Here is a 51232-nt window from a genome sequence, read left to right as displayed (position 1 = left end):
TGCGCATCCCCGTCCGTGCCGCGGTCCCTTTGTGGCCCCTTGTCCCTCGTCCACCCCATTGCCACCCCCGCCCTGCACCCCACACCCGCTCCGAGCCAGCCCCGCACCCCTCACAGCCACCCCTCAATCCCCACGGTTCCTACACCGCCCCCATGGCACCCGATATTCACCGCAAACCCTCCTGAGCCCCTCACACCCCTGAGACCCCTGCATCCATCACATCCCCTGAACCATCCCTGTATCCATCACACCCCCTGAGCCACCCCTATACCATCACCCCTAAACCACCCCGCACCCCTCAGAGCCACCCCTCAATCCCCATCCTGCACCCCACGGTTCCTACACCGCCCCCATCGCACCCCATATTCACCCCAAACCCCTCCTGAGCCCCTCACACCCCCTGAGACCCCCTGCACTCATCACATCCCCTAAACCATCCCTGTATCCATCACAGCCCTAAACCTCCCTGCATCCATCACCCCTGAACCATCCCTGTGCCCCTCACACCCCCTGAGCCCCCCTGCACTCATCACACCCCCTGAACCCCCCTGCACCCATCACCCTACACCACCTCCTGCACCCATCAACCCCTCTGAACCCCACATACCCATCCCTGCACCCCCAGCCCCCCAAACCCATCCCTGCCCTCCCTCACCCCTGCACTGCTCCATTCCTGGATCCTTCCATGTCCCTCGAGCCCCCCAGATCCCTGGATCCATCCCAACCCTTGTCTCACCAACAGCCCCCACCCCTCTGGCACACCCAAACCCTTCCCTGTCCCTCAAACCCATCCCAGCTCCAAAATTCCCATTCAGGGCACAGCTCAGGGGATCCCTCAATATTTTATATTTCATTTTCAGTCGATATGAGCCCACAAACCCAGTTTGGGGGATTTCGAGTGGAAGATTTTGGAGGCATGAGGGAGCTGATGGGGTTTTTATAGGATTTTTTTTTTTTTTCCTTTCCTCCACCTGCCCCATCCCAGCTGTGTCCCCATGGAAATCCTTCTCTGTGAGGGTGCTCAGAGAAGCTGTGACCGCCCCAAATCCCTGGGATTGTCCCAGACCAGGGCTTGGACCAACCTGGGGCAGTGGGAGATGTTCCTGCCCATGGTAAGGGGTGGGATTTAACCAACCCAAACCATTCTGGAATTCCACGATTTTATAAAAGGGGATTCCTGTGCCCCCCAGACAGGGCTGGGACAGGGGGCACAGCAGAGGTGGGGAGGGGGACAACCCCCAAAACACCCAAAAAACCCCCAGAACACACCAAACCACACCAAACCAACCGTGCCAGCAGCAGCTCCCTTTGGGAACATCCCAAAAGGGTGACAGCAGGAGCCCTCCGGGGCCACAGCAGGGGACACGGGCTCTGTGCCACCCCTCCCCGGGCCAGGCTCCGCTGGCAGAGCCGCTCTGGCTGCCACAGCCCCGGGTTTCCCCTCCGGTTTCCACAGCAACCCCCGATGACTGATTTCCTTCCATGACTGATTTCCTCTGCCCTGCACAAGGGGCAGCCCCGGCACATCCCAAAAACGCCACCTGGAACCACCCGGGATGGAGCTGGCAGGGTCCCCCCCACCTCTACATTAATTAAAAGTGTTGCCTCCAATGGTAATTCCAGAAATTCCCCAAAAAGCCACGAGCACACGGGGAATGGGGGGGGATTTTTGGAATGATCACCAGTTAGTCACTGGTGCCTCGCTGGTGCTGAGGGGCACATCCAGCCCTGCTTGTTTTGGGAATTTTGATAAAACCAGGATGCAACTCCAGCACAGCCATCCCTGCTCAGCAGTAGGAGAAAGCAGGGAGAGGGAAATTAATTAGTAAATTAAGGATACCACTGCAATATGCCCCCTTTTTTATCGTGCATTTTGCGGTTGGCTCCATAAATCCGGAATTTACCTACAAATCCCAAATCTCTGTCTGCTCCAGAATTGTGATGGGAGCTGCAAAATTTGGGAGTGGAGAAGAGATGGCCCCAGGGCAGTTTTTTGTTGTTTTTTGTCAGTGTTTAAATCCATGGAATGGCGAGGCAGAGCTGCAGGAGGGCTGCCAGCAGCAGGGAGCATCCCAGGGAAAAGGATGGGAACTCGAGGACCTTTCCCTCCCCTGGAGACCTCCCCCGTGCTGAGATGAAGCTCAAGCCATCAAAGGGAGGGGGATTCATTAAATCCATTCCCATTTAGCCTCCTCTAAGCACAGCACACAGGGAGGGCAGAGCTCCCTCCCCTCCTCACCCCCCGCCAGACCGGTGCCACAAACCCTCCCCATCTGGTTTTAGGAAAATTCCGGGGTTTTAAAGGGCAGGGATGAAATCTGCAGGCTATACTTAGCAGCAGACAATGCAGGCCCCCTCCCAGAAGTGGCTCATTCCCCTGGTGCTCCTCCCTCCTGCCCCGAAAATGTCGGATTTAAGCAGAAATCAACAATTACGGCCCCGGACCCGCGGACGGTCAGCGCCCGCCTCGCCACGGCCCAGGGATATTTTTAGAGGACAAAGGGAATTTGCTGGGAACATGCAATTATTTCTGGAGCCTGTGGAAAAGGCGCTGGATGCTCCTGGCAGCGTGGATGCTGAAGGGGAGGGGGCAGTGGGGACACAGCCCCATCTCCATCCCTGTCCTTGTCCCAGGGTTTGGAGGAGGATGGATGGCAAAGGCAGGATCCAGGGGTCAGCCTTAGAACGGGACATGGCTGCATCCAGAGCCACAGGACAGTGCTGTGAGCTGGGAAAAACCACTCTGGAAACTTCACTGATGCTGCTTTATCATCATCATCATCTTCATGGAACCCCAGAATGGTTTGGGTTGGAAGGGACCTTAAATCCCATCCCATTCCAACCCTACCTTCCACTATCCCAGGGTGCTCCAACCTGGCTTTGAACACTTCCAGGGATCCAGGAGCAGCCACAGCTTCTCTGGGAATTCCATCCCAGCCCCTCCCCACCCTCCCATCAGGAATTCCCAGTTCCCAATCTCCCACCCATCCCTGCCCTCTGGCAGTGAAGCCATTCCCTGTGTCCTGGCACTCCCTGTCAGAGGATAAATCCACTTTTTATGAGGATCAAGGGATGCTCCAGGAACTGGAAATGGGGACAGGGGAAGGCTGTGGGTGTTGGTACCTTCCACACTTTTCCTGGAGGTGCCAGGATCAGCAAACCTGGCAAAAGCACATGGAAAAGAACTGGCCAATAATGTTCTGAGTTTAATTAGTGGGAGATGGGAGGGGGGTGCTGGGTGCTGTGGAGGAGAAAAGCAGCACAAATTTTCCATCAGACACTGGAGAATCCACGTGTACCACCCAAAAAACATCAACTCAGGATCCTGCTCGGAATCACATCTTGAACCAGCACTGTGGAGCTCCCTCCCTTGGGGAAAACTCACCTGGGTGAGTTCTCCAAACCCCATCCCACTGTCCCACTATTGGGGTCCCAAATCCCATCCCACTGTCCCACTATTGGGGTCCCAAATCCCATCCCACTGTCCCACTATTGGGGTCCCAAATCCCATCCCACTGTCCCACTGTTTGAGTCCCAAATCCCATCCCACTGTCCCATTATTTGTGTCCCAAATCCCATCCCACTGTCCCACTATTGGGGTCCCAAATCCCATCCCACTGTCCCACTATTTGGGGTCCCAAATCCCATCCCACTGTCCCACTATTGGGGTCCCAAATCCCATCCCACTGTCCCACTATTGGGGTCCCAAATCCCATCCCACTGTCCCACTATTTGTGTCTCAAATCCCATCCCACTGTCCCATTATTGGGGTCCCAAATCCCATCCCACTGTCCCAATATTGGGTCCCAAATCCCATCCCACTGTCCCACTATTGGGGTCCCAAATCCCATCCCACTGTCCCATTATTGGGGTCCCAAATCCCATCCCACTGTCCCTAAGCAGAGCCTGCTCTGAGCAGAGGGATGGAAGAGAAGCAGGATTGGGGTTCTGGGGGGTTGGGACAGGCTCTGCCCCCCCAAATCCACACTGAGGGGTTCACCCCTTCATCCCCACAGCTCCTGAAGGTTGAGGATCCCACCAGGATCCCGATTATGGACACTCTCTACTCCCATTATTTCAGGAGTTCCCCCTGTGCCTCTTCCCAACTCTGGAATGTTGGGACTGGCTTTTTTTCCACAAAAATCACCAAAAATCAGGATTGAAAGGCTCAGCCCATCCACTGCCCTGCCTGAGGCAGGATTTCCCTTAACCTGCTCTCCAGAGCCGGGATCACCAGAGCACAGAACACAATAAAAGCAACATTCTCCTTAAATTCAGCAATGTTCCACCTCTCCCTTAAACCTGGGAGCATTTCAGACCTCCAAGAATCAAAGTGATGCAAACAACTGTCACTTTATTGTCACCTCCAGTCGTACTGCAAAAGGCACACAAACAAACTTCATTTTGGTACAAAAGAATTTCGCTCCGGGGATTTTCGCGTCATTTGATTTTCCTTGAGTTTTCTTTTTTTTTTCTTTTTTTTTTTTTTTTCTCCTTTTGCAACACAGTCACTGGGCTCTCCCTGATGGGAAGATCCTTTCACAGAAAGGATTATTTTTGTGCAGACAGACAGCTCCTTATTGCAGGGGGAACAGCCCCAAGGGCAGGCGGGTCCCTGCTGGAACCGCCCCGGCCACCTGCAGAAAAACTGGGAATAAATGGCACCTCTGTGTCCCCCTGCTGCAATGGCACCTCTGTGTCCCCCTGCTGCAATGGCACCTCTGTGTCCCCCACTGCTGCTGTTTTTTCACAGCCCTCAGCATCAATTCCAATCCCATGGGCTGCCCCCTCCCCATTTCTGAGCATTTCTTTACATGATTTATCCCTTTTTGCCCCTCCAGCTCTGTGTTTCTGCAGGGTGAAGTCCCATGGAGAGCACTCAGAGGCTGGCACAGGGGGATAAAAGAGGTTGGGGATGAATTTGGGGGATTTTCCTGCCTGTGCCAGCATGGACACTCACTGCTGGTGCACACACTGCAAACCCAGCCCTGCATGGGGGGCTGCAGTCACAAACGTTATCCCAGCACCCAAAAAGAGGATTTTGGGGTTTTGGTGGGGTCTCCCCCAAACCCAAATGGGGCACACAGCCCTGAGCCCCAGCAGCATCCCTGTGTGGATTTAGGGGGATGAGGATGCTTTAGGCACCACCATCCTGCCCTGCCAGCACTGGATATCCACATTATTTTCCATAAAACCCCTCAGATCAAGCTCTGGGGTGGGGACACAGTGCCCACATTCCCATATCCCAACATCCCAAGAGATTTTTTTTTTTTTTTTTTGCACTGTGCCTATAGCTATGTTCCATTTCTTTTGGTACCAGCTCCCCTTTCTCGTCTCCCTCCCCCAACATTTCTTATAAAAATAAGATTGTGCTTATTTATAAAAGAATTATAATTTTTTTTTGGTTTGTTTTTCTAAGAAAAGCTTCCAGTTAAAAAAAAAAAACAACAAAAAACCCAACAAACAGTGGTGTATCAAAATATGGCAAAACTTTGGCTGTAAATGGCTAAACTCTAATTAAAAATATCCACTACAAAGGCATTGTGCTGTGATAATTAACTCCACAACGCTTCCCCCTCCAGGTAACCACAGCAAATATTCCACCTGGGCTGTCTGGCTTCCCTGGGACACTCAGAAACCACCCTGGATTCTCCCAGCACTTCACCATCATCCTGTGGCAGGATTATTCCAGCTGTAGGACCCCTAAAGATGCGTGAAAAGCCTTGGGAAAAGAGAGAAAAGAGAGTGGAGACACGGACAGGGTTGGATGCACATTCTCCTCGAGAGGAAAGTCTGTTTGCTCACCTTAGTGCTTCAGAAAAAAACCAGGATTGTTGCTAGAGTTCGTGAAAGAAAGGCAGATCCTCTGTGTAAAAGGTTTTTCAGAGCAGGAGTAAAATGCAAATGGGTCTATAAGATCCAGACATATATAAACATACATACCTCGATATATTTATATATGTATTCTCTAGATATTCAATGTTTGGGATGCATTATTGCATTATCCTTTTTTTCCATCCTCCTTTGCTGCTTTTTTTTTTTTTTTTTTTTTTTTTGTGGAGGGGTGGGTTCTTTTTTTTGGTTTTGGGGTTTTGCCCTCAAAAAAAAAAAAAAAAAAGAAAAAGATAAAAACAAGTTGCAAATGGCTCTGAGAGCTTCCAGTCATCATCCACCTGGCTGGGACTGCTGTGGTCTGACCTCCAGCATTTGTTTTTTGGAAAAAGTGGGATCATGCTCTGCCCCAGGAGCTGCTGGCCACGCCTTCCTCCATGGAACATCACGGTGCCTGGAGATCCCTGGCTGGTTATTGCTTAATTCTCCCTTCCCATACTGGCCTTTAGGGTTATTTACATTTCTTTGGCTTGGCTTGAACAGACAGTCTGGCACTTTCCAGCCACCCCAGAGTCACCGTGGGGGCAAGAGGGGGAGAGGCCACCTCGCCACGAGGGAACGCGGGTGGGCTCCTGCCGGCTCCAGCCGAGCTGTGCTCCTCCCAGTGGCAATAAGACAACTTGTGTTTGGTACAAACTCCTCTGGAATGCACTCCATGCCCGGGGATCCCCATTTCCCCCCTCTTTATCTGGACAATCCTCCAGCACCACGGTCCCCACGGTTGGCAGGGCTGGGGGAAGGCGGCGCCCGAGCCTCCCCACGCTCACACCACGAACTCGGGGACTTCGTCGTGGGTCAGATCCAAGGAGAAATATTTGCTGGTTCTTTTCACAGGGAAGGTGTCCTGGATGTTGATGCACTGCTGGGCCAGGCAGCCGTTGCAGTAGAGCCCGTCCTCGTCCAGGCCGTGGGCGCAGCCGAAGGTGAAGCTCTGCGCCGTGTCCTGGCACAGGTTGGCCAACTGCAAAAAGTCCTTCTGGTAGAGCCTGATGTCATCCAGGCTCAGGCTGTGCCGGTCTGTGGACGTCTTGGGTTTCCTGCAGGACGTCTGGGGAGAGCCAAGAGGAAATTCAGGGTGTGCCAGGGAGCCCCAGGGGTGGGGGGAGCCCAAACCCCAGTCCCGCGTACCTGGGGTAAGGAGTCGGTGCTCTGCCCACGCAGCTTCACCACCGTCTCTGAGGAGCTGGAGGTGGAGGAGCTGATCTCCTTCACGATGAGTCCTGCACAAGGGAGGGTGCAAAGGTTATTCTGGGGTGGCTCAGCTCTCTTGGGATCCATCCCTGCTTTGTCCATGGGGATAAAAGCTCAGTGCAATGCAGCCTTCAGCCCAACAGATGCAAATTTGCCCCAAAATGGCACCCAAAGCTCTCCCATGGAGCCTGGCATCCCCAGAGATCCCCCAGTAGCTCCCAGCTCAGAGCTGGAAATGCAGGTGACTTGCTGGGTGCAGGCACAGCTCCAGAGAAGATCATGGAGTCCAACTGAGCCATGTCCCCAAGTGCCACATCCTCACAGCTTTTAAATCCCTCCAGGAATGGGGACTCCACCACTGCCCTGGGCAGCTGCACCAGGGCAAACCTCTCCATGAAGAAATTTTCCCTAGTGGCCAAACCAAACTTCCCCTGGCACAACTTGAGAGAGGTTCCTCTTTTCTTTACCCCATCTCTCCTTTAACCCATCGGGGTTTTTCCCAGTATCCCAAATGGGCTAACTCTGCTCTGCCAAACACCAAAGAACCACAGAATGACCAGGCCTGGAAAGGACCTTAAAGACCATCCCATCCCATCTCCCAAAGCCATGACTTGCACTGGGGGATGGGGAAGAGAAGCATTCTCCACCTTACCCGAGTGCCCGTTGAACTTGCGGGACAGCAGCATGTCCTCGGTGATGTAGACGCACATGTCGGGGCTCACCTCCATCTCCCCCGCCTGCTCCAGCTCCCGGGGGTCATCCACCAGCATCTCGATTTCTGCCAGGCAGGACAAGTCAGCTGTGCCCCTTCAGAGCACCCTCCAAGCCCAGGGAACGGAAAACCCAACGCACCATCATCCTGGGAATCCTCCTCCAGCCGCTCCTTGCCGCCGCTCTCCACGCCGGACGTGTGCGAGCTGCCGTGGCTGGTCATGGAGCTGCAGGTCTTCAGCTTGCGGTGGGCACCGGCGCCAGAGAACCCATCCTCGGGCCCCATCTCCCGGGGTTTGGGGTCAGCCTCGATGCCAGAGGTGTGGGAGCTGCTGTGGGAGGCCGTGGAGTGCCGGGAGAGGCGCTTGTGCCGGATGCTGCCGGCGCTGCTGCCGCTGGCGCGCGAGCGTTTCTCCAGCTGCTCCATGTCCAGGTCCAGCGTGTCGCTGATGTAGGACTCCCGGTACTGCTTCTTCTCTGCAGGGGGAGAGGAACCAGTGGGATTGCCATGACCCTCCTGGGGTAAACTGGATGTTCTGGAATTGTCACCTGAGCCCAGCGTGGTGGCACGGCTGGGGGTGGCATTAAGGGAGCTCCTGTGCTGGGCTGTTCCTCCAGCAGAGGAGGAGGAGGGAGAGGAGGATGTCAAGGAAGGAGAGAAAGAAGAAGACAGAAAATAAGGAAAAGAAAGATGATGAGGATGAGGAGGAAGATGAAACAAGGAGGAGGAAGAAGAGGAGGAGAAGAAGGAAGATGAGGATGAGAAAGAAGATGAAACAAGGAGGAAGAAGACAAGGAGGAGAAGAAGAGGAGAGGAAAGAGGAGAAGAAAGAAAAAGCAAGAGGAGGAGGAAGGAGATGAGGAGGACATGGAAGTCAAAAATGAGGATGGTGAGGAAGAAGAAAATGAGGATGAGAAGGAACAAGATGAGGATGAGAGGGAAGATGAAACAAGGAGGAAAAAGATGAGGAGGAGGAAGAAGGAGAGGAAAAAGCGGAGAATAAGGAAGGGAAAGGAAGATGAGAAGGGGAAAGATGAGAAAGAGGAACAAGGAGAGGAGGAGGGAGAGGAAGAGGAGGAGGGAGAGAAGAAGAGAAGGAAGAGGAGGAAGAAAACAAGAGAAGAGGAGGATGAAGATGAGAAGGAGGAAGAAGATGAAACAAGGAGGAAGAGGATGAGGAGGAGGAAGAGGAGAGGAAAGTGGAGAGTAAGGAAGAGAAAAGAACAAGAGAAGGGGAAAGAAAAGAAAGAGGAGCAGGAGAAGGAGGAGGGAGAAGAGGAGGAAGAGATGTTGAGGAAGAAGAGAAAAAAGAAGACAGAAAATAAGGAGGAGCAGGAAAAGAGGAAACAAATGAGGAGGAGAAGATGAGGATGAGGAGGAAGATGAAACAAGGAGGAAGAAGAGGAGGAAGAAAAAGATGAAACAAGTAGGAAGAAGACGAGGAGGAGGAAGAAGAGGAGAGGAAAGAAGAGAATAAGAAAGTGAAAGGAAGATGAGGAGGACATGGAAGAAAAAAATGAGGAGAATGGTGAGGAGGAAGAAGATGAGCATGAGAAGGCTGATGAAGCAAGAAGGAAGAAGATGAGGAGAAGGAAGAAGATGAAACAAATAGGAATAAGATGAGGAGGAAGATGATGAGAGGAAAGCAGAGAATAAGGGAGGGAAAGGAAGATAAGGGGAAAGATGAGAAAGAGGAGCAAGAGGGAGCAGAAGAGAAACAGAAGAGAAGGAAGAGGAAGAGGAGGATGAAGATGAGAAGGAGGAAGACGAAACATGTAGGAAGAAGATGAGGCAGAGGAGGAAGAGGAGGAGAGGAGCAACAGGAGGAGGGAGAGGAAGAGGAAGAGAAACATGAAGAGAAGGAAGAGGAGGAAGAAAACAAGAGAAGAGTAGGATGAAGATGAGAAGGAGAAAGAAGATGAGCAGGGCATGGAAGAGAAAGATAGAAAGGATGAGAAAGAGGAAGAAGAGGAGGAGGGCATGGAAGAGAAAGGATGAGGATGAGGCAGATGAGGAGGATGAAGAAGAGCAGGACAAGAAAAACAAATAAGAAAAGGAGGAAGAGGAGAAAGAGGAAGATGAGGAAGAGACGATGAGGAGAGGAAAGAAGAGGAAGAAGACCTGATGCTTTCACAAGGACGAGGAACGCTGGAAAAGCTGAGTACACCAGGGATGACAGCAGGGCCAGCACGAGAACCAGGAGCTCCTGGAGGTGCAAACAGCAGGAGCAGCCTGTGCTGGCAGGAGGAATGGAGCACCTACCCTCGTTCTCCTCCAGCCTGCGCACCTGGCGCAGCACGGGCTGCAGGTTCATGTAGAGCCGGTGGCTGCTGCTCAGCAGCTGCAGGAGGTGGCGCGAGCGCAGCGGGCAGCCCGTGTAGTAGATGAGCTTCCGCGCCGAGGGCAGCCCGTCCGGCAGGATCTCGAACTTCTTACCCTGGGGGGACAAGGGAGGCGTCAGCCCCACGTGGGGAGAATGTTCCAGTTCTCAGCCAGCCCTGCTGCAGGGCTCTGGGAATCCCATGGGGTGTGATCACCTGCAAAATGTCTCACATCCGAGCCTGAGATGGCCTGAGTGGGGATTGGGGAATCACAGAGTGGGTGGGGTGGAAGGGACCTTAAAGACCACCCAGTCCAACCCCCTTCCACCTTTCACTATCCAAACCCCAGCCAGCCTGGCCTGGGACACTTCCAGGGATGGAGCAGCCACAGCTTCTCTGGACACCCTGTGCCAGGGTCTCACCACTCTCATATCAGGAATTCCTTCCCAATATCTCATCTAACCCTGTCCTCTCCCAACTTAAAGTGTCCTGTCCTTTGTGCCCAGTCCCTCTCCAGCTCTCCTGCAGCCCCTTCAGGCTCTGCAAGGGGCTCTGAGCTCTCCCTGGAGCCTTCTCCTCTCCCAGCCTGGTTCCATAGGAAATGGTGCTCCAGCCCATGGAGCATCTCCATGACATTCTGTGGATCTGTTCCAACAGCTCCACGTCCTTCCCGTGCTCCCCAGAGCTGGAAGCAGTGCCCCAGGTGGAGGTGGTGGCACTCACCACAAAAACCAGTTTCCCCACGTTTGTCCAGGGGAAGTCGTAGAGCAGCTGCTTTTCCTCATCCAGGTTCTGCAAAACAGGAGAGGGAGCCATGGCTGAGGATTGTGGTAGGGGCATGGAGCTGAGCTGAGCTGAGCTGAGCCAACACCTTCCCTCAGTCACCTACCTGGAAAATCTGGATGCCTCGTGTTGTCAGCCCCAGAGTCAGGGAGGCTTCCACTTCCCTTTTGTCCTAAGGGGGAAAAATGGTTTTAAATACACAATTTGCAGCATAAAATGGATAAATTGGCCCCACAATCACCAGTCACCATTCTATGATTAATTAAAAATGGAAATTAAAAATGGAAATTAAAAATGGAAAGTGGCTTTGGACACAGGCAGAGAGTGACAGGATAAAGGGAATGCTTTTAAACTAAAAGAGAAGAGATTTAGATAAGATGTGGGGAAGAAATTATCCCTGTGAAGGTGAGGCCCTGGCACAGGGTGCCCAGAGAAGCTGTGGCTGCCCCTGGATCCCTGTGGCTGCCCCTGGATCCCTGGATGTGTCCAAGGTCAGGCTGGATGGGACTTGGAGCAGGGTGGGATAATGGGAGATGTCCCTGCCATTCCAGGGGGTGGAATGAGATGATTTTTAAAGTCCCTTCCAACCCAAACCATTCTGAGATTCAATTAAAACACCTCATGCTCTCCCAGCAACCAAACTGCTTTTTTCCCTGGAAAAAAACCCAGCATGTATTTCTCAGGGAGGGCATTCCCAAAATTAAGACCCCAACCAGCCCAGGGCCAGGGCTCACCTTGTACAACCTGTAGTAGTGCACAGCCACATCATCCAGCCTGACAGCCTCCTTGATGTACTTGAGATGGGCTTCTGAGGCTGTCAGGGCAAACTGGTCCTTGTGCATGTTGGGCACGTGCTTCAGGATGTAATCCCTGCCCCTCTTGGCCACCACCTGTTTGGAGGAGGAGAGAAGCTGGTCCAGGTGCCCTGTGCTCGTTCAGGGGTGGGTGCCAGGAGTGGTGGTTTCAAATTGGAGCTTGGTTCTAGAGAGCTCCAGGCAAAAATGAAATAATTACAGCAGCCAGTGAGCTCTTGGCAGCAGGATTTCCTGCTGGGAAGTGTGCTCCATGTGACAATGCCATGGTGACACCTGTGCTGGGGCAGGGAGGGTCACACAGGGACACGGGCCCAGGGCCACCCCCACCTCAGTGACTTGTGTGAAAAAAGGAGAAGCAGCATTTTGGGACAAAACCCAGAAAGAGCTTGGGAAGGAGAAGAAAAGGCACCAGGGAGAGCTTTGAGCACCTTGAAGGGGCTCCAGGAGAGCTGGAGAGGGACTGGGGACAAGGGATGGAGGGACAGGACACAGGGAATGGCTTTAGGCTGGAAAAGGGGGGATTTGGGTGGGATATTGGGAAAGAATTCCTGGCTGGGAGGGTGGTGAGATCCTGGAATAGAATTCCCAGAATCCCCAGATCCCTGCAAGTGTCCAAGGCCAGGTTGGACAGAACTTGGAGCAACCTGGGACAATGGAAGGTGTCCCTGTCCATGGAAGGGTGATCCTTCCAACCCAATCCATTCTGGGATTCTGTGCCACCAGCTCCCAAAGGGCTGCACCTGATGGAGGTGGGGCAAAACCTGCAGAGAATCCCCCAGGAGCATCCCTGCAGCTCCCAGGGAATTCCCACCAGCCCCACACCAACCCCAACCTGCAGCTATTCCCATCCCCACAGCAATCCCGTGGTTTTTACAACCAGGATGCTCCAGAATGCTCTGAGCATCCCAGCACCATCTCAGAGCAGGGACAACACCAGGATATCTTACCCAGGCAGGGAAATAAGCCTCAGGCTCAAAGTATTTCCCATAGTGCTTGTTCCTCTTGAAGTCCCCCAGGTCGGCTTGGAGGGCGAAGGCAGTGAGCAGGAAATAAGCTTCTTCCCTCAGCACACACTGGGAGTGCAGCACCTGCTTCCTCAGGTGCCAGTAGTAGTAGTACCGAGCTGTCCTGTCACTGTGGGGACACAGGGGGCAGTGAGCAGCCAGGGGACACCGCTGGGAAGGCCTCAGGGGAGGGGGCACCAAAGGGGTTTTGCTCCCTCTTCCCTATTTGTTAAAATTCCCGCTCAGTAAACACGCAGCAAATTCAGCAGCAGGTGGAACAAACTCCTCAAAATGTCTATGCAGGTGTCACTGTGTCCCCAAAGCCCTGGAAAATCATTTCATCCCCAAAGCAGGAGCTGCAGCTCCCACCTTAGGTAAATTCAAATTGGGCTGTGCTAAATCCCTAACACATTGTCCCAACTCCCCAAAAGGCTTTGGCATCGCTGGCTGGGGGCTCTGTCCTGTGGGAAACCACTGAGCACCCCCCATGAACAGCCCCAGCTTTTGGGATGTGCCCAGCATACCTCAGGGGTGTCCCTGGAGGGGGGTATATCCAGCACAGGGGTGTCCCTGGAGGTTGGCACACCCACCCAGCCCTGGAGGGGGGCACACCCAGCTCAGGGGTGTCCCTGGAGGATGTCACACCCAGCACAGGGATGTCCCTGGAGGATGTCACACCCAGCTCAAGGCTGTCCCTGGAGGGTGGCACACGCAGCACAGGGGTGTCCCTGGAGGGTGGCACACCCAGCCCAGATGTGTCCCTGGAGGGTGGCACACCCAGTCCAGATGTGTCCCTGGAGGGTGGCACACCCAGTCCAGATGTGTCCCTGGAGGGTGGCACACCCAGTCCAGATGTGTCCCTGGAGGATGTCACACCCAGTTCAGGGGTGTCCCTGGAGGATGTCACACCCAGCCCAGCCCTGGAGAGTGGCACACCCAGCCCAGGGGATGCCCTGGAGGGTGGCACACCCAGCCCAGCCCTGGAGAGTGGCACACCCAGCCCAGGAGGTGTCCCTAGAGGGTGGCACACCCAGCCCAGGGGTGTCCCTGGAGGATGTCACACCCAGCCCAGCCCTGGAGGGTGGCACACCCAGCCCAGCCCTGGAAGGTGGCACACCCAGCCCAGGGGTGTCCCTGGAGGGTGACACACCCAGCCCTGGAGGTGACCATGGAGGGTGGCACACCCAGCTCAGGGGTGTCCCTGGAAGGTGGCACACCCAGCCCAGCCCTGGAGGGTGGCACACCCAGCCCAGGGGGGTCCCTGGAGGATGTCACACCCAGCCCAGGGGGGTCCCTGGAGGATGTCACACCCAGCCCAGATGTGTCCCTGAAGGATGTCACACCCAGCCCAGGGGTGTCCCTGGAGGATGTCACACCCAGCCCAGCCCGGGAGGGTGGCACACCCAGCCCAGGGGTGTCCCTGTAGGGTGTCACACCCAGCCCAGGGGTGTCCCTGGAGGATGTCACACCCAGCCCAGGGCTGTCCCTGGAGGATGTCACACCCAGCCCAGGGGTGTCCCTGCAGAGTGGCACACCCAGCCCAGCCCTGGAGAGGGGCACGCCCAGCCCAGCCCTGGAGGTTGGCACACCCAGCCCAGGGGTGTCCCTGGAGGATGTCACACCCAGCCCAGCCCTGGAGGGTGGCACACCCAGCCCAGGGGTGTCCCTGGAGGATGTCACACCCAGCCCAGCCCTGGAGGATGTCACACCCAGCCCAGGGCTGTCCCTGCAGGGGGACACTCTGTACCTGATGAGCCGCCCGTTCTCCACGTAGTACTGCACTCGGAAGTGGATGATCATTGGGGGCCCAAACTGGTCGATGCCCTGGAATGGAGGAGGTTTTCAGGAATCCCACGGGGATCCCAGCATCACACCCCAGCCCCTCACCTCAGCTCTCCGGGGTCATGCCTGGCACAACCACCCCTCACCCACCATGGCGTTTTTGTTCCTCAGTTTAGGGTTCAGCACCCGTTTTTCCACACCAAATGCTGGAAATGAAGGGGGTTTGGATTTTCAAAAGCAGGTGGTTGAGTGTGACAGCCCCAGGAGTTCTGCAACACCTCACTGCTGCTCTCCCAGATCATCATCCACCAGCTCAGTGCCAGCACTTGAGCCTGGACACCACCCCCTCAGCACTGAAAGAATGAAAAGGTGCTTTGGGGAGAAAAAGCCCAAATTGATTTTAGAATATGGAACAAGGGGACCTCAAAAATTCTGCTGAAGGATAAGGGAAGAGAAGAAAAAACAGAGGGAAAAAAACCCCAGAGCTCCAGGCATGGAGTGTGGAGGATGCACCCCCAGCTGGGGCACACGGTGGCACTGGGAGTGACAACCCCAGGGATGTGATTTTGCACATCCACCCCCCCAGCCCCACTCTGACTAAATACCCCCCTCCCCTTGGCAGCATTCCAGGGTCCTGGAAGTGACCTGTGATGGGGACAGAGGTGGCCTTACTGCCGTCAGCTCTCCATGCAAGACCTCACCGCTGACCTTGCTGGCCTCCTTCTTCCACTCCTTGGGGCAGTACTTGTAGAGTTTCTGGGCCAGGTCCATGTACACATGCTCATTGTCTGTGAGGGACAGAGGTGGCATCAGCATCCCCAAGCCTCCCACCAGCACTGGGGGGGAGCTGTGACCTCCTGGTCACCAGGATTTGTGTTAATTTTCACACTTCAGCCCCTGACTTACTCTGGATGACGCTGAGCCCGAAGAGGTGACAATCCTTCAGCCTCAGGAGGTCACACACCTGCACCAGTAACTCTTGGCACAAAATCTTCACCTGTAAAAAAAACCAAACAACAATCTGAAATGAGCTGAAATGAGCTGAAATTCATCTGTGCTCACCTGAGCTGGGCAGGGAGCACCAAACTCTCAGCAGGACCCTGAGCATTGAGGGTGACAGGATGGGCTCAGCTGTCCATGGGAAGTCCCCAAAATCCTGGGGTGCAGGAACAGAGCTCTGCCAGGGGTGGGATGCTCAGAGGACCACGGGGCAGCTCGAGAGCAGGGGGTGGTGGAGGAACCCAGCACTGGGGAGATGTTTTGGGGGCAGAAATCAGAACATTCCCAGTCTCATTCCACCCTCTGGACAAGTTCTACAATCCCAGGTTGCTCCAACCTGGCTTTGGACACTTCCAGGGATGGGGCAGCCACAGCTTCCCTGTACCAGGGCCTCCCCATCATCACAGGCAAGGATTTATTCCTATTATCTAATTTAAATCTTTCCTCTAAGTTTAAAACTATTCCCCTTATCCTATCATTATCAGCCTCTTTCCAAAACACCTTTTTTATAAGCTCCCTTTAAGTTCTGAAAGGAATTTCAACATTTTCCTAACTCAAAAGCGACGTTGGTTGGGGGTGGATTAAAAAAAAAAAGCAACAAAAAATGGGGGAATTTCACATTCAGTGCCCCATCCCAATCAGAGCCAAAATAAACAAATCCTGTTTATTCCCTGGGCTGGAGGAGGCTGAAATGCCAACAAGAAGGGAATAACATGGGAATAACTCCTGTGCATTTCCCTGCCAGGGCAAGGCCAGGCAGGCTCCAAATGAAACCCAGGAGCAAACCCAAGGTGTGGAGCCACAATCCTGGGGGGGTGATGGGAATATCATGGCTCAGGGTGGGTTCCTTACGTTGATGATGATGTTGAGGGAGTCGTCGTTGGGGAGGAAGATGCACACGCTGCGCCGGTCCTGCATGACTCTGTTGTTGTGGAAGGGCAGCTTGTTCATCGTGCTCTGGGCAGGGGGCTCAGGGTGGGAGGTGGGGGGCACCTCACCAGCGGGCCAGGGCGGCCTCAGGCTCCATGGGTGCCATCCCTGCAGGAAAAAAGGGGGATGAGCCCTGGGCATGGCACCCTCAGCATCCCCATCCTTCCCACACACCAGCATGGCCCCACGTGGTCCCAAAAACCCCTGAGCACACCCCACCACAGCCACCCCCACAAATCTGAGCCAGCAGTTTGATGCTCTCAGCTTGGGTTCAGAAAAATCTCAGGAAAGGATTTTCTGACATAATGACAATAATTAGAAGTTTATCCTCTGGTTGGGACAGCAAAGAGTGGTGGTGGAAGAGGGAGGTTTCCCTGCCAGCCATGGAAAGGCAAGGAAATGCTGTGGGGTCCCATAAAAGGATCCCTTCCCCCCAGTTCTGACCCTTTACTGGGGTGAAATAAAAAACAATCCAAGCACTAACAGGGATATGCAGACGGGAATTGCCATTCAGAGCCAACAAATTCATCCCAGCACTGACCCCAGGAAATTCTCATTTCCGAGGGTGAATATTCCCAAAGCACTCTTTACCCACCATCCACAAAGACACAAATTCCCTCGTGACACCACGAGGATGGACTTTAAACCCTGACCCAGTTCAGCCTTCTCCTACCCCAGATTTACCCAGACAGCAGAGTGTCTCCCTCATCACCAAATATTTGCTTTGGTCTAAGTGGAAGCGCTTTGGCTTCCGAAAGGCTGGAATTTGCAGCAGCCCAGGGAAAAGTGCCCCGAGGTGACTTCTGGGGTGGTTCCTGGGGTTTGCAGGAGTTGGGAAATCCAGAGGCGATGCTTTCCCATGGCCAGGGCACTCTGGGACTGCAGCACAGAGCTTGAGTCGGTGCATGGTATCCGTGCATTTCAAATATGCATCGCATCCATGCCTTGCATTCACACCTTGGGATGCTGCATTGTGCGTTGCATCTATGCACTGCACCCATGCATGGTGGTGGTACATCAGGGATTCTCTGTGCTGCATCTGTGTGCATCACAGCCCTCTGCTGCACCCATGCAGGGTGGCATCTGTGCACTGAGCTGGAATATCGTGGCACCCATGCATTGCATGTGTGCAGCACAGACGTGCAACCCATGCATTGTGGCATCCATGCACCGAGCTGCATCCATGCAGTGCATCTGTGCATTGCAGCAGTGCCTCATGGCACCTGTGCATTGCAGCACTGCATTCTGGCACCCATGCATTGAGCTGGACCATCATGGCACCCATGCATTGCATGCATGCAGCACAGACATGCAATCAGCAACCCAATCGTGAGTTGCACCTGCACACTGTGCCCATGCATTGTGACATGCATGCATTGTGACATCCATGCATTGACTTGGAACTTCATGGAACCCATGCATTGCATTTGTGCATTCCAGCAGTGCATCATGGCACCTGTGCACTGCATGCATGCAGCACAGATGTGCAACCCAGCCATGCATTGAGCTGGAACATCATGGCACCTGTGCATTGCAGCACTGCATTGTGGTATCCATAAATTGTGCCGGAACCTCACAGCATCCATGCACTGCATCTGTGCAGTGCAGCAGTGCATTATGGCACCTGTGCATTGAACCACTGCATTGTGGCATTGATAAATTCTGTTGGGACCTCATGGCGTGCCTGCATTGCATACACGCAGCACAGACATGCAACCTGACCATGAATTGCACTTGCACATTGCACCCATGCATTGTGGCATCAATGCATTGAGTTGGAAGCTCATGGCACCCAGGAATGCATGTGTGCATTCCAGCAGTGCATCATGGACCTGTGCATTGCAGCACTGCATTGTGGCATCAATAAATTGTGCTGGAACCTCATGGCGCCCACGCACTGCATGCATGCAGCACAGATGTGCAACCTGGCCATGCATTGCACCTACATTGTGCATTGTGGCATCCCTGCATTGAGCTGGAACCTCATGGCGCCCATGCCATGTGTCTGTGCATTGCAGCAGTGCATCATGGCACCTGTGCATTGCACCCATGCATTGTGGCACCCATGTATCAAGTTAGAACTTCATGGCAACCAAGCACTGCAGCTGTGCATTCTAGCAGTGCACACGGACCTGTGCATTGCAGCATCAATAAATTGTGCTGGCACTTCATGGCACCCATGCATTGAGTGGGAGCCTCATGGCACCCATGCAGCGCACCCCTGCACCCCAGCCCTGCACCGTGGCCGTGCCTGGCACCTCTCCATGGTACCCACGCTCCCGGCCGTGCCTGGATGTGGCCGATCCCCACGGAGCAGGGCTGGTTTGAAGCTCAATAAAGATCCCAGCACGGAGAACGGGGCTGAAGGAATTTGGCACGTCCTGGCCCGGCAGCTCCCGGCACCGGCGTGATGTGACTTGTGCGGGCTGGGCCGGGGAGGGGCCGCGTTCCCAGCCGTGTCCTGGGGCTCCTCCAGCACCCTCCGTGTCCTGCTCCCACCCCGAGGGCTCCTCAAGCCCCAGTGCTGCACGAGAGCTTCTTCAGCAGGCTCAAAATTCCAGCCACTGCTGAGCTACTGGAGAATCCAAACCCACCACCAGGATTCTCTGCCCAACATGAGCAGGACACTTTTCACTACCCCAGGATGCTCCAAACCCCGTCCAACATGGGAAACTTCCAAGGATGGGGCAGCCACAGCTTCTCTGGGCAGTTGTGCCAGGGTCTTTCCTCCCTCACAGCCACGAATTCCGTGCCAATATCCCACCTAATCTTGGTTTAAAACCATTCCCTCTTGTCCTGTCACTCTCTGGCATTCTGGGGCCGTTCATCCCCACACCACTCACTGCATTTCCTCCTCCTCCTGCAGCCTGGATTGGTCCCAGAGCACCAGGGATTAAACCACACGAGCTGGCGTCAGCAGAGCACAGACATCGGAGGGAAAAAAAAAAAACCCCAACCCCAACCCTTACACTTTGGTATTTGTACAGAAAACATCCCAGTTCCTGCTGCTGAATGGGAGCATTCCACCAACCCACCACACAGGGACAGACCCTATGGAGATCCCCTCAGCTCCAGGTGCTTCCCAGGGGCTCTGCAGGGACTCAGGGGACACACAAAGCCCTTTCCAGGGTGCTGTGCCTGCAGCAGCCCCGGCCAGACGCCGGCAAATTCTTTCCAAGCATCTGCTGCTCGTTCCGACAATGTGAGCTTTGATTCCTGGGGACCCCGCGCTGCTGCCCTCGCCAAGTCACTGCTGCTCTGGAGGAAGTGTTGATAGGAGGCACAAACATGGAAGCAGGGAATGGTTTAGGTTGGAAAGGACCTTTAAAGATCAAGCCCAACCTTCCTGGCTCCAAGCTGGAAAGATCCTGGACTGGAGGGAGAGCCCCCCTGGATTGCCCCGCAGCAGAGGGGTGACACAGATCACTCCACACTCCAAGCAGGAACCTCCACCCAAAGGCTTTTCCACCCACAGTCAGCTGGAAAAAACACTGGGAATGAGGACTTGGGCATGGATCAGCAGAGTGAGGAAATCCAGGTCTTCCAGCCCAGTTTTCCCTGCTCTGGGGTAAAAAACATTAAAACTCCATAGGAAGGCAAACTGCTCGTGACTCCAGAGCCGTGCCCAGAAAATTCCTCGATCCTCTGTGTTTTCCAGGCCCAGGCTGCTGGAATATTGCCTCTCTCTCTGCTGCTGATGCCATGGGATAAATCCTGTCGCAAAAGCTCCGCTGCAAAGAAAACATCCCGCAAAAAACCCGGGCAAAGCAGCCGGGGCTGGCGCTGCTGACTCGGCGAGGGATTTGCTCATCCCGGGGTCCTGCAAACACATCCGAGGGCAGGCAGGGCTGGGATTGGTTCACATGGAGGTGCTGGAGCAGGCTCTCGTCAGAAATAGAAATTTGGATGTAAATCCAGGGTGGGGATTGAACACTGCTTGAACTTGCTGGCTGAGGTGGGGTTTTCCTCCAGATTCCGTGCGTGCGGAGCGAGGCTGGGTGGATGTGCAGCGTTTGTGCCTCTCCGTGGATTTAAATGGATTTAAAGGAGGTGGATGAGTCTCCATGCTCGTGGGTTTGAGTCAGGTTTGTCCCTCTGTGGTTCCCACCAGACATCCCAGTGCTCCCCATTCAACCCAGCCTCCAGGCAGATCCTGTCCACTTTTCCATCAAACAAATCCATCCCTCCTCACCAAAATATCCACTTTCCAATAAAACCCAGCCCTATCAGAAATCTCCATCCCTGGAGGAATTTAACAGCTGTGTGGCTGTGGCACTCAGGGACATGGCTTAGTGGTGGCCTTGGCAGTGCTGAGGGAACGGTTGATTACAATCCTAGAGGTTTTCTCCAACCTAAATGATGATTCCCTGATTCCAACCCACCACCAGGCTTTTGTTTCAGCCCTCCTGGAGCAGCCCAGGGGCGAGGGAAGGGATCCAGCCCAGGACCCACACGTAGGCAGGGGCCAGAGGCTGCCCAGAGCGCGGGGCGAGATGGGAAGATGAATTCACAGGGCAGGAATTTCTTGTTTTGAAGAGTCTGGAGTGGGTCTCACCCCACATCACAGGCACAGGTATGCACAGAGCTGTTATTACAAGTTTTAGGGCCGTCCCTTAATGCAGCTTCTCCGAACCCAAAAGCCAGATTAATTCCTGCTTGCGGTTGCCCCGTAATTAAAATCGTCTCCAATTCTTCATGAACTCAACAGTTTCCTCCTAATGAAGAGAGGCAGATGAAAGAGACCTTCACTGGGAAAAAGGACTCGGTTATAAATATTCCATTACTTCATCCGCCACAAAAGCTATTTGGATGCTGGAAACTCAGCCTGGGCAGCCGGGGGCCAGCCCCCACCAGCCCCAGCAGATGCCCCCGAGTGCTGGGGGGATCCAAAAAGCTTCTCAAGGAAAGTTCATTCAGGAGCTCCCCAGTCTCCACCTCTTCAACATTCCTCCTCTTCCTCATCCTCCTCCCCCTTAGCTACTGCAGGAATGGCTGGGCCACGTGGATCATCCTGAAAATGGGGTGATGTCCCCTCCTGCTAGGGATGAGCCCATGGGACATCACATTCCATGGGGAAGCACAGGCTGAGGCTCAGGAAACTGCTCCCTGCCTGTCCTGTCATGCATGGAGCAGAATCCAGCCTGGGAGTGTTGATTTTCCATCCAATCCACAGCAGAGCCACCCCAGGCCTCTTCATTCCCTGACTTTGGAGCACTAAAATGTAAATAAAGCGTCCCAGAATCCGCCAGGGATGGACACGGAGATGGATTTCTCCTGGCAAGGGCTCCAGGGAGGGGAGGGACAATGCCTGCTCTTCCTCTTCCCTCCTGTGCTCCAGAACCAGCCCCTTCCATCAGATTTTCCCTCTGGGAAACTTTGCCTGAGCCTTTGGGATTGGAACAAGATCAAGACTGGGCTGGAGAGGGTTGTGCTCAGGGTAGCTCCAGAGCGCGTGCCACCACATTCCCAGGAATTTTAGGAACCATCCCCAGCACCAAGCAGCCCAAAGCTCCCACTCCCAGGATGACAGGCATCCCTCCCAAGGCTGCACGTGGATGTGGAGCGTTGCCTTTGCTCCCCTCTCCGTGGGCAGGCTCAGCCCACACCAGCAGCAGCTGCCATAAATCCCTTGGGATTTGGCTGCAGGATCCCTGGACCACAAAGCAGCCCCAAGGGCCAGAGTCACCATCCCAAAATCCCTGCACCACAGAAAGCACAGCCCTGAGTCTCCAAACCAAGGAGCTCCCCATTTAGAAATTAAAGCAATATTTTAAATTTAATTAACGGTATAATATTATATAATTAATAATGCCACATAAATATTAATATTAATAATACGCAATTATGAATATTTACATTATTTTCTATAACAACACACCCCCCAAGATGCTCTGACCCTGAGCAAACCCTTCCTGCCCAGTAGGAGGCACTTTTGGGGAGCCCCATTCCCAATATCCCACTCACAGGCACACTCCTCTGTATGGGACTGGTGCCCAAACCCATTCCCACTCTGGGGACTGTGCAGAGGGAAAAAAACCAGGATGCAAAGTGCTCTGCAGACACACAAGAACCCAAAAACCAGCTCCATTTTATGCCAAAATATTCAAATCCATGCCTGGACTATCCGGAGCTCCCGCTGCCCTCTGCGGCGTCCTCGCCTCCAGCTCCAAATCCAACAAAACAAAGCCAGACCAAGTTCCTGATTTTTTTAATCCTGGGGTGGGCAGAGGGAGATTTGTCTTCCCTCCAGTTTTCCAGCTGGGAAAGCTCCTCAGCCACACCACAGCCTCCATCAACTTCCCTGCCCTGGCCGCGATCAGCGAAAGCTTTTTGGGAAAAATATCCTAAGCCCACTTTTCAGTCAAGGAGGGGGGAAAAAAAGCAGCATAAAACTCAATTAAGGAGCAGGCAGATATTTTAACCAGCGCCATGGTTTGTATACTCCATCTGGAGTCCAAAGGCTGCCGGGTGTTTTTTTTTAGCAGGAGGGAACTGACATCATCTTAATTTCAAATTCCCATTTATTTTTACATCTGGTCTGAATTAATCTTTCTCAGCGTCCTGACTTTCATGTAATGGAATAATTGCTTACAGACTCGGGGTTTAAAGAGCCTGAATAAACCCAGTTTAAAAAAAGAAACCCCTTTAAAAACCGATAGTAAAAAACCAGTACCTAGAACCAAACTCCAATAAGCCTTCGGGATTGGGAATTTTAAACGGAACATCTCTTTCAGGCAAGAGAGCTCGAATTAATCCCAGCTCTATCCAAGATTTCGGAGAGGGAGAGCGAGCCCTGTGGAAAAACACCAACACAAAGCAGCCCAGAATTAGGCAGAGCAGCAAAGCTCCATCAGCGCCACGCGGAAGCAGCTCTGGAAAAGCAGAGTTTGGCTTAGAGGGAAAAACATCCTGATGGCCAGAAAGGCACTGGCCACGAGCAGGAACAGGATGATTCAGGAATGGGAGAGGCAGCAGAGGTGGTGGGGAGCCAGGGGCATGGCAGGGCTGGGATGTGCCTCACTCCCATGGGTGACTCAAAGGACTCAGGAGCACCAAGGATGGGCCTGGGAAAGCTCAGCCCCAATTTCCCCAATGCCACGAGGGCACCGGGTCCGATAAAGCCCGGCTTAGGAGCTGCATGGATTTATCCTCAGAACGTGTCAGGGCCACCAGAGAGGGCCAGCAGTGACACCACCAGGGGACAGCTGGCACCCCCAGCACCTCCAGGAGTGGGGGGCACCCCTGGGTGGGGGAGTCCAGGGAAAGCGGGGTCCCACGGGTGGCTGTGACCCAGGAACAGGAGGATCCATGGATGAGAGGAGCACAGGGATGGGAACCAAGAGATGATGGGAACCAAGAGATGATGGGAACCACGGCTCAGGGGTCACCACAACCATAGAGGAGAGCTGGCACAGGCACAGGGCACCCAGGGGTGAGGGGACACACTGGGGATATCACCCAGGGATGAGGGGACACACTGGGATGTGTCACCCAGGGGTGAGAGGGGACACACTGGGGATGTGTCACCCAGGGGTGAGGGGCCCTGTGAGTGAGACCCAGGGGTGAGAGAGGACCCATGTGCAAGTGTGACCCAGGGACACAGGGCACCTGTGAAGCAGGAATGAGGGGACCTGGGTGTGAGTGTGACCCACGAGCAAGGGGTGCCATGGGTGAAGTGACCCGTGGGCCAGCGCAACCCAGGGACAAGGGGACCCAGAGGTGACTGCAAACCAGGAATGAGGGGACGCATGGATGATGGGTGAAAGGACCTGTGGGTGAGTGTGACTGAAAGCAAAGGGTGCCATGGGCGAGGGACTGTGGTTGAGTGCCACCCAGAGAAAAAGGTCCCAAAGGGGAGTGAGAGTAGCGGGTGAGGTGGCCCAAGCGTGAGTGTGACCCAGGGGACAGGAGATCTGGGGACGAGCGTGACCCAGGGGTGAGGGGTCCGTGGGTCAGTGTGACCCAGGGGTGAGGGGTCCGTGGGTCAGTGTGACCCAGGGGTGAGGGGTCTGTGGGTCAGTGTGACCCAGGGGTGAGGGGTCTGTGGGTCAGTGTGACCCAGGGGTGAGGGGTCCCGTGGGTCAGTGTGACCCAGGGGTGAGGGGTCCCGTGGGCGAGCGCGCCCCCGGAGCGCGCCCCGCGCCGAGCGGGTCCGGGGTGGCCGTGGCCGTGTCGCGGCGGTGTCGCGGCGGTGTCGCGGCGGTGTCGTGGCCGTGTCGCGGCTGTCGGGGGCCGTGGGGGGGTTCCGGCAGAGCCGCAGCTCCCGCGGGCGGGCGGAGGAAATGACTCGCATTCCTGCAGCCGGGGCCGCTCGCACCGCTCCGGCTCCAACTCGCCCCCGAGCGCAACAAGCGGCCACGCCGGGCCCACCCGGGCACGGCCCCGCGGGGCCGAGCCGAGCCGAGCCGGGCTGAGCCCAAGCGAGCCGAAACGAGCCGAACAGAGCGGAACCGGGCTGAGCCGAGCCGGGCTGAGCCGAGCGGGAGCGCGGTGAGGAGCGCCGGGCACGCACCTACCTACGGCTGCGGGAGCGCGCTGCGTGCCAGCCGTGCCGAGCCGAGCCGAGCCGAGCCGAGCCGAGCCGAACCGAGCCGTGCCGAACCCCGCCGTGCCGAGCCGAGCCGTGCCGAGCCCAGCCCAGCCCAGCCCATCCCGCCGCCCCCGCCCCTTCCCGGGCCGCCCCGCACCGCCCCGAGCGGCACCGGCACCGCCTCCCGCCCGGCGCCGGGCCCGGGACAGCGGGGAAGGGTCGGGAACCGGGCGGTCCCGGGACGGACAGCCCAGTGGGGAGCCGGGCAGCCACGGTGCCCACGAAAGGCTCGGGAAGAGCCGGAGCATCGCATCCCTTGGGAGGGCACACGGGCACCGACCCTGCGGGGTTTGAGCCGCCCGAACGTGCCCGGAGCGGAGCGGAGCCGAGCTGAGCTGAGCTGGGCTGAGCTGAGCTGAGCTGAGCTGAACTGAGCTGAGCTGAGCTGAGCTGAGCCGAGCCGAGCTGAGCTGAGCTGAACCGAGCTGAGCTGAGCTGAGGTGAGCCGAGCTGAGCCGAGCCGAGCTGAGCCGAGCCGAGCTGAGCATCCTCCTGCGGACACCTCGGGGATGCTCCGGGGGATGGGGAACCTCTGCTCTGGAGAGCTGGGGATGTTCAGCTTGGATTGACCCCTTCCAGCGGGGCTCCAAGAGTTGGAGAGGGAGCTTGGATAAGGGGGAATGGCTTCCCACTGCCAGAGGACAGGGTTAGATTGGGTATGAGGGAGAAATTCTTCTCTGAGGGTGCCCAGAGAAGCTGTGGCTGCCCCTGGATCCCTGGGAGTGTCCAAGGCCAGGCTTGGAGCACTCTGGAAGGTGTCCCTGCCATGTAAGGGATGGAATAAGATGTTTTTTAAGGTCTGTTCTAATCCAAACAACCCTGGGATTCTATTCCCTTGTCCTCTGGAGGGTCCCACACCCTTGTGCAGGAGACCCCTCACATCCATCCCTGTGTCTCCATCCCTGGCACATTAAACCACTTCTTAGCATTCAGGTTGAGACAGGAGCAGAATTAAACCCCATTCCCATTGAATCCCCCACTGATGCCCTGGCAGCTGGATGCTGAGTGGGGCTCACTCATGTGAGGCCTGGCCACCCTTTGGAGCTGCTGCACACACGGATCCCTCTCCATAGGTGACCCAGGCCCGGAATAGCAACAGCAGCAGCACCATAAATTAGCAGCAAAGCATCTCCGAGCCGCTCCTCCTTCAGAAGTGCCATCTGGCGAGATTGTTTTTGGAGTAGTTATTTATTCCTCACTTTTAACCGTCTAAAGGCGTTTCTTGGGCTGACCTGCGAGGCTGCCTTGGCCCCCGCAGTCTCTACGAGGCTCCTGGAGAGAGGAGCCGCTTGTTCCCAGCCCTAAATAAAGAGCAGCTCTGCTGTGAACACCCTGACACTCCTTGCTGAAATCTGTTTGCAGCTCAACAGATCGTGCTGGGTAATTCCATTATGGGAGTGCACGGTAGCAGCGCTGGGAATCCAACGTGCTGCTCTCCTCCTGCAAAAAAACAACCTGGCTTTCTGCAGAGCTGGGGCTGGAAATCCCTCAGTTTTGGGCTCATTCTCATGCTCCTGTCCATGCCAGGTGGAATTGGGAGAGGGTTTCTACCCCACACCTCCTGCTCGAGTCCTTACAAAGCCACCGCAGCTGAGAGCACGGGGAGCATCCTGCCCAAGCAGGATGCCATTCCAGCCAGAAATGTCCTTTTTCCCCAAAAATCTCCCTCTGGAAACACCCACCCTGCAGCTAACCCAGGGGGATAACCAAGCAAAGCCACCCTCTGGCTCATTTACCCGAACCCACAGAACGTTTTAGGGCTGTGGGGAGGCACAAGCAGGACTGAGCCCTGTCCCCACAGCGCTGAGGAGGACGAGTGGGTCCTGCTGAGCACATCCCAGCCCCATCCCAAGCCCTGTGGAACGCAGGGATGCAGGAACCCAGCGCCTGCCTTGCCGCAGAGGCTAAATAAAGCAGCAGGAAGAGCTCTCGGATGCCAGCGAGGCGATGGATAAACACCGACGTGGATGGCGCGGCTGCCACGCTGCTCCAGAGCCGGGACAAAAATCTCAGCTCATTCCTTGGGAGATGCTCCCAAGGCTGGGGGAGATGCTCTGGGAAAAGCCAGCCCAGGCTGCAACATGAGGAGATGGAAAGATGGAGCTCAGCCAGTGTCCGCTCTGCCTCTCCTCTCCGGGAGAGGAAAAGCCCAAAGACTCCGGTGACATTTCTCTCTGGAATTAAATCTCCCTCAAAGTCCCAAGGAGCGGAAACACAGATGGAAAATTGAAAAAAAAAAAAAGAATTCTTTTGAGTTGTTTTTCTTTTTTTGCCTAGCTAATGGCATCACTAGGCCTATCTCAAAATTACTATTATTATTAATAATAATAATAATAATAATAATAGTGAAAAGGAAAGGTGGTGTGGTTATGACTGAAAATACCATTCCCATAAAATACACGGATTTTTCTCGCTCTGGATGTATTTATATGCAAAGGACAGGAAATAGCAGTGGCTCACTGTGATCCTGCATTATCACCAGCTGAGTGTCTCCCATCCCAGAATTTCAATGCTGGCATTGTCACTGGCAGGGATGGACATGGAGATGTGGGAGCTCTCTTATCTCGCAGTTTCCCTTGGATTTTGTTAGTGGCATAAAAATTATTCAAAAAGCAACAAAATAACAACAAAACACATCCCTCTCTGCATCCCATTCCCTTCCCAAAGGCTGATGGATCAGTTGTGTCAGCCCAGGCATCCATTCCTAGGGATTTTTGGGATGTCCTGCTAGGAAAATTTACCCTGGAGCAGCAGCATAGGGAGCTCAGCACTGACCACAAGCCCTGTGGGGTGCATTTGGGGACAGGGGTGTCACCACTGCTCGATGACACCTGGCACAGCATCACACTCCATGATCCTGATGGGCCCCTTCTAACTCAGCATATCCCAGGGCTCCAGCTCTGGCTGCAGCTGGGATTCAGAAATTCCTCCCTGGACAAGAGAGGAAAACAAATCCCAGCTACTGTGAGCAGGCTGTGCTGGGGCTGGGAAGGTTTCTCAGCCCATAAGGGGAAGAAATTAAATAAAGAAAGCCCAGCACGGAGCCACAACAGCCGGAGCGTTGCTATAAACTCCGGAGAGGAGCTGGAGCTCGCTCCCATTCCTGCATTTCACGGGGATTTCCAAGGAAGCTCTTCCTCCCTCCCTGTCCATGCTGGGGTGGGTGAGTCCCTGTCCCCCCAGCACAGAAGCAGCCAGGGTGGAGGGATCCTCTCCAGCGTTTCCTGGGCTGTTTAGGAGAATTCCATCTGATTTTTGGCCATAAATGCCCAATTCACAGAGATCTAATCCAGCCTCTGCTTCAGTTGGGTTTGAAATTAAAAGCCTGAGCACACATTGGGGTTTTGCCCCTGGGTGTACCCACATGGGGACAGCTCCAACTCCATCCATCCCAGCTGAATTTTGGGAATTCAGCACCCAGCGTGCAGGACCAGCCCTGGATGGTGCTGGGGAAGGGGGAGCATCCCTGGGAGTGGCCTGGCTGGAGAGCAGGGATGGCTCCTTGAGCATTCCAGGATTTTGGCAATAAAACCACCCCTGGCTCCCCAGAAACTCCCAGAGGGGCTGTTCCCATCAGATTTTAGCTGGGGGAGGATGTTACCACATTAACTGGCCCCCCAAAATCTCCCCCAAAAATCTCCCTAGAAACTCCCAGAGGGTCTGTTCCCATCAGATTTTAGCTGGGGGAGGATGTTACCACATTAACTGGCCCCCCAAAAATCTCCCCCTGTATCTCCTGTGCCTTTGCTTGGGGAGCCAGCAAGGACAAAAATAAAAAGGAGCTGCTTGGGATTTAAGCTCAACGAAAAGTGAAAAAATCCAGTCTGAATCCCCAAGTGTTGGAACCATCAAGAAAATCCAAGTGTGCATGCGGCAGGGAAGCATCCCCCGGCTCGGCAGCGCTGATCCGGTGCGTTCTGCTAATCTACCCCGCAGAATTTGCAGCTCCTCAGCCCAGCATCCTCTCCAGGGATGCGATTGGAGCCCGGGAATTTCTCGGGATGGTTAGAGGGAAAAGCAGGATCTGCCCCCAAACCAAACCCCACGATTCTCACCCATCCCGGGGCACCAAGCTGGGTTTGTCACCAAATTATTAACCTAGGGTGAGGTGGGCAGGGATTTTCTGTGGAGTTAATCTGGTTTTCCCACAGCCCATCTCCAAATCCATTTCCCTCGTTTAAAATTCCCTTTCCCCCTCCCACCGAAGCTCCCCCATCCTTTCTGTTTTGTGGGGCTCCAAGGGGTTTTTCCATGGCTCCGGGCCTGGGGGTTATTCCTAGAGTTCGCTCTCAGAGCTGCAGAAATCCCTGGAATTGTGGTGTAAAGCAGGAAAGGGCGGCGGGGAGGGGCGGCCGGGGAGGAAAGATCACAGGGGGAATATTTTTAGCCCGTCTGTTCTCCGGCTTCAACACCACTCCATGATTCCAATCCCATCTGACAGAGGGGCAGATGCCTCAGGGCTGCTGAAACTGGAGAAAAACCCCGGCAAGGGCCCCCTCAGGGGGGTCACCAACAGCTCCGACACTGCGAGACATCAGAGAATCCCCCCTCAGTGGGGTGGGAGGAAAACTGAGAATTTCTCTGTTTAAAAAATAAAAATAAAAATTTAAAAAATTGGAATTTGGGTGGTGAAAGAGTGCCAAGAGCCAGGGCATCCATCAGAGCAGGGAGGAGGTGTGAGGGGAACATTCCCCCCTGGCATCCTGGTGAGCAGCTCCTTGCTCACCGTGTGTTTTCCATGGGGTTTGGTTATAAGTTTGCAGGAGCTGTGGTTAAATCTGGGAATGGGGTCATGGAGCCACAGGTTTTGCTCCAAATCTGCTCCAGGGAAGCGTGGATCTGGGATAAATCTGGGATGAGGAGCCAGTGCCAAGCAGGTCAGGGGAGCAGAGCTGGGTTTGCTCTGTGTCCCTGCAGTGACATCAGGGATGAATTGGGCACGAGGGGTCATGGACCAGCACCACTGGGAGAACTGGAGATCATCCAGGGCACCTCCTGAAGCAAACTTAGTCAAACCCTCACCCCCTGAGCCAGTTAAATTAGGATTTTCCCAGAATTTAAACCTCAACTCCATCCCAGGACACAAAGGCTCCCACCCCATCCCATTTCTCCATCCACACCCCATGCCCTGGGGTGGCAGGATGTGCTTTCCTTGGCATGGTTTGTAACAACCCTGGTGCTGGCACAACTTTTTGGGGCTGGTGCTGTTTCCATCCCCAGGGAAAACAGGGACACCAACCTCGTGCTTTGCAAACAGGATTGCAGCAGGGAAAAGCCAGCCCAGGCCACCCATCCCCTCCTCCATCCCCGGGGACAAAGCAGCCCAGGGAGCCCAGGGGAGCTTGGCCGTGGCCCCACGTGTCCATCAGCCACCCATCAATGATTTACTGCTGCTCTGAAGAGCTGTTTGTGCTCCGGGCCTTCCCGGCGGCCCCGGCCAAGGTCAGCGCTGCGTTTGGCTGGGGAAGGGATGGATGGGAGTCCAAGGGGGTGGGAACCCAAGGCAGGGAGAGCAGAGCCCCCTTGGAGCCCAGCAGCACCATCCTGAGCATCCCTGCTCCCACCAGGCTCCAGGAGACAAATCATGGAAGGATTTGGGTTGGATCTTAAAGCCCATCTCATTCCATCACCCACCCAACCCCACTGTGCCACCCCACAGGGTCACAGGGCTGCTGCCAACAGCCCCTGCCTGAGGCCTGAGTCACAGCAGGGCTGAAATTCCCCTTTGGAGACAGCAGGAATCACTTCCCACCGGGGTCACTGACACCATGGCCAGCACAGCCTAAAACCAGGCCCGGGATGTTGGGGTTGGATCAAAACAGGGACGTCACAGGAGGGGTTCCAAAGGTGCTGCCAGGCAGGATTTGTGCAATTCCTCTGCTTTTTGAAGCTGCCGTGGCCTCTCCCCATGCCTGCCCAAAAGCAAATTGATTTTTATGAAATGCACTCAGGCAGCCTCCAGGAGGATCCATAGCTGGGCTAATATTTGTCTAATGGGCTCCCACAAATAGCTCGTTAATCCCTGTGTGTTCATTAATGGCACACAGCAGCCAGACAGCTGCAGCCAGGCTCCCTGTGTCCCTGAGCTCCCAGGGATCCCAAGTTTTTGGGGTCTTCAAGCTCCCTGTGTCCCTGAGCTCCCAGGGACCCAAGTTTTGGGGTCTCCAAGCTCCCTGTGTCCCTGAGCTCCCAGGGATCCCAAGTTTTGGGGTCTCCAAACTCCCCAGATCCCTGAGCTCCCCAGATCCCTGAGCTCCCAGGGACCCCAAGTTTGGGGGTCTCCAAGCTCCCCAGATCCCTGAGCTCCCAGGGTCCCCAAATTTTTGGGTCTCCAAGTTCCCCAGATCCCTGAGCTCCCCAGATCCCTGAGCTCCCAGGGTCCTCAAGTTTTTGGGTCTCCAAGCTCCTCAGATCCCTGAGCTTCCCATATCCCTGAGCCCCCAGAGACCCCAAGTTTTGGGGTCTCCAAACTCCCCAGATCCCTGAGTTCCCAAGGACCCCAAGTTTTGGGGTCTCCAAGCTCCCTGTGTCCCTGAGCTCCCAGGGATCCCAAGTTTTTGGGTCTCCAAGCTCCCCAGGCTCATTGCTGTGGTCCCATATCCCTGCACCCCTCCACTGTGGTCACCCCTTTTTTTCTCCCCACTTCTCCCAGAGCTTCTCCTTCCCCCTCCTTTATTCCACCCCACCCCAAGGAGATTCCCCCTCTGTTCCCTCACCCCCCAAGGTTAAAAACCCCATTTTTGGGGCTGCACAGTGAACCAGCACTGGACACCAGCTCTGAAACAACCACAGGCTTTGGCTGGGCTTTATCCCTGGGGATCTCACTGGAGAAGTGGCACTCGTGGCACCCATGGGACAGTCTGGAGCTGGCACCATGTCCCAAAAAGCCTTGAAACCCCACAGCTTTAGTCATAGATTGGGAATATCCCCCAGTTTGCAGCAACCACTTTACTGATGTGGTTATTTGCTTATTTAGCTGAAAATTAATATCAGAGCTCAGGAATGTTCTTGTAAACCTGTAAGTGAGCAAATGCATTGGAGGGCTTGCAAAACCCTCAGTGTATTTTTTCCAGGCAGGATTTTGGAGTGCTCCTTGGGCAGGAAAGCCTGTGGATATGTGGATATGCATTTTTATGTATGTATATATAACATTTGGTCATTTATATATAAAATCTGAGCAACCTGGGCTAGTGGAAAGTTTCCCTGCCCACAGCAGCGGTTTGGAGTGAGATGGTTTTTAAGATCTCTTCCAATTCCATTATTCCCTCCCTTCTCTGCAGCAGGAAAAGGAATTTTGTTTTGGTTTGAAGGGCAACTTTCAGTGGAAACTTTTCCCAGACACTTCCCCAGGAAGCAGCAGCTGTGGCATCTCCGGCCTCTTCCCCTCCAGCTCCACAGGCTGCTCCAACCCATGGCTCAGAGGAAAGGATGTGTTTGGATGGTGAAAATGTCATCCCCAGCTTTCACCCAGCAGGGTCATCCTGCTCCAAAAGGATTTATCCCTTGGGAAGGCAGAAAAGCCCCTCTTGGAAGAGCGTTGTCTGCCAGACCATCACCAAAGGGAATTTCTGGAGAATGCAGCCCTGAAATGACATCATCCCCTCGTGCCTGGGATGTGCAGGGTCCCTGAATGGGCTGAGGGGTCAGGTCAGGCTCAGGGATGTGTCCCAGATCAGCCTGCCCAGGGAGGAAGGGATGATTTCCATCCTGGAGGATGGGAGCTCCCGGGGTGAGCACAGTGCCCAAACCACCCACCGTGGGGTGGGTGCTGATCCCAGCCTGGGTCCTGCACTTCCAGCAGGGAATTTGCTCCGTGTTTAAACCCCTCCCTCTCTTCCCAGGGTCTGGGGAAGCTGGGGTGCTCAGCAGGAGCCCAGGCACTGGTTTTATGAAAGCAAACTGGGAGGGGAAGAGCCGGCTCACCCTTCCCCAGGGCTGCGTCTGGGAGACGCTGCAAAGCAGGAGGGAGGGATCGCAGCTTGGGGATGGATCTGGGTCACCCCACAAATGTCCTTTGCTACTCTGGAAGCTCCCAAACCTCTGCCCCATCCCTGCAAGTGTCCAAGGCCAGGTTGGACAGGGCTTGGAGCAACCTGGGACAGTGGAACTGGATGGTTCCTTCCAACCCAAACAATTCTGGGATTTTTTGATTTTACCCCATTTTGGGGTCCCACCCCACCAGTGGGTGCAGCATCCCTGGCAGGACATTATCAATGCAAGCCCCAATCACCACAACCTCAATCCACTCTCCCATGAGCTCACATTTTCATGGCACCCCCAAAATCCTGGGGTTCCTACCCCAGACATCCCACAGCAGCTGGACCTGGCCTCTCCACTTCCAAACCCAAGCTGTTTATGAGCTCTGTGAGCACAATAAACCAAAAGCAGCTGTGGCTACGACCTCCTTTCATGTGATTCTTTTTTTTCCTTCTTCCCTCCTCTGAATTTTTATGATCCAGATATAAAGCCCTGGGAAATAGAGGTTTAAAGGGGAACCCTGACACCCCTTACTGCACGGGCATGAAATGCAGTGCCCTGACTCTCATCCATCCCAGGAGATTGTTTCCAATTTTTTTTTTAAAGAAAATACTAAAAATAAAGCACCTGGAAGCCTCATGGGCAGTGAGGGAGAAATCCCAGGTGTTCCTGGTCCAGCCTTGTTTGCACAGCTCTGCCCTGGGCCAACATTTCTTTGTCCAGAGACTTTCCTGAACAAAGGAAAGGGGTGAAGGATGCTGTGGGCATCCCAGGAAAACTCTGGGAAGCTGTCACCCCACTGAACCCCTGCTCAGAGCACCATTCCCTACTGCTCCATCAGCACTTGCTGTATTTAAAATTAATGCTGTTTTTGCAGAGGCACCAAGGTCCTGTTTTATCCCATCCAATAAACCAAATCCTGGTTCACCCCAGATCCCACCCTGCTCCAAACCCAAGGACAGATTCCTGTCTCCAGCCATGATTTTCTGCACCTTTCCTGCTGCAAACTCAGCCCTCAGACCCCTTGTTCTGAAGGGATTTCCTAATTTTGGTGCTTTGCAGAGTCCCCAAACTCAGCCATCCCAGCTGAACACCCCCCTCCCACCACCTTCCCTAATTTATGGAATCCCAGAATGGTTTGGGCTGGAAAGGACCTTAAAGCTCACCCAGTCTCACCCCCTGCCATGGGCAGGACACCTTCCATTGTCCCAGATTGCTCCATCCTGGCCTTGGACATCCCAGGGACAGCCTCAGAGCCAGGAATTGCTCCCCAGTATCCCATCTAATCCTGCTCTGGGGCACTTTGAATCCATTTACACCCCCAAATCCTCCCATTGGATGTGGCAGCACATCCCACACCCCTGATTTCCACAGACCCTCAGCACACACTTGGAGCAACTTGTTTTATGCCACCAGTGATTAGAAAGATGATGCCTTGAAGAAAAGAAGGACTTGGGGCTGTCAGAGCAGGAATTCAGAGCAGGAATTCAGAGCTCTGTCCAGCCCCTGGTGCTCTGGAGAGCCTGGAGGTGCCCAAGGCTTACCCTGACACCAACTGCTTGGCTCATCACCCCCAAACCAAAATTCCTCACCAAATTAAAAAAAAAAAAATCATAAAGTCCCCAATTTTGTGCTCTGTATGTGAGGAAAGGAGGAGCTTCACTCCCTGGAGCAGCCAGGACTGTCCCAGGAAACTGTCCCTGGATGGAGGCTGGTGCCACCTCCTCATCCCCCCTCACCCACAGTGGGGATTTTCCCCTCTTTACAGCAATATTCCCTGTGCCTGAGGCTTTCCCAGCTCCTCAGGAACTTGGAATGCTGCTGCAGACATGGATTTGCCCAGCCAGTGCTCCTAGGAGGTGATCAGCTGAACAAAGTAGAGAAAACAACACTCAGAGTTTATTTTTCTGAGTATAAATCCCCATTTTTCAGGTAGAATCAGGCCAGTTTCCAAGGCACAAAAAGCCTTTTCCATTCCTCCATCTCAGCAAACAACCCCACCTGCAGAGCCAGCTTGGATTCATCACATTCCCATGGCTCTGTTTATGACAGGGCTGGATCTCAAGCTGTTGCATGAAGAACACCAGGCCTGTCCTCCCTTGAGCTAGACTTCACACCCAGCCTAAATCTAAGCCTAAACCACATCTCATCCCTCACACAGCCCAATTACCCTGCACAGGGATTGCTCCTACCAGCTCCTGGAATTGTGCTGCTCCTTGGGGAGATCCCCAGCCATCCCAGGAAGGGACAGCACATCTGTGGGAGCAGCAGAATCCCATCCTGGAGCTGCCCCATCCCAGGGGTGTGGGACACTTCCCACACAAGTGTCCAGGCCAGCCGGGTGGGGTGAGCCTGGAGAAGACATTTAATTACACAGGGCTGGCTGTTTTTCCAGTTGCAGAGGCCCAGCTGCATATTCCCTGCCTGTGCTAGGTGCCATTAGTGCTGTTTGACTACTAATTGGCAATTAATAACATCTTTGCATTATGCAAATGAGTTCTAAACACCTGCAGATCGATTCTTCTGACGCCTTCATGTTTGCAGTGGTGTTTGAGGGCTTGGATGGTGGGGGTTTTGGGGTGGTTTTTTTTTGCTGTGAGCTGGAAAAGTGGGTGTTTAGGGGTGCAAAAGGATCATTCCCACAGCACCCAGCACGAGTGGCCATCCCAGGGAATGGCTGGCTGGGGAATTTCCCTGGCTGACCCATGGGATGGGTGCAGCAGCTGCAGGGCAGGGTTGGGGCTGCTGGTGCCCAGCTGATGAAAAGCCACTGGGATGTGTCTGTCTGGCCATAGCCAGGACATGCCAGGCTGGTCCTGCTCCAGGTGCCACAGGGGAGGAGGGAGTGACATTAAAAACAGCCTCAAATCCCCAACAGGAGCAGCAGCTGAGCAGGATCGAAGGCAGCAGCACAGCGAGACAGCTTTGCTTATGCTAATGGGGGAGAAGACTGCAAACAGCTCCAGGTGAGAAAATTGGGCTGGGATTTTCCGTGGGCAGCCAGCCAGCCCCAATCCCTTTTATCTGCTCTTGGGAATGTCTGATTCCTGGGGGGGATAGCTGCCCCTCACCCTGAGGCTTTCCAGCATCCTCATGTTGCTGCATCCATGGGCCCAATTCCCCAGGTTGAGGTTTTTGGGGGAATTTGGCTGCCCCTGAGCACCTCATTCCTGCAAACATCTGCAGGAGACTGGGGAGAAGCTGGATAAGCAGCACAGGGTCCACCCACGGTGCTCCAGAGGATTTGGGGTTATTTTTGGAAGGGCAAGGAACACAGCATCGTTTTGTTTTCCCATTGCAGGAATTTTCATAAGGGGAAGGATTGTGCAGAGAGATTTCCCCTCCATAGCCCCATCCCAGCAGGATCAGCTCCCTTGGGTCTGTAAATAAAAGCCATGGTGGTGGCAAGCCCTCCTCAGCCATTTACCTGCTTTAAATCCATCAGGATACAAAGCTGAGATGATTTTTCATAGCACAAGCTACTTACACTCCCAGCTGTGTTCCCACACTGTCATTCCCTTTAATTTTGGGGGATCAGATAGTCCCTGTCAGCCCTATAACTCTGCTGGCTGCCCAACAAGTCTTGCTCTGGGTTTATAGAGGCATCTCTAGGAAAGATAAGCAAGATAAAGGAATTCCACACCCCAAAAGAAATGAAGAGGCTCCCTAAGTGCAGTGGGAACACCTGCCTGGAATTCTGTCTCCTTGACTCCAGGACTGGTTTTGCAATCAGATCTCTCAGAGTATGAATTCACACAAAGAATATGGAAAACCAGCAAAGGCCCCATTTTTTCCCCTCATCTGGGCAATTCCCAGAGATGGGTCTGCAGACCTGGAGAGCAGGAAAATATAAGTCACTTGTGCAATGGGCTGTGTGATGCTGTCAAGTGCTCAGGGAGATCTTCCAGGGGAAGGAAAGTGAGTTGGGAGCAGAGTAAAAGTAATTTTTTCCCTGTTTCTGCCCAAAAGCTTTGCCTGACATTAAGCAGACCCTGCTCAGAGAACACCTCAATAAACACTTTCCTTCCCAGGCTATATATGAACTTCTCACAAAAAAAAAATAATCTGTGTTCCTTTGATGAATCATTTGCATTCAAGGTAATTAAACTTTAATCAGCAAAGCCAAAGAAAATGAGATTTTTTTTTCTTCAGCAGAGATGAGATAGAGCTGGACCTGATTCCTATCAGAGCCAACTTGCCCCATTAACACTGCCCAGGTCTCCCCATCTCTCTTGTGGGAAACAGGATGAGGAAGAACAAAGGAGGTGAGGAAACAGCAGGATTATCCATGGGTTTTCCAAGTGAAATGGGAGTGCTGAGTTCATGGGGATAAAAATTACCTGCTCCTTCCCGTCTGCTTTCTGGTGCCTCACTTGCAAACCCTCAGCGCTGGAAAAACCCTCCCCACCCGGGCGGGGCAGCCGAGGGCAGGGAAGCTGCTCATTAACCTGAGCCAGCAGCCGGTGGGAATGTGGGGATGAGGCTGCTCCCTTTCCCTTTCTGTCCCTTCCCTCTCTCCACTCCCATCCCCATCCTTGTCTCTGTTCCCATCAGATTCCCATCCCTAGCTTGTTCCTGTCCTCATTCCTATCCCCATCCTTATCCTTGTTCCCATCCCTACACTTGTTTCTCTTCCCTTCCCCATTCCTGTCACCATTCCCATCCCCTTCTCCATGCTCATCCCTGTCCTTATGTTCGTCTCTGTCCTTGTTCTCATCCCTATCCTCATCCCCATTTCCATGCCTATTCCTTCTCCTATTTCTGTCTCAATCCCTGCACACATTTCTGTTCCTATCCCAAATCCCTATTCCTTTTTATTCCTTTTCCCATCCCTATCCCAATCCCTGTTTCTGTTCCTATCCCTAATCCCTACTCCTTATTACTCCTTTTCCCATCTCTATCCCAAACCCTGTTTTTGTTCCTATCCCCAATCCCTATTCCTTTTCATTCCTTTTCCCATCTCTATCCCAATTCCTATACCTATTCCCAATTCCTTTCCCACTTCCATTTCCACCTTCATTCCTGTATCCATTCCCATCCCTTTCCCAGTGGGGGACATCCTGGTTTTTATCAGGATTTCAGTTAAATTCCAGGTTTTCTTGCCGAGTCCATGTGCAGGGCTCAGACAGGCTGTGGGACCCAGCTCAGGCACTTTCCTAAGGGATAAAACTCTGGGAAGCAGAGGTGGATGATCCTGATCTAGTGGGTGACATCCTTGCCCATGGCAGGGGCTGGAACAGGATCCCTTCCCATCCAAACCATCCTGGGATTCCATGAGTCTATGAAGAGCATGGATATGGAGCAAACCCAGCCCTGGGGACAGTTTGCAAACCACCAAGAATTCCTCCTGTTCCCTGCAATCCTCAGCACGCTTCCCCCTCTGCTAATAACTCATTGGGATGTCACAATAACAGCCTGCACCCTTCCTGTGTCACGGGGCACGCCAGCTGCTCTGCCAGGGGAAAAAATAACTTCAATCCTTACATTTTAGGGCTAAAATTGGGTCTTAGTAGGGAAAAGGCTGGGATGGATCCTGGATTTTCTGCTGGGAGCAGCGTGGGTCCCCCCCCACCGCCCACTGCATGGAGAAGGGAGCAAGAGCTGGGCCTCTCTGCAGGATGGTTTTGGAAGTGGGTGATGGGGATATTTATGGGATGGAGGTCCCCAAAGTTTGCTTTGCAGGAAAGACGGGGGAGAGGGCTTGCTGTGAAGGGAAGGGAAGAGAGCAGGAGGAAATGCAGACTAATTAACTAATAAATATGCTGGGTTGGCTCGGGGCAGCAGGAGAGCAATCCAGAGGGCTGACTCACTCTGACTCAGGCACAGAGGAGTGGGATGGAATCTGGCTCAGGAGCATCTCCTGCCTCAGCCACGCTGCCAGGACACAGGGACTGATCCCAAACCTGCCAGGGCTGAGCATCCCATGGGGACCTTCTTCACGTGGGCTTTGCTTGCTTTGGAGAAACCACTCTCTAGAGGGAAACAAAGCTAAATTCACCAGCTGGAGCAAGCAGCTGAAATGGAGTCAGGCTTTTAGGATGCAATTCCCTGTCTCTCCATTTCCATTTTAAAAGCAGGCCAATGCAGGACAGTGGGAAATGCCCCTCCACACAGCCCAAGCAGCCGTGGCTGTGGGAGGAGGTGATGTTGTCACCAGTGTTGGGATCCCAAAGCCGTCAAAAATGTCCAGAGCCAGCAGGATGACCAAAGGGATCACAGAGTCATAGAATCCCAGAATGGTTTGGGTTGGAAGGGAACCTAAAAATCATTTCATTCCATCCCCTGCCATGTCAGGGACAACTTCCATTATCCCAGGTTGCTCCAAGCCCTGTCCAACCTGGCCTTGGACACTTCCAGGGATCCAGGGGCAGCCACAGCTGCTCTGGGCACCCTGTGCCAGAGCATCACCACCCTCACAGAGAAGAATTCCTTCCCAATATCCCATCCATCCCTAATCCAAATCATTCCCCCTTGTCCTTTTATCCTGACCCTCCATCCTTGTCCCCATCCCTCTCCAGCTCTCCTGGAGCCCCTTTAGGCTCTGAGCTCTCTCTGGATCCTTCTCTCCAGGTGAACATTCCCAACTCTGCCATCATGGCTCCAGAGGGGCTCCAGCCCTCAGAACCACCCCATGACTTTCTCTGGATTTGTTCCAGCAGCTCCTTTCTGGAATCTTTCTGATGCTGGAGATGCCAGAGGCAGCTCTGCAGTGGGGTCTCACCTGAGCGGATCAGAGGAGGAGAATCCTCCCCTTTTCCTGCTCCCCACACTATGGGCTCAGCCCAGCACCCAACACACATCCCCAAATCCTTCTCCTCCTGCTGCCCTCAGTCTCCTCTCTGCTGCAGGGATGGCTTGGAAGGGGTGGAAGGAGCTGGGCCTGTGGGGCGGCCATGGCGGGCCCGGCCTGTGGGGCGGCCATGGCGGGCCCGGCCTGTGCGGAGGCCATGGCGGGCCGGGCCTGTGGGGGGGCCAGGCCTGTGGGGAGGCCATGGCAGGCCCGGCCTGTGGGGAGGCCATGGTGGGCCCGGCCTGTGGGGAGGCCATGGCGGGCCGGGCCTGTGGGGCGGCCATGGCGGGCCCGGCCTGTGGGGCGGCCATGGCGGGCCCGGCCTGTGGGGCGGCCATGGCGGGCCGGGCCCGTGGGGAGGCCATGGCGGGCCGGGCCCGTGGGGAGGCCATGGCGGGCCGGGCCCGTGGGGAGGCCATGGCGGGCCGGGCCTGTGGGGAGGCCATGGCGGGCCCGGCATGTGGGGAGGCCATGGCGGGCCCGGCGTGTCGGTGCAGGCCGCAGGGGAGGTGCTGCCTTCCCCCGGCTCTGCTCGCCCTGGGTTCGCCCTGTTCCTGCCCGATGACTGAGTGTGATTGCTTCACCCCACACGCTCCAGCCGTGGAGTAAAAGTCCCCCTTGGCACCCACTCCCTGCTCCCTGCGGTGCCACCCTGGCACAGCCATGGATGGAGGGATGGGGGATTTGGGTGTGCGGCTCGAGACGTGGTCAATAGCAGCACATCTCTGCACCCTCACTTCCAAAAGGCTGTGCCAAAATTTTTTGGAGGAGATGAGGCTCCTCCGCAGGGAACACAACCCTAATATTCCCCCTCCACCCCACAGAAGTGGCAGTGCAGAGATGTGATGCTGTTGACCATATCTAAGGCCATGCATCCAAATCCCCCATCCCTTCATCCATGGCCGTGCCTTTCCCCGGCTCTGCTTGTCCTGGATTCTCCCTGTTCCTGCCCGATGTCTGGCTGGGATTGCTTCACCCCAACCACTCCAGCCCTGGGGCAAAAATCCCCCTTGGCACCCACTCTCTGCTCCCTGCAGTGCCACCCCAGGGATGGGCACAGCCATGGATCAAGGGATGATGTGCCAACATTTTTTGGAGGAGATGAGGCTCCTCCAGAGGAGGATATTCCAGCCCTGATATTCCCCCTCCACCCCATAAAAGTGACAGTGTGCTCTTGGAGAGACATGAGTTCACTGAGACAAGTCCTACCCTCAGCACAGGCATGAAGGAAAAGGGAGAGAAAAAAAGTTTTGCAGTCAGCTTCGGTTTTTTCCCCATCCCCAGAGGCTTTTGCATAGACTGACTTTTTTTTTTAAATTTTATTTGTTCTCGCTCCCTTTTTTCTTTTTCAAAATATTTTCAACCGACGCGTTACTGAAGTCGTTTTGCCTCCTGACAAAACCTGGGCTGCATGCCAGCACATATTTCTGATAATTCATCCATTATTAAATGAAATCAAGGATAGGCATTAAAAAAAAAAAAAAGCAGCTATGGGAGTGTTTGCATCTGAGAGAGAAGCTGTTTACAGCTGGGCTGGAGTTTCTTCCACGACAAAAAGATCTCCCCAGGGAAAACCCACCCAAAATGCCTGCCCTGCTCCTCACACTGCAAACATCTCTGTGCAGCCATGCTAAAAAACAGGGATTCTACAGAACTTTTCTGCCTGGATAAAGGCAATTCCATCCTGACTTGGGTGGGTGCTGCTGGATATTCCCCTTCCTCAGGGAGAGCCTGCAACCCATGGCCAGAGACAGCCTGACTGGATCAGCCGGTCCTCTCCAAACCAGAGAGAGAGGAAAATCTGATGGAGAGGGAGGGGCCCAGCAATTACAGACTTTTCTCTTTAATAACCCTCGCTGCTTCCCCGAGTCCATATTTACATCCTTGGCACCAGAGTAGTAATTAACGTCTCTCCACTCAGGTCTAAACAACAGCAGACCCTCCTGTCATTAAAAGCAGAGGCAAAGCTGAAAATAAACCTGGTTTTTATGGCTTTGGAGCCTCAAACCTCTCTCTATCAGCTGGCTGGGCAGCAGGTTTTAAGGTCACACATCAGTGCTTTGCTAGGACATCAATAAGCTGCATCTGTCTCCATGGGATACTGCGGGTGGAAGACTGTGGGAAAAACTTCCCTGTGCCACTGGTCCCTCCTTGTGCCATTTTTTGGCCATTTCCACTGCCCATAAGGGAATAAATGGGCCCTGGGGTCTGCAGGCACCAGCTAAAGAACTGAGCTGTGGTTGTGCCAGCAGCTGCTTGAACCCTCTTGCTTTAAAGAAGCTATCAAAAAAACCTGTGAGAAAATTAATTATTCACTAAGACTGCTAATTAAGCTGATTTGCTCTGTGAGGGCATTGAAGGAAATGAGCTGGAGAAGCTCTTAATTGTTTAAAAAGAGCCATCCTACAAATGCTCCTCCCAAGCTGCTCTGCTTGCCAAGAGAGCCTGGTCCTGTGTTCCACTGGGTCCAAAGGAGTTTCATGGATCATGGAACAGTTTGGGTTGGAAGGAACTTTAAAAACCATCTTGTTCCACCCTCTGCCATGGGTAGGGACACCTTCCACTATCCCAGGCTGCTCCAAGCCCTGTGAAACCTGGCTTTGGACACTTCCAGGGATCCAGGGGTAGCCACAGCTGCTCTGGCAATTCCAGCCCAGCCAGGAATTCCCAATTCCCAACATCCCATCCATCCCTGCCCTCTGGCAGTGAAGCCATTCCCTGTGTCCTGTCCCTCCATCCCTTGTCCCCAGTCCCTCTCCAGCTCTCCTGGAGCCCCTTCAGGCCCTGGAAGGGGCTCTGAGCTCTCCCTGGAGCCTTCTCCTCTCCAGGTGAGCACCTCTAGCTCTCCCAGCCTGGCTCCAGCCCTTGGAGCACCTTCATAGCCTCTTCTGGACTCACTCCAGCAGTTTGACAGTATCTGTGCCAAGATCAATCTTTCAGATTATCCAGGAAAGATCCACCATCAAGCAGGAAATGCTCCTGAGCCCTTGTCCCCAAACTGTGTGACCCAACACAATCCAGAGGGGATCCCTGCCAAAAATACCCAAGGAACACCTGCCATACACATCTATAAAACCCCAAAGGCCACAGGCAGCTTGGAATTCAGCAATCCCAGCTAATTCCTCAGGTTATGGAAGTAACAGGCACCCCAAGGCAGTCCCACTGCCCAAAGCACCCTTGGTGTGTGGCTGTGGAAGAGGAGCTCTGGATGCCCTGTGCCAAGGGAACTGGATCCTTCCCAGCTTCTGGGTGCAGGGTGGGAGCAGAGGTGCCCCCAGGACCTCGCCCAACCTCCCACAGCAAGGAGTGGTCCCCTGCCCACACCCAGCCTTGCCCTCCCACCACTATTTTGCTTCAATCCCACTTCAGTGGAACCTTCCCTTCTCATCCTGTAGGGGTTGGTGGAGGAAAGCTCCCCAAGTCACATGGCAGAGAACAAAAGGAGCTGTTTTGAACCAAATGGATTCATTTTTGACAAGAACAGGGCGATGCCACACCAGCCTCGCTTCTCCCACAGGAATCAGTCCGGTACAAACGTGGTGGGTTTGCTGACAAGGAGCACATCCCGCCCACTCCAACCCTTCCACCTCTGGCAGCTGCCAGGATGGGACAAATCTGGGGCTTGGTGCAGGCAAACGATGAAAATCACACCAACAAAACCAAAGGAAAAGCCAAGATCCAAGCAAAGATCATTGCACCAGGAGCTTGGGGTTTTCCCAAGACCATACCATCCTCCACAAGAATTCCAAGGCTTCTTCACCATTCCTGGCACAGCTCTCGTGCCAAAATGCCATGATAAAGGAAAAACACAGCCACAAGGAGCGTGGCTGCCAATGCTTGGCCAACCGTGCTCAGCAGGAGAAGGCAAATATTTCCAACAGCGATTTCCCTGAGATCTCTGCTGAGTTCCCAGCAGGTAGGAAGGATTTCACAAGCCACGGGAAACACCTGGATAGGCACCTCTCAGTCCCAAACAGCACCAGGCCACCACCACTCCCTCCCATCCCCATTAAATCAAGCCCAGTTTTCGTACCTGGTGCTGGGAACATCTATGAGCCAGGTTCCTCCAGCAGCTCCATGGCGAGCTCGGGGTTGTCTCAGCACAGCTGGAAGATAAAGCCACCCAGAGAAAAGCTCAGTGTCCCTGCAGAGGTGGCGTTTTCAGGGCAGGCTCCTCCTGCGTGGCTGCTGGGAGCCCATCCCGCAGGAGCCGTGGGGCTCTCCACGTCCTCCTGGGTGCTGAGGATCCCTGGGAATTGTGCTGTGCTTGGAAGGACCTGCCCTTTTTGACTGGTGTCCAAGCCCAATGCGCATGTTCTTACCTGCTCCGTGGAAGACAGGGGAAGGCTGGACCACCTTTCCGAGAAACACATGGATCTCAACAGGGTGGGGATCTCCTGCTTCTCATCCAAACGCTGTTTGGGACAAAAGGGGGCTGAGGAGCTGTGGGAAGCTGGAGAAAAGAGGTCGGAGGTGCAAACACTCCTGCAGCTGGTGCCAGCACGGCTCTGCTGGTTGGTTCACAGCAGAGCTGTGAGCAACAGGGATGGGGATGTCAAGCTGGGACTTGTCTCCTCGGCAAGGAAAGGGAACAGCAGAGATTACTAAGCGATGCAGGAATGTGGTTTGTTTAATATGAGCCATCAACACAGAAGAGTAAAATAATGACAGATGTGTAATCACATTTCCTGAGTCTAAAACCATGAGATCGAGAATTTAAACACCACTTTTCCCAAGATCAAGAAGAGGAGCCGTTTGGCTAAGAACTGATTTGGTTACTAATTTCCTCAGCATTAAATCAGCTGTTTCCCCAATCTCTTGACAGGTTTTGCTCCAAGGATGGGGCTGGTCCCTGGCTTGCTTTGATGTGAGGGTAAGCAGAGAGGGAAGATGCTTTGGAAACAGGGATTCACCAACTGACCGAGCTGGCCTGGATCAGAGGCTCCTCAGCATTGCTTAATTGGTTTATTTTAATGAAAGATGGCGAGATAAATTTCACATGAATCTTTATCAGAAATCCAGAGTTAAGCCAACCTTCCAAGGGCAGGATGGGGAAATAGGGAGCCCTTTCCCCAGCATGGAAAGCCAGAATTCCTGCAAGGTTGGATTGCAGAAGACAAGTGGCTGAGGGACACCAGACCTGCAGCCCACCAAGACTGGGGGACAAAATCCCTGCTCAGCCCCTGGACATGCCCTTTTCCCAAAGGTCACAGGTGCAGGACCTGGAAGGAAGCGGTTCCATGGTGGGGTAGGGCTGGGAGGGAACGGTGTCATTTGCTTGTCAGATGTTTCCATTTGTCTCTTGAGATCAAAAGTGGGAAAAACACCAAGTCAGGAAGGTGCTGCTGGCACAGGAGCTGACCTTAGAGGGACTCCAGTCTGCCTCTCCTCTGGATTTGGGAAGCATGTTCCCTCTCCAAAAGGAAAAGCTGAGAGACCTGGGGGTGTTCACCAGAGAGCCCATTCCAGTGCCTAAAGGGCTCCAGGAGAGCTGGAGAGGGACTTGAGACAAGGGATGGAGGGACAGGACACAGGAATGGCTTCTCACTGCCAGGTGGGATACTGGGAAGAAAATCTTCCCTCTGAGGGTGGTATAGGGAGCTGGGAAAGCCAAAAAAGAGGTCCCCAAGGATGCAGGACCGCTCTCACAGGTCATGAGAGACACAGAGAACATTTCAGGCCTAACAGGGAGAATAAAGAACAAAACATATTAATTTATTTTGTGTTTTCCTTCATGTCCCTGTGTTGGAACTCACTGATGAGCTTCATCCCTGCTCTCAGCTGTGCTGACCTTACAGCTGATGTCCCTACAGAGCAGAGGTGCCATCACCACCTCCCTGCTGTGAGCCTGGGAATGTTCCTACATTTCCAGGTAATTGGACAAAAGTGCTTCCTCCCCTGAAGGTTCTTAACGAGCATCATTCCCGTATCCATGACCACATCCATGCTTCCCTCCCTGATTTTATTAGAGCCCACGAAGCTGCTGTCTCCTGTCACAGGGAAGGCAGCTCTTTCCTCTAAATGGACTTTAATTAGCTCAGCTCCCTGCTGGGAGCTATTTTGGTGACACCCATGCTCCAATTAAGTCATGGTTTCACCCCAAATTGTGCAGAACTTGGACATGACCTGTCCCAGGCTGGTGGGACCACGTCCAGCCTGGGGAACTGGGGAGGAAATGGAAGTGGAATCCCAGGGTGGTTTGGGTCAGAAGGGACCTCAAAACCATCCCTTCCTTCCTGCTGCCATGGGCAGGGACACCTCCCACTGCCCCAGGCTGCTCCAAGCCGTGTCCAACCTGGCCAGGAACACTTAAGGAGACCTTGAACTCTTATGATGCAAATAGATAACTTGAAACACAGGGAAAACATCGTATGCAGTGGATTTGGGAACCTGTGGAAGCATCCATGGAGCAACCTGCAGCCCTGCCTGCATGGAGCAGCTCCCCCCGTGCCTGGGGCACTCCTGGGAGTGTGGTGACCATTCCCTTGTCACTCAGAGTCACCTGGGAAGAGGGGGGGATGATGCAGATGGGCTGAGTCACCCCCTCCCAGCTGTGCACTGGAGTCTAGACGGCGGCTGCTGCCGAGACATCTCCGCGAGATACCTGCGCCACGTCCCCACATCAAAGGGCCCCGAGCTGCTCAGCTCAGGATATCATTAAGCCACCCCACGGCAAGAGTTTCTCCCAGGGCTGGCTGATCTCCCTCCACAGCTCAGGGTGGTGGCTCTGTCACCCTGCCAGGGGGATTTGGTGGCCGTAGCAGGGTCTCCTGTCCCGCAGTTTGTGGGGATTGTGGCTGTTCCATGCTGACCCTGCTCTAAAAGTCAGAACATAAAATATTTTCCAAGCCAACCATGCTCTGCTCCTGCTTCTTGGCAAGGAGAGGAGCACTGTGCAAGGACAGAGATGTCAGGACTCCTTAAACCCTTTTTCCTGACAAGTAGCCCCAAAAGCCAAGGAACAGCCTGGGCAGACTCTGGGAAGAGCAGGAGGAAGCTGAAACCCTGGAAATCCTTGCAAACATCACCACAGCCTGCCAGCCATTCACTCCATAGGTGACCAAACATTGAAATGCAGCAGGATACAATTTTCAGTTCAGGAAAAGAACCAGATCCGTGTCACTCCTTGCTATGAAGAACACCAGAATCTGGTTTTCACTTGTGCAAAAAATCCCCAAGAAACTCAATGCCTCGCAGGTGGGAGATGCAGGATGATGTTTCCCCCTTTCAGTGTGGATTTGTGCAGCTGGACTGTTGAACAGTCAGCAGCTGACCACAAAAAAAAAGAGAAAATTGGCACAAACAAGAATTGAAGCTGTGGTGGGCAGAGAAAAAGGATCCCACCGTGGATTCTACCTGCAGCAGCAGCAGGGCCAGGTGTAATGTTGCCTTGACAAAGGGAGGGAGGGGCTCCTCAGCTTGCTGTTAAAACCTGAGCTCCACAGAATATCCATAACGCTCACATTAAAGGATTAAAGACTGGCAGGAAGATCTCAGGAGGCAGCTGTCCTTCAGAAAAAACAAAAACCCACTGCATAAAGCAGAGCAGTGCTGCTGTACTCTAAATTACAAACTTAAAGAAAATCATATATTAAAAGGTGGATTTCATCCACCCAGCTGGCTCTGCAGATGGATCACCCCACAAAAGGGGGATATTTCATAGGGTGATGTTCTCCCCCATACAGGATTTCAACCATCTGAGCCTTAAGTGCCATGTCACAGAATCCCTGGATGGTTTGGGTTGAAGAGACCTTAAAAATTATGCAGTTCCACCTCCTTTCCATTGGCAGGGACACCTTCCACTATTTCAGGTTGCTCCAAGCCCCAACCAGCCTGGCCTTGGACACTTCCACAGCTGCTCTGTGCACCCTGTGCCAGGGCCTCACCACCTCACAGGGAAGAATCAAAGCTGTCCTTTGGATCCATGGTCGTCTTCTCTCATCTTGGAATTGAATTTTGGTTTTCCAAGAGAAGAGTTTCCCCTCTATTTTTCCTTTCTCTGTCCTCTGTTAAATCCAAACTCAACTGTGAACACAATTTGGACTCCTGCAGCTGCACAAGGGCCTCATTTCCCAACAGAGGCAACCAAGAAAGGCTTACCTGGGAAGCGTGGTGGGATTAAAATAAAACACCCCTTTGAAATGTGGAAACTCATTTTAAGCTGGGTAAGGATTTAAGGTTAGGAATATTCCAGGAGTGAGCCAATGCAAAGTGACTTTTATGATTCATTCTGTCTCCAGCCTGATCTGAAAATCACTGCAGACATAGATGGTGGGTGACATTGAGATGAGAGGGACAATATAGATGCAAAGAGAATAAAAGGTGCAGTGACATGATTTTATGGGCTAGGTCATATTCTACAGAATATAATAATAAATGGAATATGAATATATCCCCTGCCCAGACAAGAGTTCACCCAGGTGTTCATCCCTTGGGATGCTGGACAAAAAAACAAGACTGGGCATCAACTTCCCTTATCCAGGAGCACGAGGGGCGGAGGGGCAGCAATTATTCACTCAATTATTCACTCAATAATCAATTATTTCACTCCACAGGGTGAGCAGGAGAACCTCTGGCCCGATGCTGTGCTCCCAGAGCCATTCCCCTTCCTCCCACAGCTTTTGCAGATCTGTTCCTCATTGAGGAGCAAAACACCAGCTTGACTTGGAGGCAGGAGGAATTACCCAACCTGACTGCCCTGAGCAGTTCCAGGGCACTGCAAATGCAGGAACTTGTCAGAGCTGCAGTTGATTTGCAGATTATTTATTTGCTTATTAGATCGCATTTGGCTGATGGCAGCTGTGATCCTCCAGAACACCAGCTCAGAGATCTTCCCTGGAGACCCACCAGCGTCTGCCTTGATGGCCAGCTCAGAGGCATCCCTAATTAACCAGCTTTGCCTTTCTAATTGAGCCCTGGAAGCCAGCCAGCAAGAGCAAGAGGCGTTCACCTGGCTGCCACCCTTTGCTGACAGCAGTGCAGGTGAGGAGGAGGTGGTGGCCTGCCTGAAGCTGTGCCATGTGTCCTGTCACAGCCCTGACCTGCTGACACCTCCTGTGAGGCTCAGCCTGGATGTGTGTGGTGGAAAAATGTGTTTCATTCCTATCCCACCACCTCTCCTGGCATGGGATGGGGTGGAAGGGGCTCTCAAGGTGAGCAGAGATTGCACAAAGTGTCACCCCAGTGTTTGCTTTGTGTCTGTTCTGGTGGGGCATTCCAAACTCTGCCTGCACCAGAGCTGTTGGAGGAAAGGAGCATCCATCAACCTGCCTGGGAAAGCTTTCCCTGCCTGGAAAAGCTTGTCCACCACTCTGGTGCCTCAGGCACTTCTTCCCATCCCACCTTCTCCCCATGCCACCCTTATCTTCTCCAGGGACTGACATTCCTCCCCAAACTCTGCTCTTCCCCATGCTCCCCAAATCTTCCTCTCCCCATACCACCAACATTCTCTTCTCCAAGGACCTGACATTCCTCCCCAAACCCTGCTCTTCCCATTCCATCTTCTCCCCATGCCACCATTATCTTCTCCAGGGCCTTGATGTTCCTTCCCAAACCCTGCTTTTCCCATCCCACCTTTTCTCTGCACCACCTACAAGGATCTGACATTCCTCCCCAAACCCTGCTCTTCCCATTCCACCTTCTCCCCATGCCACCATTATCTTCTCCAGGGACCTGATGTTCCTTCCCAAACTCTGCTCTTCCCGTCCCACCTTTTCCCTGCACCACCTACAAGGATTTGATATTCCTCCCCAAATCCTGCTCTTCCCAATCCACCTTCTCCCCATGCCACCAACAATTTCTTCTCCAGGACCCCTGTGTTCTTTCCCAAACTCTGCTCTTCCCATCCCACCTTTTCCCTGCACCACCAACATTCTCTTCTCCAAGGACCTGACATTCCTCCCCAAATCCTGCTCTTCCCATCCCACCTTTTCCCTTCACCACCAACATTCTCTTCTCCAGAGATCTGACATTCCTTCCCAAACTCTGCTCTTCCCAATCCACCTTTTCCCCGTGCCACCAACAGTATCTTCTCCAGGCCCCCCATGTTCTTTCCCAAACTCTGCTCTTCCCACCCCACCTTTTCCCTGTACCAACAATGGTATCTTCTCCAGAGACCTGACATTCCTCCCCAAATCCTGCTCTTCCCAACCCACCTTTTCCCTTCACCACCAACATTCTCTTCTTCAGAGATCTGACATTCCTTCCCAAACTCTGCTCTTCCCAATCCACCTTTTCCCTCTGCACCACCTACAAAGATCTGATATTCCTCCTCAAATCCTGCTCTTCCCAATCCATCTTCTCCCGTGCCATCAACAATTTCTTCTCCAGGCCCCCCATATTCTTTCCCAAACTTTGCTCTTCCCATCCCACCTTTTCCCTGCACCTCCTACAAGGACCTGACATTCCTCCCCAAATCCTGCTCTTCCCAATCCACCTTTTCCCTTCACCACCAACATTGTCTTCTCCACCTACAAGGATCTGACATTCCTTCCCAAACCCTGCTCTTCCCATTCCATCTTCTCTCCATGCCACCAAGGGTATCTTCTCCAGGGCCCCAGTGTTCTTTCCCATACCCTGCTCTTCCCATCCCACCTTTTCCCTGCATCACCAACCTTCTCTTCTCCAAGGACCTGACATTCCTCCCCAAACCCTGCTCTTCCCAACCCACCTTCTCCCCATGCCACCAACAGTATCTTCTCCAGAGCTCCAATGTTCCTTCCCAAATTCTGCTCTTCCCAATTCACCTTTTCCCTGCACCACCAACCTTCTCTTCTCCAAGGATCTGACATTCCTCCCCAAATCCTGCTCTTCCCACCCCCCTGGGCCCGTGCTTTGTCTTGTCCTGCCCCTCCAAGGCATGCACCCCTCTGGCACAGGGAATGCCTCTTCTTGACACAGCTCAAGCATTGCAAAAATGCGTCCTGGCTGGCTGGGGCTGGGCGAGCAGCACGCCGTGGGCAGGAATCCCAAATCCGCCTCTTCTCCAGCTCCATCCCGCCATCCCTCGCCCTTCCTCGCCTCCCTCTTCCTCTCTGCTCTCCCCCGCCTGTGGAACAAGAGGGCTTTGTCTGCTCGCCCCGTTCGGAGCAGCACGAACGGCCTGAACTTTCCCTGAGTGAGTTTTTCCCCTCCAGCAGGATTTTGTGCTGTGCCGATGCCAGGGATTAACTAAGAGCATGACTCAACGAACCAGTTCAGACCAAGCAAGAACAACCCTGCATTTTTCTTCCAAGGCTCTGGCTCAGCCCAGCACAGGCTGTTCTGGAGCATCAGAAAAGGGTAGTTAACTTGAAATATGACTTTTTAAACAGTTTATTACTTTTCCTGTCCTTTGTGTAGCAGCTGGTATGGGAGGATGATGGAAATGCAATCAAGCAGATCATTCCAAGGTAGTTTTTCCCTACATTTTCTGTCTGATTTCAAGGTTTCCCTGTGAGATCCTGGC

At 53.9% G+C, this 51232-nt stretch overlaps 1 protein-coding gene across 3 annotated transcripts; it reads right to left on the bottom strand.

Moving 5' to 3' along the window:
• Window positions 1-6067: 6067 nt before the first annotated feature.
• On the bottom strand, window positions 6068-25013 carry FRMD6 (FERM domain containing 6). Of its 3 annotated transcripts, none has more exons than XM_033063782.1 (14): window positions 24946-25013; window positions 16352-16537; window positions 15407-15497; window positions 15146-15288; window positions 14466-14542; window positions 12662-12848; window positions 11634-11789; window positions 11006-11071; window positions 10840-10908; window positions 10058-10232; window positions 7936-8271; window positions 7736-7861; window positions 7021-7112; window positions 6068-6940 (listed from the first exon to the last, which is right to left on the bottom strand). In XM_033063782.1, the coding sequence occupies exons 2-14, from the start codon at window positions 16448-16450 to the stop codon at window positions 6656-6658; spliced, it is 1902 nt and encodes a 633-aa protein (XP_032919673.1). In that variant the 5' UTR covers window positions 16451-16537; window positions 24946-25013; the 3' UTR covers window positions 6068-6655. The 3 variants fall into 3 exon arrangements, with proteins under 3 accessions (XP_032919673.1, XP_032919672.1, XP_032919675.1); XM_033063781.1 differs by lacking the exon at window positions 24946-25013 and adding an exon at window positions 23103-23222; XM_033063784.1 differs by lacking the exon at window positions 24946-25013 and adding an exon at window positions 23103-23222 and having other exon boundaries at window positions 15209-15288.
• Window positions 25014-51232: the final 26219 nt, after the last annotated feature.

This window comes from Catharus ustulatus, chromosome 6, assembly GCF_009819885.2.
Source record: "Catharus ustulatus isolate bCatUst1 chromosome 6, bCatUst1.pri.v2, whole genome shotgun sequence".
Taxonomy (NCBI): Eukaryota; Metazoa; Chordata; class Aves; order Passeriformes; family Turdidae; genus Catharus; species Catharus ustulatus.
Note: the sequence above shows the minus strand (reverse complement) of the source record. Positions and strands in the feature narration are given on the sequence as shown.

Coding starts and splice junctions, on each gene's coding strand:
- FRMD6 (XM_033063782.1), bottom strand. CDS start 16,450: ATGAACAAGCTGCCCTTCCACAACAACAGAGTCATGCAGGACCGGCGC. Junction 14,543..15,145: donor CACCTCTGTCCCCATCACAG/GTCACTTCCAGG, acceptor CCTCCATTCCAG/GGCATCGACCAGTTTGGGCC. Junction 8,272..10,057: donor CAGGCTGGAGGAGAACGAGG/GTAGGTGCTCCA, acceptor CTCCCCCTGCAG/AGAAGAAGCAGTACCGGGAG.